The sequence below is a fragment of the Ambystoma mexicanum genome, chromosome 10 (assembly GCF_040938575.1).
Source record: "Ambystoma mexicanum isolate Mex_15411 chromosome 10, UKY_AmexF1_1, whole genome shotgun sequence".
NCBI lineage: Eukaryota > Metazoa > Chordata > Amphibia > Caudata > Ambystomatidae > Ambystoma > Ambystoma mexicanum.
This window is the reverse complement of record NC_090932.1, coordinates 721,586,745-721,658,833: the sequence shown is the minus strand read 5'-3', so window position 1 is coordinate 721,658,833 and position 72,089 is coordinate 721,586,745.

Below are 72,089 nucleotides of genomic sequence, written 5' to 3'. Positions count from 1 at the left end.
TACACACAAAAAGCATCCTTGAGTTGAATGACATGGGACACATGTATCAAATGGGCAGACAGATCACACCCAATCCCAATCATTGTAAAGTCAGAGAGGCATCTCAAAAGTACCACATGTACCAGAATGCATGCCACTATTTGTAAAAATCCCTGCAATAAGACTGGGCACATCCCCACTGCTTACATCACAGACAAGTCAATTGAATGCAATCCTGCTCACCACCAGCAGTGAACCCCACAGCATGTAGCCAGTATACATGCCTGTCACAGGAGCACATACCCATATGAACGTGACATGAATGCAAACCAGTGTGTGGCATTCAGGATTGAATGGTAGCAATGACCAATGTACGCCATGTAAATAGACACAGTATGTGCTCACGTAATGGGCATAGGAGGGTCAGAAGGCATATGCCAACATGGCAAGGTGTGTAAGAATCAGTGATGGAAAAGTGACCCAAAACCACCCAGTCAACAACCCTGGATAGGGACCAAGGCAATTGTTGCCATGCCAAACAACATCCCACCAACCCCTACACAACTGTACAGCAAGGCCCTATTGCACATTACAGTGCATATACCCACCTGAAACAGTACACAATATTGACAATTGACAATCACACCCATGCTACATCATGAGTGATCAACGTGAAATGTATCACAGCATGCATGTACCCATATCCCAAAAAGATTCACATCACAATGGGCCTCATTACGAACCTTGGCGCTTACCCTGCTGGTGCACGCTGTGGGTTGTCGCCAATGTTTTTTCTGGCACCTTGCAGCACTGTGCCACTGGGTCATTACATGCCTGGCAGGCCGGAAAGCAAGGTACCGGAAAAAGGTAAGTCCCCCTTACCATGGAGTCCCATAGTACGCATTGGAAAGGTGGACCCAGAAGGATCAGCACCGTTGGTAACGTTGATAGTGCTCCTGTGAGCACACAGCCTACTGGGGCCACAGCGCCCAGCAGGGAAAAAGCTCTTGGGGGCTGCAGCTACGGTAGCCTAATTTGTAGCATCATACCAGATACAAGTCTGATTGTAGGCAGCTGCGCGCCCTTGCATCCACTTCTATCCATACCAACATAGGCACACGTAGCAGCATTCAAGACCATTTCCATGTATGTCTAAAGACAGTGAGCACAAAGATCAGTCTCAGATGAAATGACTGACCAACCTTTTGAATTCGGATAGCCATTACTTAGGACATTGCACCAGTCACTAGGATCATCTGTGACATTAGCTATGTCGTGTGTCTTGGTATTTATGAAATTAGTCAATGCACACTTCACTGACATGACAATGGCACCACAATGATTACATCCCCCTTGTGTCCCTCCAATGGTTGATGACACATGTCAGACGGCCACAGAACATGCACGAAGAGGCCTACAACCGTGCACATATATACGGACATGGGGCACTATGGAGCGGTTGTGTACAGCTCTATTAAGGTGGGCAAGATCATCCTGGGCTGTGCAATGTTGCTCAACATGTGTATAAGATGCAACATTCCACTGCCCCGGACATGGTCCCTGCTGAGGAGGATGATGGCAATGATAACGATGATGAGATGCCATTGCGACCTCGCCGGGAGGGCATGGATGGGCATGATGGACGTGATGCACTCATCCATCATAATTTTTGAACACTTCTCAGAGCACGTGGTGTAGGACTGGTGACACAAACTGCACAGCACATGAAAATAAAACACATTTTACTCACAATAAGAAGGGATCTCCAGTCATGATTGGTATGCAACACCAAGTGTATTTAAACTCAAGTAATGTAACTGCAACAGGCCAAAAACACCCTCCCCAACTATCCAGCTCCCTCCCCCTCCCCAACTATCACTCCCACATTCCCCTTCCCAACTATTCCTGCCCCCTCCCTCTCCCCAACTATCCCTCCCCATCATCCTCCCCAACTGTCCTTCCCCCTCCCTAACTATCCCTCACGCAGCCCTTTCTCCAACTATTACTCCCCCCATCTCCCTTCCCCAACTATTCACACGTAGTCCAAGAGTTCCCTGGCCATGTGACATACATCTCATCTGGATAAGGTAGCCCTACTTGTGCCGACGGCTGATAACATGGCCCAAACTGGGTGTCATGCCTGACAGGTGCATGGATTATCTCCTTGTGGAGCCCTGTTGGGAGCTTGCGGGCGTGGTGCTGGTGGAGGCTGACAGTGTCTGCCCGCTGCCCCATCTGTCCATGCATGTCTGGAGGGCCAGTGCCATTGTCTCCGGAATTGTGGACATCACGCTGTCCCCATCACAGACTCTCACGGCCAACAAAACTATGGCAACAGTTGACTTCCCAAGTGCACGAGCAGTGCAACGTCCTGTGGCCTGTGTACTCTCCCTCATGAGGTGGGCCTCCTCTAGGAGCTACTGCACCAGGGCAGTGAGTGTGTTCTGCCATTCCTTATGCGTCTTAGATGCCCGTCCATTTCCCTGATGCAGGGGTAGGGTGAACGATGTGGGCTGGACATGCCAATGGGGCTGAATGCATCTGGCACATCCGGGGTGTGGTCTGTGTTGTCCCCCATGTTGACACTGGCATCCCCTGCTGCACCCCCATCACTGGAATCAGTGACATGGTATGTGGGCTGCTGGGATGGGGATTGTAATCTTCCCCCTGCAATTGGCCTTGTGGGTAATCCTTGTACAGTGCTCACTGCCTGCTGGACTGTGGCAGCTGGTGTGTCCCCCATGAGAGCTGCCTGTTGGACTGTGGCAGCTGTGGCGGCCATGGTGGCAGTGGACATGTCCCGGGATGTGGATGTATGTTGTCTCATCTGCCTTGCATGTCTGATGCCCCTTAACGTGCCCGGTTGTCCACTGTCAGTGTCAGATGATGTGCCTGTGGGTTAATGAAAGGCATGATGTCAGTGACCAGCACGGCTAGCAATTGGATAGTTTCATGCAACATGGTGATCATGCAGCTTGCCACGGTGTGGACATGCAGTGCAGCATGGTATGCCACACTCATGCGTGAGTTGTGTGGCCACAGCTGGAGGGACTGTGAAGATGTCACATGCAACACAGCTGTACTAAGACTGGTGGTGTGTACAACCGCATTTGACTGGCAGCAGTGGCAGGCTGGTCTGACCATGTGTAGGTTGTTGCATTGTGATGAGGGGGGAGTTGAGGGGGTGTTCATCATGGGCATGCCTGGAGTTTATGGGTGACCCAGTTGCAGGCCCAGTATGTGAGTGTTGGGTTTGTGGTAGGGACGGCAGGGTCATGTAAGGGACATGCCCTCCACATTGGATGGGTGGGTGGCCACGTGTGCATGTAGGTGAGGGCTACTAATGTTGTGCTGTGGTGGCAGTGGCGTCACAGCAGGCACACATGCAGTACTCAGTGCAAGGGTTCCCAGTGTCTGCATCAGGGATTATGATTTGTTAACTTGCCAGTACCGGGTACCTATGAGGTGTTGAGCAGGGTCATCAGGTGCAGGATATTTTCGGGGGGCCTGGCTGTATGGACATGACAGTGCCCATGGTGACGATGCAAGTGTGGGTATACAGTGTACATGTCGTACATTTTATCACGACACATGTATATGGCAACACTTATACAACAACGACTTTTAAAAAAATGCAGTATCCAGTACCTTGCCACACATATTCTAGGACTGGAGTTAGACTATATTATTACACCAGTCGTAGATTCTAGGAGGCGGGGGGGGGTGTTTGGTGCTTTTTCATACAGTGTTTCCACATGTGTGTTTTGGCATATTGATGTGTCGCAATGAGTTATTCGTTGTGAATACATGGACCAGCGGCTGTGTATATTGGTGCCTTCAGGGCATGTGTGTGATGCAGTGTGCAGGCGACACTGCGCCTCATTGAGTTGTTGCCCGTATTCCGCTGATGCTTCGGGCAGGGTGTGGCTTTACTGTGGATCTGCAGCCTGACTTCCCGATGCAATAGGGTCATTGGTAGTCACGGCAACGCAGGTGTTCAGGTGGCAGACTTATGGAATGGTGATTTTGAGACGCCAGCAGCTTTGCTAGCGGTGCTGGTGTTTCCATGCCAGATCCGGGACATGCCTGTTGGGCAGTGCACAGTGTGATGAGTCCTCATGATGTGTGTGCCGGTCCAGTGACATATGTGGCTGTGACCATACAGGCACGCTTGCTTCGGGACTGCCACACTCAGGATGTGGGCCAACATGTGGTGCCTTGTCATGTGGTTGTGGGGCATGCATGGAAGGCAGGACCAGTGACTTGCTTTGCACCATTTCTAATTGGTGGGGGGAGCAATGCTAGTGATGGCTCGGATCTGGGTGATGTGGCCAGTGCTATGGCCATTTCAGTGCAGTGGTAGTACAGGAGGGACGGGGGGGCAGGTGTGTGGTCTAGATTGGGGCACTTTGTGTACTCACCAGCCTCAACAGGTGTCCCGGCTCTGGCCTGTGCTGCACTGACTCCCACTATCCCCTCCATAGGCAGCAAACTGCTGCACTTCTCCTCCCAGTGCAGCAGCTTCTGAGGGGAGTATTGTCAGCTGCCTGTTGACGTGCAGTGTCTGCGATGTGCTGCCATGATGTTCGTATCCGCAAGCAGAGGTTGTCCCACCGCTTGTGACAGTCCTTCACACTAAGTGGGGTCATTTCCACGGCAGTCACCTTCTGTGCCACTTCCTCCCATATGGCCTTTCTCCTCAGCTGTGTGCTGCGGCACTGGTCTGGTGAGAAGAGCTCCCCGGCATGCGCGACTATGCAGTTGGCAAGCATGTTCAGCTCCACCTCTCCAAAGCGTGGCTTGCGCTTGTGGGTTTGTGGGATGCGTGAAGTCATCTTTCTCACTGGATTCCAGCACTCAGTAGGGGTGAATGGCTTTCAGAACAGGCAGATTAGAGTGGATTGTGATTTTTGAAATGGCTGCCAGCATCTTTCTGGTCACAGCGATTATGGAATTTCTGGTTCTAGTGTTTCCGTGGTGTCGGTACATCTGGCATGCACGCGGCAGAAGCAGATGCACCGCCCACCCTGGTGGTGGTGCAACCATCTCCACCTGTGCTACTGTGATAGCGGTCCCACAGGTCCTGCAAATCCAGGAGGCACGCAATCTTCAAGGCGTAATGCAACCTTGTTTCCAGCGGAGCTCGTTGCCTGAACCGGTGGGACCGCCATCACAGTAACACTGGAACTTTTCAAAATTACTCGTAATGAGGCCCTATGTCTTTAATAAGTGAACAGTGGGGTCTTAAATATCAACCAGATACAGCTTTATGTATATGTGTTACCAATGAATCTGCCACCAGGCCATTGGGATGCACACTTATATATAATTTGGTTGTGCCATAGGATCTCACAATTAAAGGCTGCCCATGACTGGATTTAATGTTTATTGCAGCAGGCCATTTGTCAGGAATGTACACTTTTCACTGTCGCTGCCATATTTCCTAACCACATGGCAGTTGATGGTGTGTGATTAGACAGGGACCAACCAAGAGAACACTTGTTCACTATACTTTTCTGCTTAGAGCATTGAGAAAGTCGGGCCTAATTAGCAGCCCTCATTTTCTGAGAACGAGTTACCAGCATTGTGTTACAAAATAAAAAAAAAGCTTGGGAATGCCTTCCCAAGTAGATGACATTCTGTCACAACCATAAACAAAAGGATATCAGTATATGGTTTCCAACTTTTAAGAAATGAGACATAGATATGTTGGCCACTTTACCTTCACCTTACTTTATCAGATACCAACTCTTCCCATAAAGGAAAGGGCAAAACGGCCATGTTCGCACATCGCTCCTTCAAAAACGTCCTGATGGAAGCATTGAAAATCAACATTACCAACCACCTTTCCGCCATCAATGTAAATTCCCCAATTTAAATCTTCCAAAAATAACTCAAAGAAAACATTTGACATACATGCCCTTTTAAAAATACGGTGCAACAGAGCAAAGCGCTCTGTCCCATGGTACAACCAGTTGTTGGTAGAAAAGAAGCGCGCCATGAGAGTACATTCCAAATCATCATGAAAAATGCCCAAACATGATGCCCTCCTCACTCTTAAATCCTTAGATTCAGCATGCCGTGTCCTGATTATTAAAACGAAACCATCGTCCAACTCCTCAATAATTGTGGCAACCTCTAATAGGACCATTTTATATGCAATAGTCAAACCCACCGAGAACACCTTACCAGACCCAGAAGATCCAGAGTCCTTAGAGAAATGAAATGCCATCAATTCAAAATAGACACAAGTAACATCATATTGATGACTCCAAATCATCTCTGCCACCACTGTCTATCCCACCCAGGCTCATTTACCCTGAAATGACTTTGCCCTCTTCACCACCAAGGATTTTACCAACATACTTGTCTCACTAAAACCAACCTACTATAATGATGACAACCCACCTCCTGCCATTCTAAAAGTGATCTTGTGTCATTCTCACATCATGCTCCTTCAGATTGCTAATACTTCCATCAGCCAGGGCATTTTTCCAAGCTGATTATATACAGGTCTAATTCACCCTCTTCTTAAGAAACTCACACTGTAGAAGACTGTGCCAATTGATGACCAATGAACAGCCTTCAATTCATTGGTAAATTAATTCAGAAGCTAGTGGCGAGCCAACTTCTGAGAAAATCAACTGGTCAGCATTGCTCGACGACTACCAATTTAGGTTACACGCTAAATCCAGCAGGGAGACAGCAACCATCCAGGTCATCAGTGAAGACCTCCAGATCACGGACAAAACGGGATTCCTGAACCCATCCATTTCCCTTTTGTACTATGACACACCAGCCTCTGATCACCATGCTCAGACAAAGAATGGGTTTCATTGTTACCATGCTTAACTGGTTCTCCTTCTCCCTCTGTGACAGTTATGAGGATTCCGAGACACGCACCTTCAGATCTGACCCAGTACAGTTATGTGGAGTGCCAGAGGCTTAAATCTTCTACTGGTGATCATCAATCTGTACGTCAAACTTCTGGGATCACTCCTTGATGACTAAGACATCTCCCTGCACCAGTACGCTGACATCTAGCTGGAACTTAAAGTACACTGATCCCACAACATCCCTTGCCTCGGGAAATGAATTGCCACCATTCAAACGTGGATAACAAGTGGCTATTTAAAACTCAATCCACCTCATATCTAAGCTGTGCTCCTTGGTCACCCCTCCAAACAGAAAACTATCCAAGGATGTCTGAACTAAATGTACTTGGATGGATTCACCGACCAACTTGCTCCGTCCACCAAATTATGTGGGTCCATTATGGACAGCAGCATCTCCTTTCAACGGCGGATCAATAAGAACGCCTAGACGACGTGCTACAAGATCATGCTGCTCCACAAGTTTAAAACCTTCCTACCTCCCCTCCAGCCTCTCATGACTGCACACACTGAAAGGAGTCACATCCTTCTTGCCGGGCTCCCCCTCGTAGACCAGGCTCCCCTCGAAGCAGTCCATCACTCTGCGGCCCTCCTTACCACTAGCTCTAGAAAAATCATCTGTATCAACCACATCCTGCATGAACTCACTGCTCTCCCTCCTGGCCAGGATCCTGTTCAAAATTGCCCATGGCATCCACAATGCAACCACTGACCGGACGGCCGTCTACCTTGCAGACAGACGTAACGCCTCTGGCAATACGCGCTCTGACACGAGCCAGACCATTTTTATACTGAAACTAAACTGGGCCACGGGGACAAGACCAGGATGCAGTCCGCCTGCTCCTATGCCATGGCATACCAGTGGCAATCAGGATGGGCCTACCTCTCCTGCAGCTCAGGAAAGAGCTGAACACCCTGCTCTTCGGTCTCTCAGCATTTTACTAGTATGACTGTTTTTCAAGCCATTTGAGAGCTGAAAGGAGATCGTATTTTCAGTGGAACATTACCTCCATTTCATGACATCATGTTGTTTCCATTATGGTATCACTTGTGGTAATGCTTTTAAATTTGGCAGCCATTTTACTCCTGAGTTGTAAACCATCAAAGAAGATTTGACAGGCAAGTGTGACTTTACTGATCTGTACTTACCAGTACTTTACAACTGTTGGCATGTAACACTTACCACAGGTGATAGCCCAACCACATGTTCTGCAATTAGGCTCCCAAAGTCATGATAACAAGGAACAGTGTTAGCTCCAAAAGCGTTTTATGCATGCTTTTTTTGCCACGTGTTTTTGTAGTCTTATACAGTGATTGTTCTTTCAGCTGGTATATCTGTTTTAATACTTGATCTCAGCAGGATTCTGGACTCTGCCCATACAGGTTAACACACTATGTTCTGCCTTTTCCCTGTTCTTCAGAGCCACGTTGCTTTCTCATTAGTTCTCTGTTTTATGCTTCATACATTGTCATGTATCGTGTCCCATATAATGCTTTGATTATTAAGCCCCCACACTGCGTTTGGGGCATTGCATTTCTGTTGTATTTTTTTTCAGAATTCATTTTAAAAGAGTTACAAGAAGAAAATTCGGTTCTACTTAATGATAACATGTTCCTTACATAGCACTTTCACCAATGTCCCTTAAATAGAATATGTTTATGTACAATTAATATTACCCACCCGAGGTTGGCACGTAGCTTACTAACCTCAGATGGATAAAAGGCATGTGCCCGTGATTCAAACCTGTGACCTGCAAATTACACACATCGCGACAGCAGGCACTTAATGCATTGAGCTATCTCACCAGACATCAAGCTATAGATTTGTGCTCCTCTTTCTTAGATCATTTTTTTTTAAAACTGCCATATAAAGGCCCTGATACACAAAAATAGCTGGCCTCACTTCAATGTGTATTGTCCATGTACATTGCTCTTTCTATTCCGAGCAATGCAATTCAAGCAGGGGTCTTCTATGCAGGGCAGAACAGGAATAGAGAAAATGTGTGCAGGGGGGTGTGTATTGTGGAATGTTGAAGAGGGTTCAGGCACGGGGACGTGGGAGGCAGGAAGACAGTGGGTGATGGGGCTGAGGGTAAGACGTGGGTCACAGGGGGTGCCTTACAATAAACACTAGTGCCTCACCTTAATGCAGGGTTTTCAAAATCCAGGCCTTGTGGTCTGGATCCATGCTGGGTTTTTAGGATACCCCTCATTAATATTCATGAGATCAATTTGCATACAATGATTCTAAATGTATGCACATTTTTCCTCATGAATACTAATGGCTAGCCTTGGAAGGTGGGCATATATATATATGCCCACCTTCCAAGGCTAGCCATTAGTATTCATGAGGAAAAATGAATACTATATATATATATATATGGGACAATAGGATGTAGAAGTGTGCAGAAAATAGAGATATTGTAGATGCTAGGTTTTCTAAGTGGCAAAGGCACACTGAACCGCTGCCATTTTGGAAGAGAGGCCCCACAAGGCCAGGACCTAGTACTAGAGAATAACTGTAGGTCTCAGCAAGAAAACCCACCCCCTTACCTGCTCCCATCCCAGGTGATAGCCTAGAAGTTTATTCTATCAATTAGTAACAGAGTCCATTCTTGTCTCACACTGTAGGCCCATGTAATCTGAAAGGAATGTGCACAGCAAAGCGTGGGTAGGGCCTGGTTCTGAAGTACGATCTCATGAGATGCAGGGCAGAGGCCTGAAGCTGCCAAAACATGGATCCCAGATTTAGAGCACCCATATCCCCAAACCCCCAGCCATTCTATTTGAACTACGGGAGGTCCACTATCCAAACTCCTAAATCCCTCAATAGTCGCTTGATTAGTGTGTCCGCAATAGGCACCCTAGGGAGGGGACAGATGCCAAGGGGGGAGCACAAACTGAATGCCCTGTGATTTGTACTGAGAGGTGTGCAGGGAGAGGATAGCAAATTTAGGCCAATGACGGAGAGGCATGGTGGGGGCGCCAGAGTGTCTGGGATCAAATGAAGCTCCTCACATTTTTGAGAGCTATCTTGACTTTGAGAGTATCCACTGGGCTCATGCCTATTTTCCAGGTAGACATAACGTGGTTGAAACGCGAATAGAACCAATTGTGTTGCTAGGGTGTAAACTCATCAAGGCCAAGGACCACATGGACGAAGATCAACACAAGCAATTGCAGCTAATCATCTTGTGGTCAATAAGCGGTCGACTGCATGTACATAGGTGCCCCACCAATGATAATAATGAGGTTATACCATATGCTAATTGCGTCATGAGTGATGTTGTTGTTCTTTAAAATGCTTTGTTTGCCTTGAACTAACCAGTGCGCTCCGTGGTAGTAGGGTTTGAATGCCCCTGCTGACATGTATTTTTCTTTTGTGAAGTAAAAACGTTCTTATCCTTGCAAAATGTGTTCCGAGCTATTTTCCCTTGAGGGTTGCATTTATTTTGTGTTGTCAGGAGGTCTGCCACACTGTCTCAACCAAACCCCCTGACAGGCCCTTTAGGAAATTCCCTTTCTTGCTGCCTGCAACCTTACCAGCCCCCTCAACTGTCTTCTAATATCCCACTCAAACCTCTGCCTGTTGCCCGACTCCAACCTTCTCTTAACGTTGCTTAGTTCTCTCTTTAACACCAACTTCCCCCTGATGTTCCTTAACCTACTTCTTCTGACATTCAACTACAGCCTCTGCACTCTGACACCATTTCTCTTCAACCAAAGTGCAGTATTTCTAACATTGTCGGCTTGCTTCGTGTGCCAGTAAAGAGACAAAAATATAAATGAGTAATTATGCATTTATGGAAATACAGGCAAATACCATTAAGAGAATAGTGACAAGATGGATACGAATTAAACGTTGTCATTTGCCAAGCAATGGAAACGACTAAGGATTGCCAGGTAATTCCGCCACATTCCATATAGTAGCAGTCAGGTATTCCATATGAAATGCTCAGGCAATCCCACATAATTCTATCATAGCCATTGTGCCAAGGTACTTAAACCATGTGCTAAGTAATGCTGACATATGTCAATGTACTTCTAGTAAATTCTAGGTTTTGACGTCATTTGCTGAAGTGCTCACACCATAGGCAATGTTCCATCATCAAATGACCGAGCAACATTGTTATTTTCTAGGCATCGCCATCATATGCCAGTTATTGCATGTATAAGCGGTGGCACTTCACTATTTTCCCAGGTAAGACTTGACATGTGTCGAAGTACTAACATAACATGGCAGGTTTTGCGAGCACATACCATCTAATGACATCATGAATGCAGCGCCTACATCACATTCCAGATATTTCAACCACATGACCAAAATCCCGTTTTGTTTTCCAGATACGTCCATCCCTTTCCCAGCTACAGGAATCATTTGCTGAATATCACCCTCTTTTGCAAGTAAGGGCATTATATGTCCAGGTACCCAAACCGTGTCAGAGATATAACTAGAATGGACACAGACAGTCGATGTGCCAGCTAATGCCATTGTATGCCCAGGCACTAACACCATGTAACAGCTACTGTAGTATTCGCCTTGACCAATTACTTCCACCATCTCCCAGATTGCTGGCATCAAAAAGCAAGCTTCTCCTATAATTTGACAGATTTTGATATCATGTGGAATTCATACCAGATGCTTGGCCTTGCCACTAAATGGCTGGGAATTTATAGATATATGCTGAGTTTAACCGTAACATGCCTAGTCACACAGTCGTTGTGGCATATTGTGTCATCAAACTCCAAGGTACCCACACCATGTTTAGGTAACTGCCTTATTTTTCCCCAGTACTCACCTGATGTGTCAATTTTGAAATCCATATACAGGCTCTATTTGCCAGGCCTCCATCACAGGCTCATCTATGCAGACAATCAGAACACGTGCAGTAGAGGGGGACGCAGGAATGCCTACCTCAGCAGCAGTGGAGTGGGGTGTCTCACCCGATCTGCTACAAAGGTACACTGATGCAAGACGCATGTAGAGAGTAGGAATACGATTTAGCTCGCTTGCTTCTCACTGCCTGCAATGAGAGAGGGGTCAAGCATCCCTTCTCGTCCAATGCCTAACCCATCCCCCATTCTCCACTGCCAAAGACAGCAGGGCTGGGGAGCCTGGCATGGCAAGGGGAGAGGAGAATACTGAACTGTGTGCGGATTCTCACAGCTGTGAGACGCTCAGGAGGATCACCAAACATATTGTGACAGTCAGAACATTGCATGCTGCATCCTGCGCCGCACTTACCCCAATACAATTGGTATGAGCCCTTTTGCAGGTGAGCCAAATTCCTTAGCCTAGAGCACAAGGGCAAGAAGGATAGCTCAGCGCGTTGCTTTGGAAGCAAGAAAACGCAGAAAAGCCCAGGTTCGAATCCCGGTCCTGCGCTTATCTCGTTACAAAAGATTAATTATTTAAGTTAACAAGCATTTGAAGAGGCAATTTATCTGCCTTTGTAATGTTGATATTATGTCTCTTTTTCTTGTGGGTAGGAGGACACTTTACAACAAAAATCGTATTCTCTAGTAAAATAAATTACTCATAGGGACATTAAAAAAATGTAATCAACTGGAGCCACAGTAAAAGAAAAAATCCTATTTCAATTTTTCTGGACAATTTTTTAAAATATTGATTAAAACTTTAAACATGATCAATTGGGCCCTGGAGATGATGCTTGAACCTTCAGGGCTGTGAGGCAAGGGGCTTCATCTACAGTATGGAGAAGATAACAGAAAATCTGCTGTTCTCCATGCATTGCAACGGGGACTGCCAGATGTCCCCCTAGCTTTTCACCTGCAGAAAACCGATGTAAGCTGGTGAAGTACTAACTTTAGGTAGGCTTCCTCCCGTCTTTGGGAAACCGGTGGATTTTGTCCTCTGACAAACTCTAAATGATGCCCAGTAAATGATGCCCAGTATATTCTTGTTTTAAGGACCTGTCTGGTTCCTGTAAGAATTGAATGGGGTGACTTCCTCCATTTTAATGTTGGTATGTTGGCGGAAGAGCCAACAGGATGATGTCAAAGATGGGGATGGACAAAGCCACAAGCAAGCTGCAGTGTGCCAATAGAGGGCGCACTTTGAATTATATAGGTGGTGATTCCCACCTTGGTGCCTACAAGATGTGCCTCCAGAGATCTGCCCAGCCAAAACAAAGATAATACCCGGTGGGTCAAAACCTGAAGCAATGAAGGCGAACACACAATCTTTCTTTCTGCTTGCCTTCTTTCCTTCCTTCCTTCCTTTCTCCGTTTCTTTCACACATAGTCATCTTTCTTGATCATTTTGCCTCTCTTATACTCTTCATCTCTTCATTACTTCCGTCCTCTCCTTTTTTCATTCTGCTTGCCTTCCTTTTGGTTTTTGGTAAGCTGTGATCTAGAAGTAGTCTCACGAACCTGAGGCTAAGATGTTCCCTTGCTCATCGACATCAATATTGTCTCAGTACATGTAACACTAATGGTGAAATAAATAAAATACATGCTCAACCAGGGAAACGTTCTGCGATTATGTCTGTTTTCTTTTTGTTAGTAATCCAATCAACTCTACTACAAATGTGGTACATTAGATCAGGTTACACAGTTGGATGGTTTAGATACAATTACAGTCTTTGTCTGCATATGAAGATAAAGTAGTTGTCAATGTGTTTGGCTGTTACCGGTAAAGCGGGCGCTTGACATGAAAAAGAAAATCTCGATTTGTATTTGCGACAAAGCATAAACAGTGTCATTTCGTGACATAATTTTTTTTTTCAATTACTAGTTCTGTGAGAAGGGCAGTAATTGGCACTTGACTTGAAACAGGATTTATTTTCAGATTATCAATTGCAGATGTTGAAGAGGCGTTACTAGGGGGGGCTTAAGGAGCTATAGCCTCGGGTTTTATGGTTGTAGCCCCGGATAGACCCAAACCCAGAGTCCGGCCAGTCTCGACATTAGCATAGCCCCTGAACTTTTCCAGACCTAGCAACACCCCAAACTATTTCAGATAGTGTCCAACATTAAATCACGTAAGCCATTTGCATTGTCTAACAGAAGCAATTTCAATGTAAGGGGGCTCATTTTCATCTGAGCCGTGACGTCAATGGAAGACTCAAAAGCCTTGCATAAAATGCCTTCCGTTGACACCACGGCTCATTTTTGTCCGTTTGTATCGCATAGAGAAGGGTCAGAACACAACTTGCGTTTCCGCGTCCTCTCCGCCATGCAAATGCTCCAGCATTTGCGTTGGGATGCATTTTCATTGCAGTGCCAATGCTGGGGATCCCTATGGAGCCCGCAGGCTTTATGTGCCAGCACAAAGCAGGCTGACTCGATAGAGATCCATTGTAAATGCTGCCTACCAGGCGCATATGGCAGGTAATGTTTATTTCATTTGCACGTCAGAGTGCAAATGTGCACAACAAAAGACGGCATGAATGCTTGTGCGCTGCCTTTTACCCTTGCACTCTGCCATGCAAATGACCACATTTGGCGGTGGGGAACCCTTTACGTTGAAGTGGTCACATAATGGCTTCCCACTGAGAAATCACGAGGATTTGCAAAATGATCCCCAATGAAATGAAACCAATTGATTGGCCCAGGATGTATACATATAAGCAGATGTTGTGCCTGGTTTAGGAAAAGCAAACTTAGAGCAGACTGTGACTACGATGAAACAAAGTTGTGTTTACCAACACTCTAAAAAACATGAAAAGTTTACTACATCAATTGAGGAAAGAATTCCACATAGGGCACAACACAAACAACCTGCAAATACAAGACTTAGCTCCAAACAACACTGTCAAATTGACCAGACGTGGTCCGCTTGAGTATACCCACACGGCCCACTCTTCGTAGCACGCACACCAAGAGGAGGTGGACAACAGAGGGGAAATCCAAATTCAAACACTTCTTTTTTCCTTCAACTCCGAATTCAGACTAACCTCCCTTCCCGACCCCTCCCTTCCCTTGAGCCCTGTGTCCTCTTCCATCTGACATGATTGGTGACTACAACAACGTCCCACCCCCTCGGTACTTAACACATTGTCATACCTCAGTTCATTTCTTCTATGAGTCTCTCAGGTCGATTTCTGGCCCTCTGTGGCCTCTCGGTCATGTGCAAAATTGGATGGGCCTCTCTCTCTCTCTTTGAGGTGAGAGCATCTGCTCTTCACTGGAATCTTTGCCATCACACTCATAGGAGGGGTCCCACCCTTGAGTTTCGGCTTCTTCAGTCGACGGCCAGGACGTGATCATTCCTAGCATCCTTTTGAAATGTGAAGAGTTGCAAGTTATGCTTCTTCTTTCCCCTTCAGCTGTGACAAGAGATCCCTTCACGTGTGTCACAGTCATTGGTTCTTTGTCAAATGCAGGCACATGTTTCCAGGTTTGTGGCTGGCACACTATTACAATGTCTCCTACTTCAAGATCATTTTCCCATGCCTTCTTGTTCTGAACTGTCTCCTTTTCATGTTCTCCTTGCTCTTTGTGTCATGTTCTCTCATCGCAGCATCTCCCTTGTATCTCTCATCCATGCTCGTGACATGTGGTGTTCTTGTGCCTATGTTCCTTAAAAACAGCACCTCAGATGGTGTTTTGCCAGTTGTGCTGTGAGGTGTGTTGCGGTAGTCCTGCAGCAAATGGTATATGACCTTCTCTGCATGTTCTCCTGTTAGTCGTGTGATCTGCACATTTCTGCACTGTGAAACCTAGGCCTCTCTCCCACTATACATGACTCTCAAATCTAGTTATAGCCACTTTACCTAAATTTTAACGTGAAAACCTAAATACAGGGTCCCTTAAGCTAATCTTATCCACCAATAACTGCCTTTATACTGTAAAACAAAATGTATTCAAAACCTAGGCCTCCCCCTATGATATAGGACTCTCAAATCTAGGCCTGTTTCCTCTGCTGCACTGGATAAAGATCGCCCCAGCCAAACCATTTCGAAGTTTACGGTACGTATGCCTCACAATACCAGTGTGGACACAGGCCGCAAGCACGGCCAAGCATCCATACACGGTAGAATTCTGCAATGGCTATGCACTTCCGGTCTAGCATCACATATACCCGTCCAGACTGAAACACCTGACGTACCTCAACACCTCTGGCACTAGCATACAGTGACTATTATCGGAAAGGAACTCAGTATAGCTGGCAACACATCGACTCTCTCAACAATAGTAATCTATCGCAAACCTTCAACAGAGCCCACCCACGTGCTTGGACTCTCCTTGGGCTGCTTAGTTGAGCCTTGCCAGCCACTCAAGTCCTAGACGGGCAACATGCACACATCCATCTCCTTAGCTAAACTCCTTAGAATTTTTCACCACGTTGACTACGGTCACCGAGGGCGTTCAAACCGGAAAGACGCATTGAGGCCACACAAGTGGGGAAAGAGCACTATATAAATAACAAAATACAATGAAATACAATGCAATTTCTTTTGATGTTACTCATAAAGCGTTCTACTGTGCCATTGGCTTGTGGCCAGAGCGGTGTGTTTCTTCTGTGCACCAAACCCATGTATTCCGCAAATACTTTGAAATCTTGTCCTTTAAAGGGGGTACCATTGTCTGATTTCACTACTTTAGGTATACTGTCGGTGGTAAACATCTGGTCCAGCGCAGGTATGGTGTGAAAGGCTGACATGGATGGTACCAGCTGTAGATCAGGAAACCGAGAATATTCATCTATGGTTCTTTATTATGTATCCCCCACCTTCTAGGGGTCCAAAGAAGTCTATGGCAATCTCATCCCAGGCCTTTTCGGGGAGGTCCATCATGTGCAGTGGCTCGGGGCGTGTGCTGGGATTGATGACTGTGCACGTGGGGCATTGTTTGAGCAGTTCGCCTACCTGGGAAATAAGCTGAGGGAAACATATGTTCTGTTTTAGCATCCGTTTGGTGGACATGATGCTGCAGTGTCCGTCATGTGCTAGTTCGAACACTTCAGTTGTAGAGTCCTTCCCCAGTATGGCCCAACTCTTCCTTTACAGCCACAAGGCTGCTGATATCTTGCTGAGTATCGGTGCTAGTGACTCCTCCTGTCTGTTTGGCTTGTTTCCCTCATCCTGTTTCTTGGCATCTGAAGATGACTTGTAGACCCTGGTCATTTTCAGTCTCTTGTGCAAATTGATGGGGGCTTAACCGTCTCTGTGTGTTTTCATGTACTATATACTGTATGTATTGGTCCGATATGGAGTGGGTGAGCTGTTACTCCTTGCAAGGGTATTGTGATAGAAAATCTGCTGGGTTGCTGTCTCTCCCTGGGCGATGGATAATGCAAAAGCTGTAATCTTGGTGTCATAGTGCCCACCTGGCGATCCTAGGGGGCATTTTTGATTGGGGCTTTCCGTATATGAAGAGTAAGGCCTGGTGGTCGGTGACCACAGTAAATGGTTTTCCAAATAGGAAAAGGTGAAAGTGCTTGCAAGCCCATACCACCTTCTTTTTCAGCTTGTGGGTATGCCTGCTCTGTCTTTGATAGGCTCCGTCTGGCATATGGGACAATGTGGCACGTGCTGTTGTCTTTTGGGTCGATCTGTGTTAAGATAACACCCAAACCCACAGGGCTTGCATCAAGTATTAGTTCTGTTTCCCTTTAGATGTTGAAGTATGCTATGTTTTTGGCATCTGATATTCTTTCGTAAATTTTTTGAAATGCTTGCTGGCACTCCCCTGTCCACTCAAAGCTCACCTGCTGCTTCGTGAGTGCTCGAAAGGGGTTCGCTTACGGACGCAAAGTCTTGAATATATCGGGTGCAGTAGCTTGCAAGACCGAGGATGGATTGTAGGTCTGAAATGTTTGATGGTGATTCCACCTCTGTGAGGGCCGTTACTTTCTCCATATTTGAGGCCATGCCCTGAGCTAAGAACAAATGTCGAAAGATGTGAAGGGTGCGTTTTCTGAACTCTCATTTTTCTTTGTTTAGAGTGAGGTGGGCTTCTTCCAGGGCCATGCATACACGAGTAAGAGTGCTGTCATGCTGTTCCTGATCCTGTCCGAAAATGAGGATGTCATCACTATAGTTCAGGAAGTTGGGGATATGTTTTATGACATTATGTATTTCTGCCTGAAAAATGTCAGCAGTTGATGGCACGCCAAAGCGGAGGCGTTTGTACCTGTAAAGTCTTAGGTGGGTGACAAACGTGGTTATGTAGCATGATGCTTTGCTTAGTTCAAGTTGGTGGTATCCCTTGTTAAGGTCCAACTTCGAGAATACTGTAGCACCGTTCAGTAAGTGTACCATGTCGGTGATGCGGGGGGCCTGGTAATGTTCCCTTAGCATTGCTTCATTTGGTCGTCGCATGACTGCGCATATTCGGATGTTAGAGGAGTGCTCCTTGGGTACTGGGACAATGGGTGACACCCATAGGGAAGGGCCATCCGCTGGTTTTATGATGACTGCTTCTAGTAGTTTGTATAGCTCTTCCTCCACCTGTTTTTGTATGTTTACTGGGATTCTGCGGTAATGTTGAGCTACTGTCATGGCCACAGGGCAAGAACCACAAGCTCCACTGCATAAAGGATCCAGTTGGACCCAGTCTTTTGGCGCCAGGCTCATGAGAAAGTGTGCTCTGCACACTTTTATTCTGGTGCACGTGCTATTTTCTCCCCTGCAGGGCCTCCACGTGCCTCCAGGTCGGGCGTGGCCATAGGAGTGCTTTGGGCTGCACGTGCAGCATCTTCTGCGAGTGGCAGGGTGGGGCCACAAGTCAGAACAAATGGACGTGGCTGGGACCAGGCTATTTAAGCCTGCCCCGCCCGCATGCAAGCGCTTCGCGTTAGTCTGCTTATACCAGCGTAAAGCTCACCGCTGCCTGAATTACCTGATTCCAGCAATAACCATCGCCTTAAGCGCATTCTTACCTGATTCCAGCAGCAACCGCAGTCGGAGCGCATCCTTACCTGATTCCAGCAGCAACCGCAGGCGGAGCACATCCTTACTTGATTCCAGCTGCAACCGCAGTCGGATCGCATTCTTACCTGAATCCTGCAGCAACCGCAGTCGGAACGCATCCTTACCTGATTCAAGCAGCAACTACAGTCGGAGCGCATCCTTACCTGATCCCGACTCCCAGCCTCAACACTTACTCTGGAGTCCATCTCCGGCCAACATCCTCGCGGATCCAGGCATCCTTCACCCGCCGGCAGATCTTCGGATAACAGCATTCCAGTCTGACTTCGCCAGGCCATCCCTGCAAGAGAAAAGGACAAACAAGGTTAGAAAAACTATAAAGACATTACGCTAAGGTCGCTCACAAACCAATCCTTGCGCTTGACCTAAGATCCAAACTTACCACCTATTGGGACATCGTGAACTCTCCTGTTTTCCATTGGGGCTCGCTTCTTGCACCGCAATTCCGCTGGGCTTCACAACACCTATTGGGAAGAAGGAAGAATATTACAAGAGATACGGACAATAATCAAGGAAAAAGACATTACAAATGAATATGGATAATAATCATTATCGAAGGATACTTACCTGTTTGGGCTGCCACACACATGGACCAGTGAAGAAACTAGGTCTAAATAAAAGTGCCCCTGCAGTGAGAAGCAGGACGGAGGGCTCGCCAACATAATTAAACAGGTGAGACTATATGGGTAGGCACATGCTCACCACATTTTGTGAAGAAGGGTTCGAGGGAGACCACAGCCATATCACAGCATTCTTACGGCCTCTCGTATTCTCGCAGGGGCAGTACCAACAACCAGCGCAGTCCACAACACAGGAGCAGGGGAAGAAGCCAGACCCAGGAGAGCCAGTTCCAGGGAGGGCTGCAACCGTGCCCCAAAGTCCCTGCAGAGACCAGATGAGCATAACAGAACGCGAAGCCTCTCCGAATCTCTGCCTGGGCGTTATGGAAACCTCGGAAACAGACCAGTTGGCCCAAATTCTGGGGGAACTACGGGCAGAAGTTCATGCTTCCAGACAAGAAACCAATGCCTTAAGAAGGGACCTTATTGTAGCTCGAGAACGAACTGCCGACTTGGCAAGCCAGATGCTTCAGACCCACGCAGGTCAGCTTCCATTACCTGGGCTTGCACAGCCTCCTATGCCGCAGCCATTGCCAACAGTTCAAGTGGTGCTTCCAGGTGCAGTGCCACTGGCCCCGCCCAAACGCTTTACCGGCAATCCCAATAAGTATGCTATATTCATGAACCAATGTCGCCTTCACTTTTTGTGCCGGCCTGGGGCTTTTGCTAATGATAGCGCAAGAGTCGCCTTTGTTCTTTCATATTTAGGAGGCAGCGCAGCTGGCTGGTCGATACCATTAGTAAACCAGGATGATTCTCTACTCCGAAACTTTGGGGGATTCCAACGGGATATGGAAACATTGTTTGCTAGACACACCCAAGGACAAACCCTGGATAACAAACTATTGTCACTCAGGCAGGGAAACCAAGATCGTCTGACCTATATCGCTACCTTTAATCGTCTCATAGCACAGACAAATTGGCCAGAAGAGAAGAGGAACACACTCTTTTATCAGGGATTGCGCGGGGAACTAAAGGATGTTTAGCCCAAGTGGTCAATCCTCCTGAAGGTTGTGTGGAATACATCAATCTGATGGTGCAGCTTGACCACAGGTTGCAAAATCAAAAAATGGATCGCCAAGGACTGAAGGGAGGTTGGTATATATACCACCCTGGGACAACCAAACTAAAACCCACGAACAAACCAAGCCTAAGCATATCGGGGGATTACGGGCTCCTATATCCAAGGCGGAGAGGGAAAAGAGAAGAAAACAACAACTCTGTTTATACTGCGGAAGAGCAGGACATTTCCTCCGGTAATGCTCGGTAAAACCCCCTAAGAAGATAGTTGGTGCAACGGACAATGGGAACAATGAAAAGGAACAAAACCCGGAAAACTCCAACGCCCGACAAGCATAGGGGTCCACTAGTCGAACGAAAAGAAGGAATCTCTACAGACCTCACATCTGATAATCCCGGTACTTTTGGTCAACCACCAAAACCGTCAAAGGTACATGCCTTGGAGGCATATATTGATAGCTGAGTGGTGGGAAATGATATTGATCAAGATCTGGCTGCACGAATAGGGCTTCCTCTCCATCTAAAGCTAAAATTGGAAAACGTCACAGCAGTGGATGGTTCTCAGTTGTCATCTGGCCCAGTGACGCAACATACCGAAAAAGTCATGCTGATGTGTCAGGATGGTCATCGGGAAGACATCTCTTTTGATCTTATTGGAGCTCCTCAGTTCCAGATCATCTTAGGAATGCCTTGGCTGGAATCCCACAACCCTAGGATCGACTGGCGAAAACGAGTGCTGACCTTCCCTCAAGAATGCGCTAACATCTGCTACCACAAAAATGTAAAGAGCCGGGAACTCAAGACGAAATCTATCCTGGGACTCTCTGGTTCCCTACCCCCTGAATATCTGGATTACCAGGATGTGTTCCAGAAGAGGCAAGCAAACACCCTGCCTCCACACAGACTTTACGACTGCCAGATCAATCTGGTGTCCGGAGCACAAATTCCCTGCAGTCAAATGTATGCTCTAACAGAGCAGGAAAACCAGCATCTGAAATCTTACCTGGGCCAGTACCTAGCTAACTGCTTCATCCACCCGTCTAAGTCTCCTGCCTCCTCAGCTCTCTTTTTCGTACCAAAGAAAGAGGTCGACTTAAAAAATGGTATAGATTATAGAGCACTGAACCAAATCACGGTAAAGAACAGATGCCCCCTGTCACTCATCCCGGAGCTTCTAGATCAGGTGAAGAATGCTCAAATGTACACAACTGGACCTACGAGTAGCCTATTACCTTGTGAGAGTTAAAAAGGGAGACGACTGGAAGACATAATTCCGAACCAAATATGGACTTTTCGAGTATCAGGTCATGCATTTTGGATTATGTAATGCTCCAGCGGTGTTCCAATTCTTTATGAACGATGTGCTTCATGAATTATTGGACGTTTGGGCACTCGTCTACATAGACGACATTCTTATTTACTCAACATCCAATGACGATAATGTTGGCCATGTAAGAGCAGTTCTGGAAAAGCTTCGACAGCATCAGCTGTTTGCCAAATTAGAAAAGTGTTTCTTCCATGTTAAGGAAGTTTAATTCATGGGCTTCATGCTCACACCACGAGGAGTACACATGGACACACGCAAGGTGGATGCTATCCTTCAATAGCCATCACCACATCCACAAAAGGAGTACAGAGTGTGCTTGGATTTGCCAATTTTTATCATCGGTTTATTCCAAGGTTTTCACAAATAGTTCATCCAATTACCTCCCTACTGAGAAAAATTAAGAAATTCTTCTGATCCCTCGAAGCAGAAAACGCCTTCCAGGAACTGAAACTTGCTTTCACCTCAGCACCAGTTCTTCTAAACCCTCGACCGGTCCTGCCATATGTGGTCGAAACAGACGCCTCCAACGTAGGCATGGGAGCAGTAATATCGCAAAAGGACCCGGACACTGGGCAATTACATCCCATAGCATTTTGGTCCCGTAAGTTTTCTGAACCAGAATTGAAATATGCAATCACTGACAAGATACTGCTAGCAGTCAAAGGACCCTTCAAAACATTGAGACACTATCTTCTGGGAGCAAGACACACGGTCACAATTATCACAGATCACCGTAATCTGCAATACTTGAAGACTGCCAGGGCCCAATCCTCAAGCCAGCTTCGCTGGGCTCTCTTCTTTGCAGAATACGATTTTGTCATTACTTACAGACCAAGAGTACGCAATGGGAAAGCAGATACTCTGCGACGCATGGGTGAGGACAAAGAAGCTTTCACCACATCTGAGCCTGTGGCCATCATTCCCGAAGAGCGGATCCAAAACCAAATCACTGCAACCACCTGTTTGGATGACTTGAAAACCGATATCCGATCTCAGATGAACCAAACAGCACAACAGGAGTGGCTAGCTAGAGGAGACCAATACTCCATCGAAAATGATCTACCCTATCTTCAAGGGTGACTATATATTCAGGACAAGAAATTACAAGACCAGATAATAGCAAACTACCATGAATCACTGGTGGAAGGACACCCAGGGATTGCCAAGAGTCGGGCTAAATACAAAAGGGCTATTGGTGGCCAACCTGTAGAAAAGACATTGCCCAATTCATTGCAACCTGTGGTGTCTGCGCGCAACTGAAATCTCAGAAGTTAAGTCCTGCAGGGTTACTTCATCCCTTGACTGTACCACCAGCACCATGGCATACGCTGTCTATGGATTTTATCACCGATCTTCCTCCCTGCAATGGGTTTAACACGATCCTGGTTATTTTAGACTTATTCTCCAAGATGGCCCATTTTATTCCATTGAAGGGACTTTCCACTGCTTCCGCCCTTGCCACCGTGTTTTTGGAGCAAATTGTCAAGTTCACGGTTTCCCATCGGTATTGATCTCAGATTGTGGAACACAATTCGTCTCAACACTCTGGAGGAGGTGCTGCAAAATAGCCAAAATTGACCTCTGGTTATCCATGAGTCATCATCCCCAAACCGATGGCCAAACCGAATGGACCAACCAGACCTTGGAGCAATACCTGAGGTGTATGTTACAACAAACTGAGGAGTCCTGGAAAAACATTCTCTGGTTGACCCAATTCGCCTACAATAATTTCATCCACACTAGCACGGGGCAGACCCCATTCTACACAGTGCATGGTCAGCATCCTCGAATGTCCCCTTTTGATTCCCTTGACGAATTGGAAATGCCAGCAGTTACAACCTTGCACAAGACTATCACCCAAACCCTTAAAGAAGCAGCTGAAAACCTGACCAGAGCCAAAGAACAACAGAAAACATTTGCAGACCGACACCGATGATAGGCTCTGCATTATCAAGTCGGGGATAAGGTTTGGTTGGCGTCCAAGAACATTCCCTTGAAAGGACCACAAGCCTTCTGTCCCAGGTACCTGGGACCTTACCGCATCAAAGCCATAATTAATCCTGCTGCCATGAAATTGGATTTAACATCTAACATGCGGATCCATCCGGTGTTCCATGTTTCTCTCTTGAAACCAATGAAACCAGACACTCGGATTGAGGCACCACCCGAGCCCGACATCATAGAAGGAGAACTGGAATACAAAGTCAAAACCATTCTGGATTCCAAGATAGTGCGATCTAAACTGTACTACCTTATAGACTGGAAAGATTATGGACCTCAAGACCATACATGGGGACCTAGTGAATTCGTCCATGCCCCACGACTAATCAGACAATTCCAACGTAACAACCCCACCAAGCCATGACCAGGAGGAAGAGCACCCGTGAGAGGGCCTTGACGGGGGTGCTGTCATGGCCACAGGGCAAGAACCACAAGCTCCACTACATAAAGGGTCCAGTTGGAAGCAGTCCTGGCACCTTTGGCGCCTGGACCTCTGCACACTTTTATTCTGGTGCACATGCTATTTTCTCCCCTGCAGGACCTTCACATGCCTCCAGGTCGGGCGTGGCCATAGGGGTGCATTGGGCTGCATCTTCTGGGAGTGGCAGGATGGGGCCACAAGTCAGAACAAATGGGCGTGGCTGGGACCAGGCTATTTAGGCCTGCCCCGCCTGCAGGCAAGCACTTTGCGTTAGTCTGCTTATAGCAGCGTAACGCTCAACGCCACCTGAAGCGCATCTTACCTGATTCCAGCAATTACCATCACCTGAAGCACATCCTTACCTGACTCCAGTAGCAACCCCAGTCGGAGCGCATCCTTACCTGATCCCGGCTTCCAGCCTCGACACTTAGTTGTAAGTCCATCTCCGGCTAGCATCCTCGCGGATCCAGGCATCCTTCACCCACCGGCAGATCTTCGGATAACAGCATTCCAGTCTGACTTTGCCAGGCCATCCCTGCAAGAGAAAAGGACAAACAAGGTTAGAGAAACTATAAAGACATTAGGCTAAGGTTGCGCGCAAACCAATCCTCGCGCTTGACCTAAGAACCAAACTTACCACCTGTTGGGACATCGTTAACTCTCCTGTTCTCCATTGGGCTCGCTTGTTGCAGTGCCATTCCGCTAGGCCTCACAACACCTGTTGGGGAGAAGGAAGGACATTACAAGAGCTACGGACAATAATCAAGGAAAAAGACATTACAAATGAATACGAACAATAATCATTATCGAAGGATACTTACCTTTGAAGTGGTTCAGCCACAGCCAGTCTGGGCTGCCACGCACATGGACCAGTGAAGAAACTAGGTCAAACTAAAAGCGCCCCTGCAGTGAGAAGCAGGACGGAGAGCTTGCCATCATAATTAAACAGGTGAGACTCTATGGGTAGGCGCATGCTCACCACAATTTGGGAAGCAGGGTTCGAGGGAGACCACAGCCATATCACAGCATTCTCACAGCCTCTCGTATTCTCGCAGGTGCAGTACCAACAACCAGCGCAGTCCACATTACAGGAGCAGGGGAAGAAGTGAGACCCAGAGGAGCCAGTTCCAGGGAGGGCTGCAACCGTGCCCCAATGTCTCAGCAGAAACCAGGTGAGTGTAACAGCTACTGGTGGCACAAGGGGGTCAATATGTAGGTCAATCTGTCAGCCTTTGAGTTTGCCTAAGCCTTTGAACAATGATGGGAACAGGTGCTCTATTTTTGCAGAAGGGTCCAGATATGTCTGTGCCATGATTCTGTACAGCACATGTATGAGGCCCATGGCAATTGCGGCTTTTAGGCTTTGTATGCAGCCACTCTCTGTTGCTGCTTCAAGAACATGCATGGGTAGTTTCTTTGTTTGCCCGTTTTAGCAGCATGATGCCATAATGTATCCTTTGCATGGCAGTGGTGTTTTTGACCCATAAGGGTAGATGCGTACTTCTGCTCGTTGGAGTCATGGAATATGGGGTTGGCTGTCGTAGACCTCTTCACTTATGACATTTACGTTGGAACCATTGTCCACTAGGAATTCAGTCGCCATTTGGTTTATCTGGATGAGTAACACTGGACTCTGTTATTTTGCTGTTGGGTTACCCAGTGCATATAGATATCCTCTTTTCTTTGGCTCTTCCCTGGATCTCTCCTTTCACCTAGAGTCCTATTCTGATGATGCACTGGACCGACTGTCTGTTTGTGATTGTTTGACGAGGTACTGCACATATCTTTTGGGTCTTCTCCTGGATCTTGATGTTGTTCATTTGCTTGATCTCCATTCTCCTGATGTCTCTCTTGTGGCTTCCTTTTGTCTCTTTCTTCTTTGTGCCTTCGATGAGGCGGCTCATAAGGTTGAATTGTTGTTGTTGGGGGACTTTGTGTTTGTTTCTCTCTGCCTTATGAGAGTCGTCCTCCATTGTCTTCACCTCTTGCTTGGCTGCGGTACATGCTGCATACCACTTGAAAATGGTTGTCGCCTCCACATGCCGAGCACTGTTGACCACCGGGGAAATTCGTATCCGCACCTGTAGCAGAAAGGTTCACCCTTTCCTTTGCTTGCATAATTTGTCTAATTTGTGTAGATTCTCGAATTTTCCATGAGAAATCTTGATGTCACTTCGCCCCTCCACTTGAGACACCAACGCTGCATCTGACAGTGAAAGGCACAATATTTCTTCCAGGGAACAAGGCTTCTGTAGTATTCTGTTTCTGAAGTAGCCGCATTCGCAGCCGGCTATGATCTGTGACCATAGTGCCTCCTCGTTTGAGTAGTTATTGAATTCACGGTTTTTTAAATTTGACCTCAGGCGCATGACAAAAGTGTCCATTGATTCTCCTTTAATTTGTTTGGTGGTTGGGAAGATATGTCTTTCGTAATCTACATTAGTGTGCGACGTGAAATAGTCTGTGAGAGTTGCCTTGAGATTGTCGTATATGTCTGTTGTTCATGTCGGGAATTTGTCCACAATGTCTCTTATATTGGGGCCTATGGATAGTGTGAGGAGGCTGTGCTTTTGTCTTCTTCCAGAGGCCCAATGGCCTTTATAAACACCTCGAAATCTCTGACCCACCTTTTCCATTCGGGGGCCCAAACTGCTGGTTTCTGATACGTCAAAGTGTGTGTGCAATTGCGTGATTAGGCTGTCTTGTATTCTTGATGTTAGGGTCGCTGCTGGGGTGAGGGGCACTGTGAGATTATCCCCTTCTGACCTTTGCGCAGTGTCTGCTGTTCTATGGGGCTGTAGCACTGGTCATGGGGAGGGCCAAGTGGCACCTCTCGGTCCTTCTTTATTTGCTTTTCAGCATGGTCCTGCTGGGCTGGTATTGTGATTAGTGTGCGGGGGCCTCCAGTAGCTTGGCTGACCTCTTGTTATCGTGTGCTCCTTCTGCTTCGTGCTGCTCGGCCTTGAAGTGGCCTTGAAGTGGCTTTGAAGTGGCTTTACTGGCCATGTGTGCAGTCTTCTGCTTCTGGCTTGTCTCTTCTTGTGCCTTCTCCACTGCGGCTGATGCACACCTTGTGAGGAATGGTGTGATGGCCAGCGGGACATCCGCACCCGCGATATCTCCCTGTGAGGGGCAGAGGTAGGGCCAGCGGGGCTTCCACAACCATGAATCCTCAAGTGCCTGTGAGGAACATGCGGGACCGACATGCCCATAATTCCTATCTTCCCACCTTGCTTCGACTGGCCGCACTTCTGCCAGATGGGACCATGACCCACGTGAGTCGATCCCATCCTCGTCCCCAGGGCCGAGTAGACCAGACATGGTCTGTTCGAGTATACCCACACAGCCCTACCATTTGTAGGACGCACACAAAGAGGAGGCGGACAACAGAGGAGGAATTAAAATACTTCTTTAGTCCTTCAACTCCGAATTCAGACTAACTTCCACTCCCCGCCCCTCCCCTTCCCTTGAGCCCTGTGTTCTCTTCCACATGACATGGATGGTGACTTCAACAACGTCACAAACACAGCACCTCTTTCAGCACACCTTCCAGCACAGCTAGACAAATACATCTGATTTCAAAGCACCTCTTTAAAAAATGCAATCTATTGGCAATGATGCTTCCACATGACCAATTACACCAGGAGAAGGACCGCAATATGCACATAACTATAGCACCAACAACGCACCACTATGCGCATGCCAAACTAATTTTCAAGGTTCAGGCACAGATGGATGTTCGTTTTCTGCTTTTTCCAAAACCAAAGGGAATGCCATATGACCACAAACAACAGCCTACAACCCACTGATAATGTTTAAGCGAAGGCTATCATTACATTCTTGGAAATATAAAGGAAAATCCACATGAAAGAGAGTGATGCCTTTAAAAATAATACAGAAACAATATGGTACCCACTGATAATATCAGTGAAATAAATGCAGTTTTTTAAAAACAATATTGAATCCTAATTGATTCCTCATCTAGTGCTTTCCCCAAATATCCTAAAACTGAAGGTATATTGATAAATGTATCCAGTAGTACAAGATGTGGGAAGTGTTCTTCAGTGTAATGAAATAAATAAGGTTTCCAAAACGGTTTATATTTCACCAATATCATACAGAACCAGGCCAGTCCATGCAGTCACATTCCAGTATGAATCAGACCTGTGGAAGGCTTTTAGGATGCACCTTTTCCTCACTGAAAATCAAAGCCTCGTCCACACATGGAAAAACATCACAATCATTGTGAGGAATTCGACCATCCGCACGTGGAGTGTGCCCTCACCTGTGCTTTTTTGAAATTTTGTAAGAAATGGAGTGATGGCAGATCAACCTCAGAAAATGTGTGGGGCAAATCCGCACACATTTTCCTATGCTCGCTGCACAACAAACACATAGTCAAGTGTACTCTGGGGTCACAATTTAACGGTGCAGTCCTCTGGTCATGTTCAGGTGGAATGTGACAGCCACGGGTACATCAACTTATCTCAAGAAGGGGAAGGCAACACCTTCCTCCAGCCATGGCCATCCTAACTAAAATATCAAAGGCTCCATGGATATGCCCTGTTCTATTGTCTAAGTTCTGTGTGGTGGCAGCACACACGGATGAGACTTAAATGAAAGCAGGCCTGCAAAGAGGCTTGGTCATAGAACTAACACAAGGGACAGGAAACTAACACCTCTTTGATATGCAATGTGTCAACACCAAGCTAGCTCCCACCCCTCTGTAAGAAGGGCAGTGAATGTCAGGTCTGGGACGAAGTATGTAATTTGATAGAGACAGAAAGTCTGTTCTTGCCACAAACTTAAAAGGGGACCTGCGCTTTGATCAGGAGTCACAGAGAGCTCAATTAACTAGTGAGACACTTTGATCCACAACAGGCAGAAAGATAGGTGGGACTTAGTAGTACACCCCTTACTTTTCCTGTTGCAAAGCACTCTGGTTATGACCTCACACATAACAGAAGATTGATGGTGGGGACCCAGGATTGGTTCATTAAGGTAGGCTTAGCCTGCACCAATCACTGGGGCCCATTTAGCTTTAAAAGAGGGTTGAATCCCACTTTTGGCAGATCAGCCGACGACTTTGAAAGGAGTAAGAAGAAGGAGGGAGGAAGTATGTGATTTGATAGAGACAGAAAGTCTGTTCTTGCCACAAACTTTAAGGGGGACCTGCGCTTTGATCAGGAGTCAGAGAGCTCAATTAACTGGAAAGGCACTTTGATCCACAACAGACAGGATGATGGGTGGGACTTAGTAGTACACCCCTTACTTTTCCTGTTGCGAAGCACTCTGGTTAAGACCTCACGCATAACAGAAGATTTTTGCTGGGGACCCAGGATTGGTTCATTAAGGTAGTCTTAGCCTGCACCAATCACTGGGGCCCATTTAGCTTTAAAAGCGGGTTGAACCCCACTTTTGGCAGATCAGCCGATGACTTTGAAAGGAGTAAGAAGAAGGACTCATTTGGACCTTGGCTGAAGGTACAGTCTGCCTTACAGCTTCTGCCAGGTACTTTTCCCTATATTCTCAGGTACTTTTCACCCCATAGCGAAAATCAAAAGCAGGCACCCATGAATATACGCACAATAAGTGGCTACATATTTTAAAGTAAACTATACAAATGTAGTTCAATTGTGTGCAAGACAAAATAGCATTGGACGTTTAAAGAAAGTAATGAACACCAGATAAATAACCTGAGAGAGGAAATCTTTTAATAAATATGCTGTCAAAGTATAAAAAGTGCTCATCTTTTCTTTTAAACCAAGCAATCTATAGTGAAATATTCCATGGGAAACAAAATCCCAATATGAAACAAGTGCTTGTGGTCTTGTGGGTAAGCGTCTGTACTGGGAACATGACAATCTGAGTAACATCCTTGTATCCAAATACTCGAGCAAGCTTACCAACCTCAAAAAAAAACAAGGAGTTGCATCCGCCCTCTGAAAAAAAGCTACGCTGTCCACCCACATGTGTCCTTTACTGGTGCCCTGAAAAGCAACCACAATCAGGGGAAAATAACTGCACCAGTGTCCAGGATTGCAAAATATCTTGCCACATTGTAGGCAAATATAAATGACTTACTTGCCCTCTCATCATTTCCCCTCCTCAACCCCATGTCTGTCTTTTAACAATACTCTGCTTTATAAAGCTAACTTCAAAAGAAAAATACCATAGTGTCACTCATATATATAAATCCTTATAGAACAATGTTGGGATAAAGTGTACAGTTGTGGCATTATTCCCCCCATCTTGCCTGTGAGACTACAAATACCAGAATGCAATTCAGCAAAAGGCAAAAAAAAATGTCTCTGACTGCAGAACGTTCAAGGACTGACAGTAGCAGGATTTAAGAAATATAATGCGGATGCTTTGTGTTATGAGATATTCAAAATTTTGAGAACTCACAATGTTTTTAGGCAATGCACAGTGTGATTACATTATTTACCGTGGAGCACACACTTTGGTTAAGCACCGATCTCCAAGCAGTACACCCATTTTTGCGACATAATTTTGGTGCGGGCCTATTTGGCACAGGCATTCCACCACAGTGCCCATTTCAGCGTGCACTTTTTGGCAAGAAAGCCATTCCAGTGCTGTTTTTATGGCGCAAGGGATGTTTGGACAATGCTGACATTGCAGCCACGTCTAAATGTCCTCATGCTAAATAAGAAAAAACAGGACTGCACTGCAACAAAACTTGCTACCTCCCAATCGCATTGCTTTTATTTTAATTAAATTAAATTAAAAAAAAACATAGAGCCTTGAACCTTGGTCTGCCACAATTTGAGGCCCAGCATTTAACCACTAGGCCACAATGGCTTGGTGCTCCATTGGGGCATACATTTCATACATAGCCTATAATTTAATATGTTCAATGATACTATGACACATTCAGTATAGCTGTTCTCATACCAACACCAGCCACATACTCCCCATCATCCTAACTAAACACAGCTGGCTTCACACCAGCCAGCCTAGGCGTTCTCCTCAGGCCTAACACAGCTAGAATCAGTCTGGTATCACCCTGCCAGAACGAACACATACTCCTGATCTCCCAACCACCACACCTACCGCTTAAAGCAGCTATTCATACGAGTGCCACACCAGCTGCACACATATCTGGTGCACACACGCACCTTATGACTCTCTCTCTCTCTCTCTCTCTCTCTCTCTCTCTCTCTCTCTCTCTCTCTCTCTCTCTCTCTCTCTCTCTCTCTCTCTCTCTACTGACTTGAACTACGGTTCCCGAGTGCGTTCAACCTACCAGTACCTTGAGATCATACCAATGGTACATAAGGCGCATATAAATGCAAAGTAACATAACATAACATAAAAGGCTAGGTATGAAACTTGTGAAAATCTTAACAATGGCATTATTGTAGTATAATGGTTAAGTGCTGAATCTCAAACTCCTTAAGACCAGGGTTCTCTGATAGCAGTGTTCAGCATAAATGTCCTTTTTTTAAATAACATTTTTGCGTTTTTATAAAAATGTGGATGCTGTGTGTTATGAGATATTTAAAACTAAGAAAACACACGGCAGGACGTGGACTGTTTGCCATCCATGCAGTAACCGGAACGACCCTGCTTAGTTTCAAAGCGAGGAAGGATCCAGCCCCCTTAAGCTATGTTTCTATACATTTTCTTCGGGGCTCATATATTAGGCAACATGGCCTAAGCGGGCTGACCCCTCCCTCACTTTCACTTTAAGCAGGGTTTGTCCCAGTTACTGCAGTGATGGAAACCCCATTGTTGATTTAGATTTACTGCTATTGGTAACTGTGATAATTTCACCACATTTTCACATTAACGTATTCCCCATTCAGAAGTTCATAGGACGTCATTAGGGATTGGAGGAATTGCTGCCAGTGGTAATTGCTCAATTTGTATGGATTTCCAATTTATACTTTAGACGTACTGAAAGAAAACAGAATGTATTTCCATTACTGCATGTTTTTCCAGTTAACACTCATATTTGACAGCACCCTCTTGTGCCAAATGCTAATTATTCCACTAAGTAGCTAGTGCTCGTTCCGGTATGACAGACTTAGGTACTTTAGCACCAGACACACTCCTTGGGCTCAGCTTTTCTTTGTAATGCTATTTTTACACTGATGGCAGCAGATATTACAATGGACATTACCTTCTAAGAAATCCCCATTTAAGAAAGGTGAACATTCTAAAAGCTGCAAGTATAATAATAGTTCTCATAAATAATTGTCAATGTCAAATCTGGGATGCATATTTGTAACCACTATATTCAGTGCTTAATTTGTAAAAAAAAAAAAATAAGTGCCAGGACCCAAATATTTAATAGCGCACCTGTGACACTGCTGATGGTCAGTTCTCCATCACTGCAGCCACCACCCATAGCTGCTCACCACAGTGTTGACATATTTGAGGCTACAATAGGGCCATGAGTCAAGAGACAATAAGTGCCAGGGCTCAAAAATAAGTGCCAGTTCTGAGCCCTGGCAAACACTCCCATAAATTAAGCACTGACTGTATTGATTAAAAATAAGTAAAACCACATGCGACGCCGAACAAAACATAGACCAGGAGCACACGCAGGACAACAGTGACAGACAATTTAGCCATGACATTCGTACAAACTAGTGTAAAAATGGTATAGAACTGAGGGCCCAATTTTTCAACCGCATGTAAAAAAATAAAAGTGTAATTACGCAATGAAACAACACTTTTCTTACCTGCTCAATACTACGTGCCCATATTTATATTAAAAGAGAAACCTTTTGTTGCAGGAACGTTAAGGTGAGAACTTAACACAACAAAGCCCCTGGAATTCAGCAAAAGTCTCCTTAACTTCATGCCCCCTGTTGCACAGCCTATTTATTTATTTATTTATTTGGTATTTATAATGCGCAAATACAACAAAAAGGTGTGTCAAGGCGCAACAAGACAAGAGGGTCGGGGGAGGGAACAAAAAACAGTTCAACTAGGCCTTGCCTGTGAGGGCCAAGGGTAGGCCAGGTGGACAAGTGCCAGGAGAATGCAGAGAGTGCAGGGGAAAGAAGGTTAATGTGCTAAGCGTGAGTGACAGGGATGGAAGGGCTCATTGGGGTACAGGCCCAGCCAGGCTAGTGCAGGGTGAGGGTACCCTGGAAGGGCAAGTGCAGTGTGGAAGGGGTTTATTGGGGGATACCAAGTGCAGGGGTAGATTGGTCGAGGAGGGCCTGGTGCCCTATAAGAATTTGTAGGAACCAGGCAGCCAGTCAAAAAAGGCAGAAGGGGACGTTAGCTGTGGAGAGGGAAGGAGGAAGAGAAAAGGAGGGTTTTGAAAAGATTCCAGAACTGAAAGGAGATCCGGCTCAAGTCTGAGAGGGGCAGAGAGGCAATTGTAGAGGGAGGCACCTGCGGAGGAAAGAGATCTACCCCCTGCTCTCTGCTTAGTAAAGCACCTGGTCTGCAGAGATTTGGAGCAAGAAGACTGAAGGGCTCTAGCAGGGAGGTAATTAGGGATAGTATTTATGGATAGAGAGTGGGATGTAGTGGGGTCTCAAGCCCCGGAAAGACTTGTGGATGATGCAGAGGGTCTTGTACAGCAGCAACCGGGAAGCCAGCAGAAAGATCCTAGGGCTGGAGAGATGCGGTCCCTGGGCTTGAAGCCAAGGATAAGTCTTGCAGTCCTATTCTGGATTAGTTGAAGGGGGCGAAGGAGGCGACAAGAGGCATCAGACATAAGATCAATCTACATACTATGACCATAATGATGACATCCCAGATGACATCACAGTGACATACATACAAGCCAATGTATTTAAAAATTAGATACCATTTAAAAAATACTTTTACTTTGTACATTATGTGCTGTATTTCAATGTTACCATGTTAATTGTTTACAAAAGACACACATCAAGATATATACATTTAAGTACATGTTTTCAAGCAAATGTTGAATTTTAAAACCTCATATCTTTTCTATACGCATATAACTTTAGAGTAATAATCCCTTTTTTTCTATAACCATGTATGAACATTCTTGAAATATATCCTAATACTTAGTTGTTCCCTGTTTTAAAGCACTTCTCATGTCATTTAGAAAACGATACGTGTACATACATATTTTTATTTTAAAATGTCGTAAATGATTAGGGTTCAACATGGGTTGCTTTCTATTTGTTTCTACAAATTGTTTTTGTAAATGTAGATACAGAATATATTATAGTGAACATGTCTGATATATTTAGCACAAACAGGAACATTCTAAGCAGTGTACTATTTATGAATTCAGATATCCTCTTTTACCAACAAACTACAAAGGAAAGCTTCACAGGTAGTGATATGATGCATGTGTAGCTGTTTACTGTTTTAAAGAATGCACTCATTGTTATGAACTATTCTAGAATGCTAATATCACATTTGTAGAAATATAAGGGTGGCCTAAACATGTGTAAATATGAAGAGTGATCTTATGTCTGATGCTATTGGTAAAATAATCATTGATGTCATATGTGATGCTATTAGCGTTGTCACCAGTGATGCTTTTAGTGATGCATCCATGATGCCATCAGTGATGTCATAGATGATGTCATTAGTGATGTCACCAGTGATGTGATCAGTGATGTCATCTTTGTTGCCAGAGGCTGCGCAACAGGGGGCACAGTGTTAAGTTGGCTTTAGATGAATTTCAGGTTTTTTTGGCATTAAGTTCTCACCTTAACGTCCCTACAACTGACGTTTTTTCCTTGCATTTCAAAGGTTTTGTTGCAATGTATTGCTCACTTAATGTTTCCTGTAACTATAGTGTTTTCCTTAAATGTCAAGGGTTTTGTTATTTCATAGATTTTTAGAACACTACCAGACGACTAGCCATGGCCTTTGGCCATGGCCAATGGGAACGGCCACTCTATATTTTAAAACACTTGATACCCATCGCCGAGAGACGTTCATCAATCACAACCTGATTTGGAACTGATTTGACAGTGATATTGTTATTTATAAATATTTGCAGGCTTTGAATACTCACAATGTTTTTATGCAATGCGCAGTGAGATTCAATTATTTTCCATGGTCCGAAGACCACACACTTTGGTTAAGCAGCGTGTTCCAATCCTCTTGTTGTATGGATGGTATCTTGGTAACTGTGAGATATATCGCAAAAACCTCAAATAACTGCATTTAAGCAGCATGGAAAAGGGAACAAAGGACTGGTTGCAAAAATAACATATGCCAAGGTACTTTTGTGGCCATAGCTAAAATCAAAAGCTGGGACCAATGAATATACGCACAGTAAGTGAACATATATGTTAAAGTGAAATGTACAAATGTATTTCATTTGACCTTCCCCCTAAAAGAAAGTGTGCAAGACAAAATAGCATTGGACTTTAAAAAAAGTAATTAACACCAGAAAAATAGCCTGTGAAAGGAAATGTACCAGTAGATATGCTGGCAAAGTATAACATGTGCTCACCAGCATTCTGTCGTGAAATAGATCCTGGTAAACAAAATCCCAATACGAAACAAGTGCTTGTGGTCTTGTGGGTATGCGTAAGCCCTTGGAACATGACACCCTGAGTAAAATCCTGGTAGCCAAATACTTGAGAAAGCTGGCCAACCTCAAAAAGCCCAAAAGGTTGGGTCCACCCTCTGTAAAAAAAGTTACACTCTTCACCCACATGTGTCCTTTTCTTGTGCCCTGAAAAGCAGTCACAATCAGGGGAGAATAACTGCACCAGTGTCCAAGATTACACACTCTCTTGCCACATTGTGGGCAAATACTCATGACTTACTCGCCCTCTCATTATTTCCCCTTCTAACCCCCATGTTTGGCTTTCAACAATACTGTGCTTTATAAATATAACTGGAAAGGGGCACATTCCACAGTGTCCTCCAATATATAAATCCTTACGGAACTATCTTAGGCAAAAAGTGTGCAATTGTGGCATGATTCCCCCATCTTGACTGTGAAACTGCAAATACCGGAATGCAATTCAGCAAAATCTAAAAAAGGCTCTCTGAGTGCCATACTTTTAATGAGTGACTGTTGCATAATGTTAATGTGTATGCCGTATGAGAAAACACACAACTCCTGACTGTGGACTGTCTCCCATTCATGCAGTAACTGGGACTGCACTGGAAACATGTTCACCTGAGTGAACTCCTGGGAGCCAAATACTTGAACAACAGGTTGAGTTCGCCCACTGAAAAAAGTTACGCTGTCCACCCACATGTCTGACTTCACACAATACTCTGCTTTATAAAGATAACTTTAAAAGTACACATACCATATTGTCACTCAAATATGTAAATCATTATCGAACTATGTTAGGCAGAAAGTTAACAATTGTGGCATTGTTCCCCCCATCTTGACTTGGAAACTACAAATAATGGAATTCAATTTAGAAAAAACACAAAAGAATAGTCTCTAAGTGCAATATTTCCAACAACTGATATTAGCACATTTTTAAAAGAAATGATGCAGATGCTATGTGTTTTCTTAGTGTGTTATGAGATATTTAAAACTAAGAAAATACATGGCGTCCGGAAATGTGGACTGTCTCCCACGCATGCAGTAACTGGGACCAACTCAGCTTAGCTTCAAAGCAAGAAAGGTGCCGGCCTCCGCAGGCCACGTTGCTCTAAGTGACCTTTTAACTTGTGCTCATTTATTAGGCACATGCCCTGAGGGTGCCAGCCACTACCCTGCTTTGAAGCTAAGCAGGGTCAGTCCCAGTTACTGCCTGAATGGCCTGTGATTTTTCACACGTGATGTCACTGTACCTGTCAACATACCTTTTTTTATATTTTTGAACTTTTTTTTCTAAAGCCGCGGGTACAGAAATACAGATAAACTTGGCGATCTGTAGTAATTTTATGTATGAACTACAGATAGCTGTGCTTATCTGTAGTTTTCTATAGCCATGAATATCGGCAAAACGACCGGAAAAAGAAATGCTTTCTTGACCCCACACGCCCTCACCAAGTGCCCTCATCCTCTGTGCCAGATTCCCCCACTCCCCAGATGGCCTCCTCACCTCCCCTGCCTTCTCCCCCTCCCCAGAACACATGCTGCTTCTGTGACGCAGTTTGCTTTGAGATGTCGGCTATTCACAGATATAGCCAAGGTAACAGAACAGCTTTGTGTTGCAAACTCAGTTCCTAGACCCCACCAACTTCCAAATTTCATGTGGTGCCCTCTAGCCACCCCCCACCTCTAGACTGATGGAATTTGCATGTTTTTTGTCCTGCAAATGGCTCTTTTCCAGCATTTATTTTCCGACAACCTCGGCTATAACCTCGGCTATCTCGCGCATTGAGCAAAAACAAAGATGGCGTTTTTTTCTTTTCTAAAAAGCCCTGGTTTTGGCAATTTATCCAAAATTAAGCTATCTATTTTTGAGAAGGGAGCAACCCCTTCACTGGCAAATATTTAAAAAATCGAATGCACGGAATAAACCCAAATCACAAAATGGCCTCTTTTACATGCTTTGTGCCCAAGTTGTTTCAGGCCTGGTCCAACTCCATGCAGCGGTTTGGGCTGTGCGGTCTGGCAAATATGGACCTTGTTTGTCTATGGGAAAATTAATGCAAAGTACACAACCCACAACTTTGCAATTTCTTTTTTTTAATGTCTACTTAATAACTTTTTTATGTTTTATCAAATCTTTACGAAACTCTGCATTCTTGGGGGAGAAGACTGCGCATCCATTACCAACTTCAAGATTTCGGCCAAACCCTTTTCTCAAATCAAAAGTTATTAGCAATAGAATATTTTGAGTTTGCTATAGGAGTCAGACTCATTTTAACTATAGGGTGGCAACTGCCGCCCTCCTGTACATACAGGAGATGGAGCACATATGAACAGTATGACCTTTTTTCTTGTTGAACATGGAGCTCAGAATCAGCCCGGGGGGACTGATGCCGCTATAACTGCCATGCGCTGATTAAAGGAAGCAAGAAGCACATTTTGTATGTTTTGTTCTGTGCACAGATGGGATCCAAATGACTGATCAATGATGCTAAATTCCCCATCATCCATTCAATTTGTGTTATCTAGCCCTTCATTTCTTTGCTGTCACGTACCCCATTGTCTTACTTTTCACTTCCTGTTAATTAATACTGTTTGACGACTGAAATGCCCTTAAACATGTGGAACACAATGAAATGTTTCTTGGTAGCTTTTTTGTTAGTCGGGACACGTGAAATATGGGATTACCCCAACACATAACTGCTCTAGTGTGCAATTTTATTTGGATTTCCCTTTGGATGGCTCTGCACTACATCCTCCTATTGTTGCTATTGTACTCAGAGAAAAATACACTACTTCCATCTCAATACTGTAAATGAAAATTGTCAGAGGCATCAGGGGAAATAATGGAAAAATTGCCTTCAGGCTCACAATGCTGCTCCAAAGCAGCACTAGTTTAAATCCAATAACCTCAATTTGCGAGCCAGAAACATTAAACGCTGTTGTTATGGTTGCTGTCAAGGTCTAGCCCTACAGATGAAAGGAAGACGTGATGGAAAAACACTTCGTTACACATACATCAGTGGGCACCAATGTATTAATCAAGGAGCATCTGGAAAGTTGCATTAACCCCTTTGTTTACGCTTTACTATGCATATATGCAGGGATTGCAAATCTCATCAGCTATTTTTATTCTTGTTATCTCTTTCTTTAAAAAACAATTAGGTTTAATTTTTAACATAATGTTATAGCCTCGTTATATTCTCCCTACATGAACACATTAACTTATACATTGACTTGAAATGTTTATTCAGTAAATACAAAGTTTTTGGAACACATGGGCCTCATTACGAGTTTGGAGGTAGTCAATAGCTCCATGGCTGCTGCCAAACCGAGCTCCTTTACCAGGTTCCTGCAATGGGTACTTACTGGGTCATTCTGACATAGGAGGACCCGGTAAGTCCTCCTTGCAGGAACCATTCCCCATTCCCATTGAGTCCCCATAGGGCTAAATGGGAATGGGGATGGAGGTAACAACATGCACATTATAAGTGTCCCGTTGTTACCTCCCTCTTCCCCTCGCGGGACCCGGAAAAGAAGTCTGGTTTTACCAGACGTCTGATCCGGGTCCCGCGAAGGGAACCTCATAACACGCGCTCCTGGAATGAAGCGGGCCGGTCCGGTGCCGGCCCCCTTTATTCCAGGAGCACAAGGGTCGTAATGAGGCTCATAACCTTTTGTTTACACATCACAATATTTTACATTATAGAACAGTTTAAAGACTATCTTTGGCATTTTACCATATTACAAAATAGCAATTTAACGTGGAAATGAGTAGTCTGGCTGAACCTATTATGGTGCATTATGGATCTCCCAATGTTCCACTGATTCAGGCAGGTCGAACCTTCTGGAACTTTGTGTGAAGTTCAAGCCGGTTTGTTTTGGTGAGTCCTGCTTTAGACGTTATAAAAGGCATGCACAGCTGCAGTGCATGATCAGTCTTGCAGGCTAATGATGCAGGTTGCAGTCAGCTTTGTAGTGTCGGCAGCTAGAGCAGAACATTTATTCTGAGGTACACTGGCGCTGTTGAGGGAGATGTTGAAACTGGATAGCTTGTTTATTGTGTAATCACAGAGTTGGTTTTAGGAGTTAACATGCGGTGGCTACTATACTGTCTGCCATCTTTCTGTAAGTGCAAGTAAGGAGGGAATACCAGAGAGGAGAACATCTCAGAGTTGTATTACGTTCTATGTACATCATTATGTGGCAACAGCTTAGTGTGCATCCTTTTCTGACTGTAGGCAGGGGACGATCCCAGTGACCACCTGGCAGGAAATATACTCATAAGATGTTTGTTGTCAGTGACTACTAAGGAGGTGAAAGTTCTAGAGTTCGCAAAGGCAGCTGATTATACTGAGTGGATGTAACTGAGTGTGCCATATGTCTACTAGTGGCGAGGAAAGAATCCAAGTGACCAGCTTCCTACCTTGCCACATCCACAGGAAGGGAGTCATCAGCAGCAGCATTGTCAGCATCACTGCCTCCATCAAATCAAATCAATTCAAATCCACTTCCTGGTTCTCTTCCTCCAGCCCCACATATGCCTTATCCTGTAATGCCTTATCCTGTATCACCTCCTGCATCCCTTGCCCACTTCCTTGTGTTTCAACAGCTTCCTCATCCCCTCTTGGCTCATATCATGTGCCAAACTCTGCTTCTCCCCCTGCTCATGCCACACATCTGCCTTTGTGTGTTCTACTTTGCTCTTCCCTATCCACTTCAGCAGCTCCGTCTCCACCTTCACTACCTCTACATCTCCAACCTTTTATTTCTCTTCCTGATGCCCACCGCCATCATTCTGAAACATCTCCATAATTGTTGCCTCCTCCTGCTTGACAGCCACCATCTCTTGAACGATACACTTGGTCACTGCCACTACATCCTCCCAAATCAGTTAAATTAGCTCTCCTTGCGACTTCACACTGCAATGAACCTCCACCATTCCCACCTCCTTCTACTGTTTTACTGTCCATGCTCGGTGGCTTACAACCATGTCACAGAATAACACAACTCATAAAATGATGCACAGCAACTTCATGTTCCATGCTGGTGGCAGCTATATCTTCCACCTCAGATCTTGTGCCAGCCTATTTCCTGTTCTGCTGAGCACAATATCAAACTACATAGCTCCCCATATCCACTCCTCCTTATTTTCCAAAGATAGCATCATCCTAAAAAGATCCAGTGTGACTTTATTTCAATTAATCTGTACAGACACTCTCCCAAAGTTGCAGCAGGAAACAGGTGAACAGCAAAAGTAAATTGGGGATTTTTTCTTTTACTTTTATGAGTTTGAGGATGTAAAGAAAAGGGTTTCCCAAATGGTTTCACAAAGGGCTTTACAAGCGTATATGCTTTTTATTTTTGGAGTGGAGAAGGACAAATATGAGTAAAGGGAAATGTTAAAAAAATCGTTCCCAAAGGGTGTGACAAAGCTTTTCACAAAGGGTTTCTATAAGGGTTTCACGTAGGGGGAGTGAACAGTTAAGGGAGATTTCAAATTAGCACAGTACATAATAATATGTTACACACAGTGAATCACATGTCCGCAAGAGACAAAACAATGGTCTTAAATGGGTAAAGCACAAGCTCCTCTGTTCTCTCCTCGTGTGGATCAGCCCTGCTCCTCAGTCTAAGAACCAAGCCTAACTTGGAGAGGAACAGGAAGTGAGCAGGCCTTTTATATGACTGCTAAACCTTCTTTAAGATTCCAGGGCTCTGGTTGACCTACATAATCTCTTTGAGATCTATGGTGGTTCATAGTGGCCTATCAAGCTGAATCGCACCTGCTGTACTCCACACAGGTTCAGCATGATTTGGGAGTAGTGGTGAATTTTACAAGAAATCGTTGGTTGCCCAAGCCTCAAAATACACATTACAGTCCAACTCATATCTTTAGTGACAGTAAGAACTTATCCTTACTATGGCAATAAAAGCCGATACGGTGGGGTGGATCGGGTGGTAATGGCCCGGGCCCAAGAAATAGGCATGAGTGCAGTGAGGGCCTTAACGATATTGACATTAGCACCCCAGGTTTCCAATCTGGAAAACCGGGGTGATTATAGCAATGCATTTTGTATGAATGAATGGGACAAGCTCATAGCATCCCGTTCGTTCATAAAAAATACTTACCTATGATGGCCACAGTGGAGCTGGAAGATGAGGCTCCCTGATCAGCCCCTCATCTCTATCCATGGTGGCCTGCGAGACTGAAGTGGTGAGTGGGGTAGGGAGGTGGGGAGGGAAGAAAACAGTAACTGGAGGTGAGAGTGGGGGGAAGATGGCGCGGCAGGGAAGCAGCCTTCAGGCTTCTCAGAACGTAGACTTGGATTGTGGGATAGCTACCCTGCCACTGGTGCTAATATATGTTCAATCAGGTTAATCCAAAATGTAATCACGCTCAGTCATGTGGACTGTATTTTACTCACTAGGTGCTGTTATGTTGATTTGTTCCATCAGTTTTGTGTGATGTGGCCAGGCCGTATTAATAATGTTTTAAATCTTACTCAATACATTGTACCATACATTATGTAAATCTGAATAAAATGGGAGCCGATTTTATAATTAGGAGAAACACATGGATGTAGACATGCACAGTAAATCAATTTAGTTTTTAATGTGTAGGGATTCATGATGCATTACATTCATTGCAAGTAATCATGATTCAAATTGCTTAAAGAGGAATATGTAGTGGTGGTGGGAATCAATAAACATTGTCTAATAGGTGAAGGGTGTGGAGGCAATTTTCATTCAGAAGTCAAATGCCACATTCCATTGCCTCAACCTTGCAGAGTCAATGCTTCTTCTGAGGAAGTCATGACCAGTTATTTTTCCTCCGATCAGAGAAATAGTTTCTTTAAAGATCATGGGCATCATTAAATGTAGGGCGGTAAGTTATACAAGTGGTGGTAATTCTGTTACTGCCACTTATACCACTTCACCAAAATATGCATTCCAGGAAATGGGTGCTAACTCCTCTGATGGAATTAGCACCAGCGGAATTAGCACCGGCGGTATTACTGCTGAAATCCGGTGTAATTAGCCCCAGCTCTAATTCCACCAACGAATAAAAATGGTATTTCCACCCTATCACAAGTGAAAATACTGCCAAAATACCAGTAAAAATGGGTTTTGATTTTGCCATAAATTGGGCTCAGTTACCGCCATCAAGCAGGTGTAGGTAAATGTATCCAGGTGGAGAAAATGAAGTCACAGGTGCACCTAACTGACTCAAATGGAATGAAAGGACACACCTTCCCCAAACTCATTTGCAAGCACCATGCATCCCAAGGCAGTTGCCAGCTATGAAATCCATGGACGCCTACTATATATATTGACCTAGAGATGATAGGACACCAGCAGCAACAACGGAACCTACCCGGGCCAATGCGAAGGAGAAGGAGGGCACCCATATGCAGAGTCATACTATCGCCCTGGAGACTCACAGATGCACAGTTGATAACATTGTATCACTTCAACCGCCTAACATTTGCATACCTCCAGAGACTTATCCAAATGGACATTGAGAGTACTTTGAGAGTACCATAAACATACAAACAGCCCTACCACTGCTGCTGAAGCTGGTATCAGTAATGCCCAGTTCCCACTTCCCCAATGGAATAGCAGCTCTGGACCGCATGCATGTGGCATTGGTGGCAGTCCAAGTATCAGAGCATGTGTTTCAAAACAGTACCATCCACTGAATGTGCAATGTGCATGGGATGCAGACCTCAGTGTGACCCACTTTTGTGCCCGATTCCCAGGTTCAAGTCATGACGCCATGGTTCTACGAAGCAGCACACTTCCTGCATACATGGAGACCCACAGAGGACAGCACACTTGGATCCTAGGTATGTATCCACAAAGGTGCATGTGGACGTGAAGGGGCGGGTAAAGATTGTAAGGACATGTATAGCATTTTTGCCAGCATATAATAGCATTTTGCCAGCATATAATACAATTTTGCCAGTATATAATATATAGCGTTATTGCTAGCATACAAGGTACACAGCCAGGCCCAGTTTGAAACTGCAGATATTCAGAGCACACATAGAAAAATGTAGTGTGCTGCCAGGTTCAAATAATGAGGTGCACAATATATGCTTCATGTGTGAAAACTACATTAGAATACATAACTAACATTACTAACCTAACTAAAGTACTAAGTGCTCTAATTTCTAACATGATAATATGGTCTTCTATGCAAAATGAGGTAGAGTACATGTGTTGGGTGCACTGTTTTAAATTCACTTTTACATGAGAAAATGAGCACTAGCGTTTTCTTCAGCTTGTGGAGAACAGAAAATATGCAAGATGCAGGAAGCAAATCGAAACAGTAACTCTGGAAATCAAGATGTCATTGTTCTGAAAACAAAGGCTGGCACAGAGCACATTCTTTTTATCACGGTTGCTAGAAATTGTAGGCAGAACAGCCACGTCAATAAAGGGCTGAGTAAAAGTTTTCCTAAGAAAGAGAAAGGAGGAGGGTTGGCAGTTCATGCTGGGTTCAGGAGATAGACGGACAGGGCTGTCTCAAGGGGGTCGAGCACTGACTGAATCTAATCAGTTGGTGCTCCCCCACACAAATTTACAAAGGAGTTTTGCGCTGACACTGGGACTGCAAAAGACAGCGAGGTCGTGCGGGAATCTCAGATTACTGGCCTTGGTAAGAGACTTGTGCCAAGTGAGGAACAGATTGTATGGCGTATGTTTGTGTGGCTAAGATTTATTACAGTGTAGAGAGGTTAGGGATATTATATGTGTATCATTCTCTATATTCAAAGTGTGGGAACATTAATTCATGTTTGCAAAATATCTGCTTGTTCTATTTGTTCTTTCATATTGCAGATGATGCTGTAAATAACACATGGCAAGCATCTGGTGATTTATAAATGATATGCAATACAAAATCTATATAAAAACAATTGAGACTTTTGTGTCATTCATGCATCTGTGAATCATTTATATCAGTGAAGTACAGAGGGGAGGTTTATATCAGTGCAGTAGTGCATTTAACAATTTACCACTATAATTGAAATAGCAAATAACAGAAAGTCTGTATTAATTATCTACAAGATAATGGATGTGTGTGCAATGTATGAGCGTGACCTTCCTTGCATGCTGATGGGAAGTGGTGTCTAATCTGACACATAGATTACTGTATGCATATAAACCAGTAATGCCTAATCTGGCACATAGATTACTGGAAGTACATAAACCAGTAATGCCAGCCACAAACTATAGGTGGAGCCTCGAATAAATTCATTGGGTTCTCAGGAGTGTTTTAAGTCTGGGGCTCTCTACAGGCGACTAGAAGGCATTCTAATAGAAAGGAAAGATGTGTTTTATGATGGGGTTATAGTATAAAAAGAAACCATGCTCACCACTATAACACAGGAATAAGATAATTCTGAAAATATCGCAAAGCAAGATACCACTAAAATGACCACCAATACAAGCTAACAATGTATGGTCACTAAAATAGTGTGATATCAGATCCACTCTAAATGTAAGACTAGTTTACTGTGAAATTACCACCAATATTTTTACGGTAAGAAAATACTGCCAAATCCTGAATTTACCCCAATAAGACAAAATCTCCTACAAAATGCATATGTAGCACAAAGTATTCTGTGGCATGATCGATATGGTTTTGCAAACCCCACATTCATTGCCGCCTCCCCTCTAAAGCACTTGGGCTGATGGGATCACAAGTACCTGAATGCATAGAACACCATAACTGAAAATACATGTTTGTAGTAGTGTGCCCCCTCGGCTTCTCCTCAGTACTGAGGCCATGACGAGGTGGCTACCCATGGCAGCTCAAAGGATGGCACCCCTCCATACCCTGTAGCACACAACAGTCGGTAGACGTATACTATGCCAACCAAACACACTTTCACAGGCACACATAAATACACCAAAAGGCAGCAACGGCCACAAAATGCAAAGCAACCATTGGGATGTGCAGGGACGATTAGGGAATTAAGACTGTAGGGGCACATTCATAAACTGCAGTGCAGGATGGGCATAAGTAACTGTGAATTGTCAAATGCAAGGCAGATACACCCCAATGGCACTAGAGTGTACTCAAATAGCTGCTTGGAAGTGAAAAGCATTCAGAAATTAGGACAGGGAAGTACAAACATTAACTATTTGAAGGTAAAACCGGTTTATTTAATGCAGGTGACTGACTCTAGCTACCCACTACTACCAAGGCCCATGACCCCAATAAGGAACCCTGGGACATCACATGACATTACCTGCAGCTAGGCACACACAAGGACCAGGCTATGCATAGAACACACATTTGGACTCTTGAAAGGTATATTCCGGTGCCTAAACTGACTCAAGGGGCACTTATGTTCAGTCCAGAGAAGGTAGAAAGATAGTCCTTGTGTGTGTAGTGCTGCATAATATGTGCATCAGGAGGAATATACCATTGGCTGCTGATGTCATAGCACAAGCAGACTCATAGGAGGAGGGTGACAAGACATGGCTGGCCTATCAGCACAGGATGGCCGTGCAGATGGAAGCAATCAAGTATGCATGCAGTATCAAGAAGTAATAGACCATCGTTTTTAAAAACAATATTCACAATACACACTATAGTCAATCACTGCATTCAAATCTATGACACGACGCAAAAGACTACCGATCTTCAATTGTGATGCAAACTCCATTTACAAGTCTGTAAAACTCATGCCCTCCCACCTCCCTAAATCCCCAACACACATGTAATTTCACCTCGCTCCATCCCCAAAAGGTATGCCATCCCACCCTCCTCAATCCCCAATGTCAGCTTGGTGTCAGGAATTTATTGTTTACGGGACTTCTCTAGGCCAGACGCTGCCTTTGATGTCTGAAGGGCAGTGTGCAACATTCCCCTACAGGGACTCGCTGATTGTGACCATTCTGTGGGGGTAACAGAGGGAGAACTGACAGACTCCAGGTCCCACATGTTGCTTTGTGAGGAGAGGTGTCCCTTGCAAAATTTGCAGGCCACATGACATTGCCTCTGTAAGTTTCTGCACCCTCTGGCACACCACAGTATTCACCACTGTAAACTCCAATAGTTTTCAGCACTGAGGTGACATTTCCCTCGCTATTCATCCTTGTCGCCCCATGCATGGCATCCTGCATTGCCTTTGCGTACGGCAGGAGGAGCTCTATGAGCACTTCCATCCTACCCTGATGCTGGCTATTCTTTTGAGCCTCTTCCAGGTGGCATAACTCGCGCCACCACCGTGCACTGCTAAGACTAACACCCAGGACATCAAAGATGACATCACAAATGTCATTGATGACATCACTGATGACATCAAATGTGCATTTAGTTTTCATGCAGAGTCTCCACAAGGGATTGTCATTATAATATTGGCAGAAAAGTATCAGAGATCATTGAGGAACTATCATATGCCAAATAGTTCATTAAGCAATGCATTGCTAAAAAATTCCATTGAATTACTGAGTTTTTTCAGTACATGAACAACCTCATGAAGAAACGTAGGCATTGTCTGCAGCATGCGCTATAGAGGTGCAACATTTGAAATCTTCCCATGTAGGATACTAAATTGATAAATGCTTCCATTACAGAATTTTGCATACTGTGAAACATACGCATCTACGAATGCTTCCCTTACTGCATAATTGTACTATCACAGACAAAATATAAAGAGACCACAATGCATACAAATAGAAGCATATACAGGGAACGTAAAGTAAGCGACAACAAAAAACTGCAGTATTACCAGAAAGTGTTCATAACCGAACTAATTAACTTCATGCACAGAAAAGATTCTTGTGTTTCAGGATTCCTTCTTCTCCTATGTATATGTATCATATGATGTAACTGTACCCTAAGGAAAGTATTGTAAGAACATATGAGAAGGGTAAGGACAACAACTATAGCACTTTTTACTTTTTTAATTCCTGACAGTGAAGAAAGCCACCTGGCTTAGATATGTCAGTGAACAAAAAAAGAGGGAGCTAGACATGAGATGTTATCAGTGATGTCATCAATGACATTTGTGATGTCATTTTTGATGTCCTGGGTGTTAGTCTAAGCAGTGCAAGGTGGTGGCGCGAGTTATGGTTGCTTAGCTTACCATAACTGGAGAATTTCAGGGGTTTTTGGGTTTTACTTGGAACTATACCATCCCTTTAACCACGTTTTTTACTGAATTTCAAAGGTTTTTAGTAGCACAACTTAAGCATAACGTCCCTTGAACTAAGTTTTTTTTACTGAATATATATATATATATATATATATGTGTGTGTATATATATATATATATTTAATTGCTTATGTACGATACATAAATTGAATCGATTGACATCACAAGGATTCAAATCCTATTGTTCTTTCAGATGTTTCAGTTCTTTAAAAAAACAATGACTGTGCACAAACCTTGCTTGGAAATAATGACCTTAACTAAAGTAAAATGTCCTCTTTTTTCATAAACTGTGAAATGTAACAAAGAGAAAAATGATTAAAATGTCCACCAGATTCATACATTTTGTTAATGGTAGGAGTACTAACCGTTAATCTTCATTACTTCGAGTTCAGATCTTCCTCGTGACAGTCCTAAATTCCCTCCCACCCTGCCCGGATTTTTCAGATGACTTGGGATGACGAGGTCGAGGGTTGGGGTGGGAGGGAACTTGTAGTAGGGTGAAAGGAAAGTACCAAACATGCATAAACATGAAGGAAGGACTAGAGCATTCCTTGGGATCCAGCATGTTGATGTGGGAAAGGGTGGTTTGGAAGGTCTGTCAAGGGAGGAAACGACTCATAGATGTAGGGACTGTGACGAGGAAGCCGGGTGAAGGGGTAATGACTCATACATGTAAATTGAAGGACAACATGAATACTAACATATTATGTGACTTGTATTCTCATTGCAAGGATTGTACCATGTATGAGTCACAATGTGCTGACCCTTTCCTTAACTGGGACATGCAGGCTGCCGTATTCCAAGGGGTGAAGCAGCATCATGTCAATTATTGTCACGCAACCACTCAGTTGGGGTCTTCCCGTCGATTCTGATCACATGACAGAGAGAGAAGAATCAATCACTGTGTGGGCAGGTGGCGACCAATGAAAACTAAGATCTTTCTTGGTTTCTGTGCCCTTCAAGACAAACATGGCACTAATCTGGGAGATCTTCACTGTGTGCGCGTTTGGATGCACCTTCAAAAATAAGAATGCCGTCAACCATGGCGTCAGCGCTGGCACAAGGTGTGCTCGGTGGTGCGGCCGCACAAGGGCGCCCCACCCAGCAAATGAAAGGCTCCCTCCCTCCAGATCAGTCACTTTAATTGGTGCTGGGCCAGACTGATACTTAACTTTACATGACATGTAAAGTTAAGTATCAGTCTTGCCCAAAGCCTATTAAGGAATCAAGCCGCGTGGGGCCCTTAAACACACTTTTCAAGAACAGCAGGGGGCTCAGCTCTGAGTATCAGGCGAACAACAGAACTGTTCTGCATTTGGGGGATGTTGGGGAGCACCGAAAAAAGCTTGCATAGAGTGCTGGCAGACCTGGGGCAGGCACTGCATGGGGTCAATGGCTTTGGTGTGGTGCGCAGTCAGTGAATCTTTGTGGTCATTTATTGCCACAGAGCATGCGCAGATGCGCTGGAAACACAGCAAAATATGTCTTCATCATTTTTTCTCAACATCGGCTGTGCCCAGAATTAGGGACATTGTGTTGTGTTACTCCGTGCAACATGACCTCACTGTGGCATAGACTTGCAATAACTTACCATACCGTTGAGCCATTTCTTGGGTGAGGTGAATCAAAATTTGGCGCCACACCTTCTGGGGCACGCAAGTACATAAAAATGCCAGCGTGCATGTGCCTGGGGACGAGCCACAGCTGAGAGGTAGAGTCCAGTCTTAAAAGAGAAAGGACTGATTCAACTGCCATACTTTTTATTTCATGGCAGTAGTCGTTGTATCATAGAAAAACAATAACAAAACATCATATTATGTACGAAGTATTTTCATAAATATATCTGTAATACATAAACGACATTTGAAAAGTAAATTCAAAGTACATAACATTATATAAAACACAGGGAGAACACGATACAAACTTAATTTCTTTTTTGCATAAATTACATTTTGTACAAACACAAATATCAATCCTGCTCATGTGCTATTGATTGCTCGCAGAGCCGAACTCCACATGCCCTAGAAACATGGAAGTATTTGTTTAGTTTATTTACTTGTATAGCGCACCCCACCCAAGGGTATCTGGGCGCTTTTACTTAGGTACATGGTTACAGACATAGTACACAGACCCTGAAAAGCAGGGGAGGAGGTGTGTTACAGTTCACCTTCCTTACAGGCAAGGGCAGTGGAGGTGTGGTACAGATCTACTTCCTTACAGGCAAGGGCAGTGGAGGTGTGGTACAGATCCCCTTCCTTACAGGAAAGGGCAGTGGAGGTGTGGTACAGATCGCCTTCCTTACAGGCAAGGGCAGTGGAGGTGTGTTACAGATCGCCTTCCTTACAGGCAAGGGCAGTGGAGGTGTGGTACAGATCGCCTTCCTTACAGGCAAGGGCAGTGGAGGTGTGGTACAGATCGCCTTCCTTACAGGCAAGGGCAGTGGAGGTGTACAAATCGCCTTACTTACAGGCAAGGGCAGTGGAGGTGTGGTACAGATCGCCTTCCTTACAGGCAAGGGCAGTGGAGGTGTGTTACAGATCGCCTTCCTTACAGGCAGGGGCAGTGGAGGTGTGGTACAGATCGCCTTCCTTACAGGCAAGGGCAGTGGAGGTGTGGTACAGATCGCCTTCCTTACAGGAAAGGGCAGTGGAGGTGTGGTACAGATCGCCTTCCTTACAGGCAAGGGCAGTGGAGGTGTACAAATCGCCTTACTTACAGGCAAGGGCAGTGGAGGTGTGGTACAGATCGCCTTCCTTACAGGAAAGGGCAGTGGAGGTGTGTTACAGATCGCCTTCCTTACAGGCAAGGGCAGTGGAGGTGTGGTACAGATCGCCTTCCTTAAAGGCAAGGGCAGTGGAGGTGTGGTACAGATCGCCTTCCTTACAGGCAGGGGCAGTGGAGGTGTGGTACAGATCACCTTCCTTACAGGCAAGGGCAGTGGAGGTGTGGTACAGATCGCCTTCCTTACAGGCATGGGCAGTGGAGGTGTGGTACAGATCGCCTTCCTTACAGGCAAGGGCAGTGGAGGTGTGGTACAGATCGCCTTCCTTACAGGCAAGGGCAGTAAAGGGCAGTGGAGGTGTGGTACAGATCACCTTGTAGGCATAAGCAGTGAGCAATAGATAGCAAAGGGCATATATGAAGCAGCTGTGTCATTGCAATGCTGTGTCCTGTGCAATTGATGCTGCCCATAAAAACCTGACCTGTACTGCAAACACTTTAAAGGTCCTGATTCATGGAATTCTTTGCATAGTGCAAAGCAATTCCAGGAATCAGGACCCTTGGCTCTCATTGATGGAATTTCGATTTGATGAGGGATCCTGCTGCCAAACTTGATTTCCAGGACCACTGCCTATAATTGCGGTAATTCCAAAGATTTCAAATCATGGTTATTCCCCATTACCCAATTGGGATCATCGAAATAAATGCATGCAGGCATTACCCGTACACCTTTACTGCCTGTTTGACATGGGGCTTTTACCTTCATGTCAATGCTGCAGGTTTTGACACTAGATTCGGAAACCTACAGTCATGCAAGTGGCAAAACGGGCAGGATTCGGAAATACCACCAGCTCTATCGTTGCTGTGCCATTCGTGATGATGGCCTTGTTGTAGATGGTGAACATCAATAAATCACATCCTTCCATGTAGTCAGCTTGAAATTTCGACTCATGACCTCTGGAGCCCCTTCCCAGCTTGCTCTATTTATAGGACACACCAATAACACATGTTTCAGAGTTCACAGGATACTTGGTAACCAAAATAATAGATTGTTTAATGTTCCCATGGAACAGTACAGCATGTTAGAGGAAATATGTTGCCCTCTTGGACCCAAAGCCAGGTTCCGATAGATTATTTTCCTATCAGGGAAATAGTATTTTAAAAAATATATAGTTAAAGACTTATCGGCAGCTGCCCACTCTAACAATTCTATATCCTTTCAAACCGAATATGCAGTTTGCATTTTCTTAAAACTAGAGGTGGAGAGCCAATTGACCTTCCATGGAGAGGCCTGCGAGTCGAATTGAGCAGAGTCGGTAAATGTCTAATTCGGCTCAAATCGTTTCGACTCACTCTGAACCATCAGTCATTATGGCAATAAAAAATCCAGGGTATGGTGCAGATGCGCAAATGTTTCTTGATGCCAGTACTTAGATCTACAGCATGATATGGTACATTGCAAGGCAGGAGAAGGATGGAAAGAACATGGATGTGGGACAGTGAGAGAAGGGAGAGTAGGAGGCTGATAAAACTGACCCTGGTGTATCCCATTCATTGGAGCGGTCAAGATGGACCAGAGGGCTGGGCAAATTAAACGGTACTTCCTGAACACTTTCAACCACATGCTCCAACTTCGTCCCGCAGTACCCTCCCGCTCCCCCACCCACACCTCGGGGTAAGACACATACATAGAAGTATAGTGTTGTGTGCAGGCCCTGCTAGAAGAGTGTGCGGTAGGTTAAGAGGAGTGAGAAATATGCGTTGGACACATCTGTGATCTATAACCACATTCAAAAGTGTCATAAACAGAGGTTTAAGAGGCATGTGGCATCCACTCTCCCTGTTACCACAATGCGCTTCTCCAGAGGTGCAGAGGAGAATTCCCGCTGCAGGTAAGAAGGTGCAGGTCATTCCTTGCAATGATGAAGAATGGGTGATCATGGGAAAAAGGCCCAACTACATCCAGTGCATAGTAGGGAGACTTTGACAAAAAAGGTGTGTCTATGTCTCTCACGTGTAGTGGGGGAAGACCCCAAAACATCTTATGTTGAAGGTTCTCATGCAGCTGTGGAGCCCACATAATTATCATGTTGGTGGCTCTCTTGTAGTAAAAGAATACACCTAATTAACATTATACAGTGGGCAGCAAAGGAGAACTCAAGGTTACTCTCAGTTCTGTTGAAGAGAGCTCCTCACCTCCACGTTCATAGTTTAAAAATAGCAGTAGTGGGGTTTAAGAACAGTACAGTAGCAGCACAAAGGCTAATCGGAGTATTATGATACAGCAATCACCCTCCTGCAGACAATCACCCGTGCTAACCCATGCACACCCATATAGCATAGTAAACACCCTCTGCCTACTTCTCAGCATGTGACTGGAAGCAGAGAATAAGCCTTCATCGGTGGTGGTGTGCTGGCTATGGCTGGGGGTCTTTTCATAGTTGCCCTCAAAATAATTATGCTTCATTTCAAGTAATCAGATACAATAGCCTGAGCAACACCGGACCCCTTTTGGCAGGTCTGGCACGGGACACTCACAGCCATGCATTCAGTGCTCTATTCTCTGGTCTGCATGTTCTTGGTTACATAGACTTTGCTACCTTTGAACTTAGGTAGTGCCAGCGGTCATCTGCTTTGGGTGATGACATTATTTCTGCTCTTTAGAGGTATAAGGATGAGTAGTGGCAACACTGCCTACTCATCGCCCACACTTCTGCAAACCAACAGTGATCCCAATCATAAGGGTAAATCAGGTACAGTTAGGAGATATACCTCATGCCTCTTTTGGCGTTACATGGGCTGAGTGAAGGCTATACTTGCAGAAGAGATGTGAATGTGTTCCAGTAGTAACACAGACAACAAATTACAACAGTCCCAAATAAAAGGGATGTCCAATCAGGGTTCTATAAATTATGTATACTTTATTTAAACACCACCATGTACAAATACAAATAAAAACCCACCCCTGTAAAGGAATGACAGAGAAATACAGAATGCAATAGAGCAGCACTCTTTCAGAAAGTATGAAAAACAGGCAGGAAATGCAATAAGGAATTCAAATAGGATATGTTTTTAGTTGAAAACGGTGCAAAAAGGGACTGCGCTAGTCTCCAGGGTGCCTAAAGGTGTACCAGGGTGACAGGGTATGTTCAAAGTACCTTAACCAGATGTGCAGCATTGTGACAGCATTGAGCAAGGCTTTGAACTGTGCCGGTGGCACAAGTCTTGCAGGGCCAAGTGGAGAGTTAGCATCTAGTCAGCTCAAATCAGGAATTTGGTACAGTCAAGAGTGGCGTTGGGGTCCTACGGTTTGCATGGCTCAGCAAGGACAGGTCAAGTCAGTTTAAGACAGTAACCGCTAGTTCATGATAGTGAGTGATGCGATGCTCCAGTGGTTCGAGTTGAGTTACATCAATTTGATGCAGTAACCGTGGATATCCGATGCAGAGTACGAAGTGGCAGTGCTCAAGTTTATCCACTGTGGTGAGCAGGTTATTTCAGCCTAGCAGGTGACATCACTTGGCATGATGCAGAGGGGAGCCAGTTGAACGGGTGCAAAGAAGTGGCCATTCTAAAAGCAGCACTGGTTAGTCCCTCTGGTTTGGGTGTGGTGAACGTGGTTCAAATGCAGTTTGACTAATTTAATGTGGTAGAACAGGGTTAATGGCTGATTTGACTCTGCATGATGTAAAACCCACTGTAGGGGCTCTAGGATACTTTAAGCTCTTTCTGCTCTCCGAGCCTTTGATGATTTGCTGTAGAGTGACCGGTCTTCGTCCTCGAGAAGAGGTCCACCCTTGGAGTGGTTAGGGAGCAGAGCCTGTCTCTACCCTGGAACACTTCTTATTCACTGTGTTTCTACTCTTCTTTTTCCTCTCCTATACACTCTACCTTAACTTCATATCTCTTGGCCATCGAATCTTGGATGTCCGATCATCATCTTGTTTTTAATTCTTTCAAGACAGAAGTTAATTTCCTTCCCAGTGTCACTATTCCCCTACCCTATCTCCTCTATCTATATCCTTCCCCCTTCTCTTCACCCCATCTCTTCTTCTGCTCACATTATTGGTCTTCACTTAGATTCTTCATTTGTCTTTTTCTTCATAAGCCCCTACTTTCTTGCTCTTGTTGAGCCTATGTTTTTAAAATGCGTAAGGCTTGGCCCTTGCTTATTTTCCATGCTGAAAAGATTTTAATTTCTTCTCTCATCTTTTCTGTTGTTGCTGCATTCTGTTTGGCCTACCAGACTCTAGACTTACCCCTCCTAAGGAAGGATAAATAGATATAGAGATGAATATAACGGTAGAAACTTTCCCCAAATGTGCTGCACTCCCTCTGACAATACGAATTCCAACAACTTCTCAGAGACAGCAAATACCCTTGATATTCTAAACCGTGGTTTCAGGTGTGTCCTTTTGAGTGTGGTGTGCTCTTTGATTAATATTACCAGTGCAGCCAGCGCTGAGGGGCTGTCTTGCTGGAGGATGGTGTTACTCGACCTCACAAAGGATCAAAAGAGGCAACTCCCACTGTTACCTGCTTTGTTGGTTAGAACAGAGTCAGCCAGTCTAGGGAGAATGCACATAGCCTGTCCATTGCTGACCTGGGCTCACAGGGCTGACATGGATATGATACCTATATGGTTTCATTATTATAAGAAATACCAGCAAACATACGCTAACTCAGATATGGCTTATATGTAAGGTTTACAACTGCCACCAGGATAGTACCTCTCATATCTACATGGTTTTGGAGCAGAGGTGCAGGTTTAAATGTTACCTTTGTGCTGAATTGACTTTGCTGTCAACCTAGCTGTCAAGAAGGCACCTGTGAACTCTGAACCTGCTCTGTGCCACAATACAGATCAGGATACTGATGCAGCAGGCGCGAGGTGTACATTATGCTTTTGGAATGGAGTTTGATGAAAGGATGTCTGGATATCAGAGCAAACTTTCTAAAACAGAATGACTCACTCCAATTTGGTATTAATAGAGATACAATGGCAATCTTTTACACCTTAGAGGTCAGAATGGCATATTTCACAACTGCGCTCATTCATTCCAATCATAAAGGTTCTGATTGTTGTTTGCATTATTGAAAATACAGTAGATGACACAGAACACATATAACGGTTTGCAATTAATAATGGTTTTATTTTGATACGTTTTACTTCAGGCAGATCATTCTTTGGTTTTAATTAGTGCAACAATTACCACATCTGTAAAACCTTGCTGTGTCTGATAATAACCATGTATGACATGGTGTTTTGCTCACATTCATGAAGGTCGGACTTAACGTATTGAACATTGTTTTGGATGTACTGTCTATAACTTTTGGTATACAATCAGTATTTAATTTTCAAGTACAAACCATTGCCAAAAGTGAATTCATATTTTGGTTGTGATTTGTTTGGCCCAAAAAATTGCATAACTGGCCTTACACTATGCACTTATATATTTTTTTGTTTATTTTGGTTTTTGGGCACTAAGAATTGTTGCCTGGCTGTTTTCTACTATCATTTACAGACTTATAACGACACCTCTTGACTGAGTGATTGATTGATTGATTGATTGATTGATTGATTGACTGAGTTATTCTGACAATGTAATATCTCACGTGTAACTTAAGCAGACTAAAGTGCATGCAGGTGCATATATTATACCAGTGAAGTGTACTTAGAAAACACAAAAAACCATCAAGCAACAGTGAAAAAGCTGAGTGTTTAATACTATTTGAAATTAACTAAGAGAAGTGATGTCCTGGATCTTACTGGGCAGGGAATTCCAAAAACAGAGTTTGCTGCAGCAAATCAATGACCCCCCTGGATCTTGCATCTAGCTTTGGGAACACATAGCATAGCCTTATCAGCAAATCAATACATGCTTGGGCTTGTGTATGAAGATTGCCTTAGCTATGCGCAAATGTTCCAGACCGTGTGTGTATTTATACACAACACAAAGGAATTTAAAATGTACCTTTGATGCCCCACAAGCCAGTGATGGGTTTTCCCAAAAAATAAAAAATATATTAGCCCTCATTACAAGACTGGCGGTAACCCATGTCGCTATTAGCAACATGGTTGCTGCCGGTGTTGTAACGAGTCCGCCAATGTTCAATGGGGAATTACCACCCCATTCCAAGGTTGGCGGGGCGGTAATTCCCCATTGAACATTGGCCCTTCCCCAATCCCATTTTTGCCCCATAGGGCTCAATGGGACTGGGGAAGGCGGTAATTACGGTACCGCAAATTGCGGTACCGTAATTACCTCGAAGGTCCCTTTGCGGGTCCCTACTTTAACGGCTGGTCCATACCAGCCGTTCAGGTCAGGTCCCGCAAAGGGACCTCGTAATTAGGAACTAAGGGGTTAACGGCGCCGCAGCCTTTTATGGCGCTGTTAACCCCTTAGCGCCAGGGTCATAATGACCCCCATTGTGTTTTAGTAAAGCCATAACAGCAATCTGAACTGCTTGTATGCGGTCCTGGTGAGGCTCATGAATGCTCAGTGTCATAGAGTAGTTTACCATTCATGAGGGCACCTACCACCATAATAGGTTCTGGCCTAGGAAAATAGGGAAAACTTTCCCAGAGAAGATGGTCTTTATAGAAAGCATTCTTCACTATCTCACTAACCAGATGATTTGCACCAAGATCAGCTTTCCAGTAGACTTACATTTTTGCTGACTTTGCAAATTTCAGATCAACCACTAAAAGAGTCAAAGAAGGAGGATGTCTGACTGAATCGATGAGGGCATGTTTGGGTCCCAAATGCATAATCTGCTATTTAGACTGATTTTGTTGGATATCATTTTGTAATATCCAATGCCTGTCTTCACACAGACCTAATTTCAATTGAGAAATATCATCAGAGGTGTGTTCAGTTTTAGGTTGATCTATGTGTCATCTGCACAACAATGGCAAATAAGGCCACAATTGCCTAGATGGGAGAGAAACGGATAGATGTAAATGTTAAACAGCAGCAGTGGCAGCTAGAACGGCTGTGGAACCAGACAAGGGACCAATGTGGGATTTGACAAGAATGGCCAAGTTTCACTGACTGGTATCTGCAAAAATAAAAGATTGACTCTAGTCTATGATTTGTTCAGATACCTCCACAACTTGCAAAACATGGCAGGTTAGAATCTTAAGGTTGACTGTATCGAATGTTGTTGAGAGATTCAACATTACAGAAGTGACTCGAACCCTTTGTCAGCAATTGATGGAATGTCATGTCGAACAGTGACCAAGGTTGTTTCCATTCTGATAAGTAGGCTTCAAGGCAAATAATAATATTGTAACCTCAACACTGGTGGAAACTTTTAACTCAAATACAGCTGTAGTTGGAATAGGCCTAAAATTAGGACCAGTCAGAGAATGATTTTAGTTGCCCTTAATTTAATCCTGAATATCGTTCTCACCCAAATGGACGACAATCAGGCCGATTGTCTATGAGAGCAAGGCACTTTCGGAGACAGAACAGCGCTACTCGCAGATCACGAGGGAGGCCCTGGCAGTCACGGGGGGGGGGGTGTCAGCAATTTTGCCTGTATGTGCTGGGATGGCCGGTGATGGTGGGGTAACTGCCCATAAGCCCCTGCTGCTGATCATGGCTGGCTCATCTTCCAAACCTCCAGCCCGGATTGAAAGATGGATGCTGGCGCTCCTGGAATATGGGGTCTCATTGGTGTATCTGCTGGGCAGTAACAATGCTGCAGATTATCCGTCTAGGCATCCCAAAGGCGAGGCGGAAGGACATGGAAGGATCAGTGGGCAGGAGGCTGACGAACATGTGAGGCTAATTGTAGAGGCGGCAACCCCAAACTCAGTGCCTCTCCAAGAGCTAGAAAAGGCAGTGGCTGAGGTCGAGTGCTTCCTAATACTAAAGGCGGCCCTTCAGCAAGGGTCATGGAGGTCGTTCATGAACACGCTGGCGCAAAGGACCCAGGAGGCACAGTTGGCGCTGGAACAACTGTGGAGAGTAAAGGAAGAGCTGACATTTATTGAGTCAGGGCTATTGCTCAGGGGTGACCACATAGTGATACCAGTTTGAAAAAGGAGAAGTGTTGTGCCTGCCGCTTTGAGGGCACACACGTGGCGGAGTGAGGCAACTCTGCTGCATGTGTTGTTAATAAACGGGGCATTGCCACGGCCACGCCGGAGCGACTGTAGAACCTGGAGAACAAGCACCATGTGCAGTGTGCTCTGTGGCCGGGGGGCTCACAAGGGCCGGATGGGCATACCAGTGACACGCAACATGCAACAGCATGAGGGCCTAATAAAGTTATAGGGGGTGGGAAGGTTCGTCTTGTTGTGGCTTTCAAAACCCAGGACTGAAAGAGCTCTGATGAGTGATCATGCTGCAGGTTTTGCAACGGTGTACCGCTCATTGCTCCAGATTGTGCTCACAAAAGTGTGGGTACCCACGGCTCTCATTCCGGCAAAGCTCATAAGGGACTCCTTTATAAGTTGTAAGTGAACCTCACTGCAAGACAGCGTGCCGCTTCGGGTGCCATGGAAATAATGGTTGTGTCACCTTGTGCTTTCCCTTTCGAATATCATGCAGTGCAAGCAACCATTTCACACAGCAGCCAGAGACTTTATGGCTTCCTCAGTCGGGCTCGTTCAATTGCATGTGTAGTATGCCCACAGGCCAGGTTTACTAGTTTTATGTATACACATATCATTGGGACCATATGATATGCAACATAACATATAACGTGTGTTGTCTATAAACTATGACAGTAATCTGACGAAACAAACAACTTTTTCCATTTTGTACGTGGTCACTTGACAGTGTTCTCATTCTCTGTAGGGCATCATACTGGAAAAATATTATCAACAATATTTGAAATTTACAATTAGAAAGTAGTAGCATGTCTGTGTTTTCCCTTTTGTCCTATTTATGAGATTAGAGTTATTTCATGATGTAAAATAAGCCTAATCTGAAATGCGCTGTTCGTGTGGTTCACAGTTCTCGAAATGCCTTCCTGACAGTGTTCAAAGTGGGCGGGAGTGGTCGGGAGGGGTGCTTCTCTACTTTTGTAAATATGTTTTACTGTTCCTATGCTTTCATTTTAAAAAGAAACTGTTTCAGAATGGTATAATTTTTTTAAAAAAAGGGTGTTTGGGTGTTTGTATTGTCCCTGGGAGAGGGTGTGGCGATGAAGCTTGTGATGAGCGAGCGCAGGCCAACAAGGAACATAGTTCCAGTACTTCTTTTCCTACACTTTGACCACTGCTTCTTGATACCTGGCAGTCTTGTATTTGTGAACCCTGGGTTGGTAAGCAGATATGTTGCTATTTACAAACAAGTGAGAGTGGGCATGTGCCTGACCTCTGAAGTCACATTAAATATCTACTGGATAGGGCTTAACGTGAATTGGATCCTACTACCTCTGGTGGAACAGCATGAAATCCTTCAAAGGGGGTCGGTGCGAGAAGCCTTTTCTCTGGGTGACACTCTGCACGGCATGCCGAGTTAGTACACACCTTTCGCCACAAGGTAGGTTTGGGTATATGAATTTCCTTTGCCCGCTTATATTTCTTGTCAAAAATAGGTTCAGAGATCTCATATATTCTCACGACTACGTCATTTGCTTGTTTTCACTTGATATATTTCCTCTCTGAACATATTTCCGTTGGCCGTTATTTGCTTGGTGGTGAAAATGGAGTGGAGATCATGGAGCACTTGGGCCTTTCTTTCTGGTTCAAGCAGTTTTGAGGCCTAAAGTCGTCATTTCTCTATGCCACGGTATTATATGCATATATGATCACATAAGTAACTATCTTTTTTATTTTATTTAAAAGTGTTTTTGTTTAAATAAACATTTTCACTTCAGAATAAACAAACGCTCAAGTTACAAAATATACAATATATACAGTTTTCAATTTTGTAAAACGTGGGGTTTCACCCTAAGTAACCCAGGTTTATCCAAACGTTGACCCCTTGCTCGCTGTGCCTTAGAGAGGCTCAGCTTCACTTTAGTGAGGAGGCCCAACAAGGCTGAAACACGTGTCTGTGACTGCTCATGGTACTCTTGTTCAGAGGAGAATTGTCTAGCATTTCGGTGCTGGACTGCCCTTGTGGGTGGGTCAAAAACTGATATGTGAATTTATATTGCTACTCTGTGAAGGGTGGAGTGAGCTAAAACGTGGTTGTAGATCCTCATGAGTGGAAGACATTCCATAGAACAGGGAATTATACACTATACAAAAATATCTTAAAAAAACAACAAATGACACTATTAAAATACGAATAACGTAGAGAACAATACTATGATAGTAGATCAAATATTATCAAATCACTACCTCAACCAGGTCAACAAATCAAAATAAATATATATATATATATTAAGATTCACTGCCTTTCCTTACCAAGCATTCTTTCAAGATGTCTACACTTCGGAAAAAAAACAGTATTTAAAATAACTCTTGAAGTAGCACCACCGACATAACATCAACATTTATTTCCAGGCATTGTTTCCCCATATTGCAGAAAATACAGATAGCACATTTTATGCACCTCTACCAATTCTGTACCTCCTATTTCCCCCTAGAGCACCACAATATGTAACACTAGCAGGTTCGCGTATCACAGGTGGCCATAGCCTAGGATGTATGACGTAGCAACACCACGAACCTAACCAAACCCATTAACAACCTTATTCCTCTGCTCACACCTCTCACATTCTAAACATAACACAACTATAACTATACTGCCCAATAAACTGCACACACTTCACTACACAGCAACAGCGAAACAAAGCACACATATCCTCTCACAACAGCTCATGACAGTTACCAACTCAAAAATCACACCTACGGTCAGCGAACAGTGCAAACTGAACTGAAGCTGCCAACAGCACATCACAGTTACCTGGAGCCTTTTCCAGCTAAGTCCTACTAACTTACCCTACACCCTTGCTTTTCAGATACACCAGAGAACTAGGAGACCACTCCGGTGGTGGTAGTGCACAGTATAAATATCCTTTAACATAACATGACATAACAAAACATTGAGTTAGCATGTGCTTAGTAGTTTCCAGTTCCCTCCCACAGGTTCTGCACACTCTTTCCTCAGTAGGGGTATACTCTCTGGCTCAAACGACCATTAATGAAGATAATAGCTTTAGCCTTCGTTTCATCATATATTGCCTCAAATTTCTATCACTGATCAATATTAAATTATCAAAAGGTAGGAGAAATGGAAAATATTGTTTTGCATTTTGATGAAGAGATTTTTTCCATCAATAAATAATCAATGTTACTTCTTCTATCCCATGTATAGGCATTTTCTATTAAAGATTTCCTTGCCACTGCAACCTTGTCAGTTAAACCAATTTTCCAACCAATGGCATTATGAAACTCATTGCACGACGCAACCATCACCTTCATTTCCAGGTTGGAGTCAGCATGTGTTATTGTTGAATCCGCATACCAACTTAATAGGGATCCCCCCTTGTCTGTCAACATTCTAAATAGGAGAATACTACTTTTGATTTTAATTATTGTTCATAGGGAGACTAGCCCTAACTCCATCCGGATTGTCTCAACTGATAACGATTTAGGGAGGCCTAAGGTATATCTCCAGAGTTTTTCTTCCAGGCTTTTTAACCACACTAATTACCATTCAGGATATGTCTCAAGTCCATACAAGATGCCGGGGGCAATACTTGTTGTGAATACTTTCAACATACCCTCCATTGATTAACCAGATTTGGTACATATACAGTTCTTCGCTATCCTGAATGTGTTCATGACCTTGGGTGTAATATACTGCTTTAACAAGGCCGAAGGTACTGATGTGGCCAATAGTGTACCTAGTTACATGTAGCTGGTTGCTACCTCAATCACTTTTCCATCTAATTTCCACCTGAAGTTTCTATACGGTTGCTTTCTACCAATGAACATCATATTGGTTGTTGTACGATTCATCTCTGAGTTATTCTCTTTTTAATAGGATGAAAAAGCTGATAATGATCTCGGCAGTCCTGTAGGTGTTCTCTCAATGATTAATGTATCATCGGCATAGAATAGCCACGAGATGTGCCGTGCACCTAGTTTTGGTGGATAATTATGTACACATACATATGGCAATGTGCAAATCTGCTACTTAGAGGTTGAATATTGGGCGGTTAAGTACACAGCCCTGCTTTAGCCCATTACTAGTCAGAAAATAATCTGATAGCTGACTGGTTTGGTTCAACCTAATAGATACCAAGATGTCACAGTAGAACTGAATACTACATTTAAGGAGTCCAGAATCTATTCCCCAGTTATAAATCTTTCCCCAGTGCCAGTTGCGAGACACGTAATCAAGGGCACTCGCATATCAATGAATCCAATATACAGGGACTCAGACTTATCATTGAGTTTGTTGCGTATAAGATGTTGCATACCCCAAATGTTGAGAAATGTGCCCATGCCCCTGAAGAAACTGGTTTGCTTCTAAAAGAATGTTACAAAAGAGTTTCCCTGGAACATCCAGCATAGCCAAGAGTCTATAATTGGCAGTATCCTCTCTGACCACCCCCTTCTTATACACTGGAATTAGTAGCAACTTTCTTTAAGAGCTGACAATGCAACCCCCTATCAGCACCTCTTAAAACAAATCATACAATAACTTGCCCCAAAGCCACCTGTCATTTTTTAATACTAAATTAGATGGACCGTCCGGGCCTGGCGCCCTGGAGAGCTTTAACCTTATAATTAACTCATACATGTCCTCTACTTTTAAAATAAGATCAGGCTTCTAATGCCTCTCGTCCTGTAGTGATGTGCCCCCACTTAGGCCAAAAGGTTTACAATATAATTTGTTTAATTTAAATCAGCCAGTCTACTTCGACAATAGGGTGGATGTATTTCTTGTGGGAATAATTCAGAAATGACCTAACAAAATGCCAGAATATTTCACTGTCATTTGTTCTCAAGATGTTAAATATTAACTGCCAATTCGCCATCAGGATAGAATACTTGCATGTATATAGCCAGTTGTTATACTTGGCGTCCAGATTTTTAATAATAGCCCATCTCTGGGATTTAGTATGGTCTCGTATCTTGACCAGTGTCGTCATGGAGCGGATGTTACGTTGCAATGCTTTTTTTTGTGTGAAATAATTGTAAGAAATACGTTGTCATTGTTACAAGGATGACATTTATGAGAAGGATTACCATAAAGATACGCATAATGAGAAAAAAGTCCCACTGCCCTATCAGCGTCATTATTAGGAGCTATTATAGTGGCCACTTGATCTAGAGGCAGTGGATTGTTTAAGAGACCAACGTTATTTTAATTCCAGACAGCACTATTGCCCTGTATGTTGATTTCATTATACCCTTCTAATTGGTCATGATGGTTAGTGTTTAGTCTATCAATGTTTAACTTTAATATTTTATGATCACTAATGGAAGTGGGCGATATGTTAAAGTCCCAAACACCATAGAAATAGAGTATAAGCAACTACCTGTAATTCCATTAGACTAAGTGAAATTGACATTAGTCTTCTTACTTTCTTCCTTATTGAGGTAATGAAGGCTGTGTGCTTTCATTAAAACGTAACCACTTTGTTCCTTGCTTATTCTGGAAGGAATTCTGTGCCTTTAAGTGAACAGCTTTATCACCTCATGCACTACCTGCAGAACACTCACTAGCCGTCTTGCAATAGGTGTTCAGTTCCCACAAATTATGACTCCTCCCTTCAGATTATTTCAGTTCCATTCTGCTAGGATCCCTGTGAGAAAAGCCATGATTTCCCTAGTTCATATTCCCCCCAGAGGATCATTGATGTTTAACAACAAAACATTGTTGACAGCTTCATTTCCACTACTATGCAAGAGAGCACACAAAGCATACACATTAGGTCTTTAACATGCTTATCATTCTTTACATCAATGAGCAGACCACTACAGGGTCTGCCTATGAAACCTTTAGTTGCAACCTTATTCCTACACTCATATCCATCTAAGGCTAGCAATGTGGTTAGCCAAGTTTCCTGAAGGAGGAAAATATCACATTCTACCAATTTGGCTAACGCAGTATCTCTACGTGTCTAATGAGCATGACCTCTAGTATGCCAAATGATTAGTCATAAGAAACCATCCTTGTAGTTCACAGGGGTTAAACATTCACTTATTCCTGTTAGCACAAACGGTCTCCAACCCCATTCCCCCTGTGCAGTACCACCATGCAGAGGGAATACAGCATTGCCTTTGTGTATTGCATGGTTCCTATATGCTTTCAAGAGGGTCTTATCATTTATTTGTAATCTTTCCTCTCGACAGACAGCACAAGGAGAGCTAAATTGAAAAGAATAATGCATCCTTAAAAAGTGAAGGGCCAGATCCATTAATAATTTCGCAGTTATTTTGTTATAGAATTGCAGACACGCCCAGTTAGCATCCAGCCTGAGTCATGTAAATCTACCAAAGCCGCATCATTGGTGGTAATTATCCTCAGTTGCTGTAAGATGTGTAAAAGTCTCAGGGCGTCTTGTCAATTTAAGTAAGAACTTTCCATTGATGTAAATAGGTCTGTAATCATAACCTTCAGTTCATTCATAGGATCTGGACACCTGGAGGGCGACCTAGATGAGGGCTTGCTACTAATGTTTGACCGCTAACTTCTTCCATCGCTTAGTCACAGGCAGGTCCTTAAAAGGGGTTGTTCCTTCCACCATCCTCTCCTCATTGTTATGAGGCATATCCACAATCACCACTGAATTACCAGAACCAGAACACGATAATTCACTGATGGATTTACATTCTATGGGTTCTACGAGGTCATTTGTAAGCGAACAGACATAACGGTCCAAAGTCCCCTTGTTGTTAGCCTTTCTTTGTTTAGTTCTGCTCTTTTTTCTTTCTTTTGTACCATTTTTTTTTCGACCAACTCATAGTTATTTTCTGTAGAAAAACAAGTGTGCATGGAATTAGTTTTTCTATGGGTGACTTGCCTTGCCCAATATTTTTTAGTAGGGCGACCAGTTTTTGATATTTTCTTCCTGCATCGCCTGTTCTTTCTGAACTGTAATAAATCAGCATCAGATTCTGATCTTTGTTCTGGAAGCTGTCCAGCATCACCGCGACAGGTTGATCAACGTCATTCGGTGCTGTGTGGTCCTCCTCCCTAGTAGGATGGCGTTGTAGCTGCACAAGGTCTACCTCATTTCCGATGCATGTGCTATTGTTTTCAATGTCTTAAAAATTGACCTCAACCATGCTATCAACCGTTGTAGAGGAGTGAACCATCAGAAATCATAGTTGCCTCATCAATAGATTTGAGTATAACTACGTTGTTCTTTTGACCTTTAAATATCTTTGTATAGAGCGATAAAAGTGCTTTTAGTAATGAGCACAGTTCATCCATATCTGTTGTATACTTCTCAGTTGGGGAATCGCCAGAACTTGCACACTCACTTAAGAGACCACTATGGCTACGGGGCTTTACTAGTTTTTCCAAATCAGGAGTGGCAGATAGACAGCAACCAATTATATTGGGGTGCAGATTCAATCTATCAGCCTGCACTTCCGACTGACCGACCTCTGCAGCTTCTCAATGGAGACTATAACATACGTTTACGAGGGATTTATTGTCAATCGTGGTAGCGACTTCAAAGAGTCTCCTTGTGAGTTTTCGCCTCTGGATTGCATAGGAGTCGCTTTAGGCGTAGCCTTTGATTTGGCGTTTGATGTACTGGTCAAGGGAGTAGGTACATTTCCCCCCAGAACTGATGCTACAGCAAAACAAATTATAATTTTCCCAACGTTGTTCATCACCTCAATGGACTCCAGAACCATGGTCGAAGTGGCAATATTATGCATGCACAGATAATTGGTCGGTAAATGATCCACTGGCTTTGTAACCTTTAAAGTGTCCAGGCAGACCTTGCTTCTAGTATGGTATTGTCCTCCCCATTTGGGCATGATAATACAGCAGGAATATGAAAATTGTAACATGTGAAAGATCTTACTAGCCACCAAGCGTCTTCTTCTCGGGTTGACCACTCACTACGCCTGCATTCTCCTCTCACAATGCGTGCGCTCTATGCGCGCCACTCCAGTATTTGAAACCTGTGAGGTAGTAATTAAAGCCACATTAGAGCCAATTCATATTTTTCCCACACAGGTAGTTTGGCAGCCAAATGCCAGTGCCGAATACTCTCTCCTCGCATTTACAACCTTACATGCGTCACTCCAGTATTTGAATCCTGCGAGGCAGGGAAGGAACTAAAACCACAGTAGAGCCAAATAATAAGGTTCACACGCAGGGAGTTTCACAGCCAGATACCAGTGTCGACTGAGTTTATGTGTATAAATATCAATAGAATTGTTGTAAAAGTATGTTAATCGAACTAAAAACAATAAAATAAATTTTAAAAAGTGCCGACTGCACTCTACTCACACTCACAACATAGGCCAATTAGGACACACTACGCCACCACACTCTGTGTGCCTATGGTAAGAAGATCTAGAGCCGGGGGTTCTAGCTTCCCCTACTTAGCACCTTCACATTGGAATGCCCAACCTCCCACCCTCCAAGGCGAGGCATTCCTCATGACTTTTCACAAAGCCATGAAAACTCTGCTCTTCCCTGAAGTACGCCATAATTTACAGCAAAACCTGTTTTTCACATAAATGCACCATGCTTATATGTATATATATATGTATCCTAATGTATATTTGCTCTATTTCTGTTCAATGTATAACTGCTGCCTCCATGTGTTCGCTCCCTGTAACCAAGTTCCCTTCAAGTAAAAGCGCCTCGATGCCCAAGGGCTGCTGTGCACTATACAAATGTAATAAATAAATAAATAGGCACTACACGTACTGCTCCAGTATTTTAAACCTGTGCGGCGGGGAAGTAGTTACAGCCTTATTAGAGCCAAATCATAAGGTTCCCACACAGACTGTTTCCCAACCAGATACCAGTGCCGACTGCACTCTCCTCCCACTCAGAATGCACGTTATCCATGTGCTGGTACAGGCACTTAGAGCAACATTTTTTATTTTTTACAGATTAAACAGGATTTTTGTAAATAACAGAATGTGCAGTTTGTTTAGTAATTTAATCTCTCACTGTACTTTTCTCCTGGCAAAAACAGAAAGACTAGCAAGTGAAAAACTGTAATTTTAGTGCAGTTATCGGGTTGTTGCAGTTGTCGTTCCTCTGGTTTGCAGGTAGCTGCTCTTTGGGATCTTTTCAACATGTGTTTGTTCTGGGCACCTCTTTCAGACCGATTCATGGAATTAATGTGAGCTGAAATTTTCAGCGCAAGCGTGCGAAAGCGTGCGATTCGCAGTGCCAATGCGAAAATCGCAGCGAAACCCGCGCACAGCGATTCATGGAAGTCTGTGCACGTGGAAATCCCAGGATGTGCACCAAAATTCTGCGTGGCGCACACTGGCGCACACGTCTCCAAACAACGTGCGCTATGCTCACAGTGAAATCGCACATAGCGCGGCGCACACAACAAAAGTAGGAGGAACAGAGGGCGTGACACGTGGAATGGGGAACAATGCGTGAAAATGTGGGCGTCACGGGGGAAGTACAGGAGGCAAATGCACGGAATGCCCACACGCACATTCAAAACACGTATTCATGGATTCAAACGGGGCTAACGCGTGCGCCAAAAAAGTTGCGCTAATCCGGAAACACATACGCCAGCAGGAAGCAGGCGTACGTGAACCCGCGCAGCATAAAAGTGCGTGCAAACAACAAACAAGCTTAGACGCCAGGATGAATATACCGTTCCTAGCAGCAGTGGTCGTGGGATACTGCAGGAGGAGGAGGAGGATAGTCAGGCCCAGAATTTTCACACCCAGAACCAGCCTTTTTGGGATGCCTGATGACTAGGTGTATGGGAGGTACACGTTTCCACCTCACATAATACTCGACCTGGTCAGTGAGTGGGAGGATGACCTCACATCACCCACCCTGTGTTCCCAAGCACTCAGCCCCCTGGAGAAGGTCCTCAATGTACTGCACTTCTTGGCCACTGGATCATTTCAGCGGACAAGTGCTATAGTGGGGGTGTGTCACAGGCCACGCAGTCACGCTGCCTACACCAGGTCTTGGCCATCATGACTGCACGCCCATCAGTCCGCAGGCACATATACCTGCCCAGAACACCTGCAGAAAGGCAGGCTGCCGTTCAGGATTTCTACGGGGTGGCACAATTCCCCAAAGTCCTGGGTGCCATTGATTGCACCCATGTGGCTCTACGTCCCCCCAGGGCATCAGAGCACATCTATAGAAACCGCAAGCACTGGCATTCAATCAACGTCCAGGTAGTATGTGATGCCAAGGGAATCATCACCTCAGTATATGCCAACTATCCAGGGTCCACCCACGACAATTTTATTTACAGAATGTCAACCCTAAACCAGGACCTAGAAGCTGGGCAGTATGGCGATACATGGCTGCTCGGTGAGTATAAATGCCACAGCACATGCATGCAGGTCAGATACTGAGTAATGTCACAACCCCACTAATGATACCCATCACCACCTCCCGAGGGGACAGTGCCTACCCTCTGAGCACCCACACAATGACGCCAATTCAGAACTCCACCACGCCACCCGCGGTAAGATACAACACAGCCCACATTGCAACCCGGGGCATAGTGGAGCGCACATTCGGAGTGCTCAAGTCACGCTTTCGCTCCCTTGACCGTTCTGGCGGGCAGCTGTTACACGCTCCCCCAGTAGTGTGAAGGATCATAGTGGCAGCATGTGTCCTGCACAACGTTGCAACACCCGGGGCCTGCCCGTGGACATGGTGGTGCCCCCACATCCCCAACCATATGCACGCCCGCTGCGCCTGGGAGGGGAAAGGGCAAGGGGTGAGGCAGCCCGTACGCAGCTGGTGGCTAATTACTTCACCTAAAATCACACCCCTGTGGAGTGCACACAGCCCTGGCACATACCATCTGACAATCAATGATGATGACATAAGGGAAAGTCAACTGTCACAACCATACAAACCTTGAGATTGGTCACCTGGAAGTGTTACATTGTGTGCATCCCTACCTATACAAACACCACCAATGCTGTGTCATCAAAAGACACACTTCTATGCTGCTAAATTCATTACCCCCTTGCAAAATACAACATGACAACAGTGCCATGTCAACCACCCCCTCCCCAGCACTGCCACCCAACACACCATGGCATGTCATGCTATGTGAGAGCAAACAAAGCAATCCCCAAAACATGACACAAGTGTCACAAAGTACAGTGTCCCTAATGGAAACTGGCCACACACAATATGCTCCCAGTAATGTAGAACTAACAACACACATGACCAAATACATACAAACAATACAATGCAGCTACACAACCTCAAACATAGCATAAACATGACAGTACTAAGTTAAAGTAGTGGTAGTCTTACAACCTGATTATGCCAGCATATCAACCACTTCCAACTGTACAGTGCTGCTGCCTCACAAATGTGTAAGTGCATTGCTTACAACATGAACTCCATCTCCAAAGTAGGCGGCCTTGTGAAGACATGAGGAATGAGCCTGCAAATTAGGAGGAAGACATGGATGCACAAGCACATATCAATAGACCATGCAGTGTACAATACAACAACAATATCCACTAGGAATATATACACAGTATTGACTACAGACTGTGCACACAGCTCATGGGAGTACAACGTCACTGTTTAAGTCACTGTCATTTGGGCACACCCTTTGCAAGCCCATGGAAACGGGAAGCAGGAGGGGTGTGTGTCTCACGAACACAAGCATCTAACCCAAACTCAGGACAAGCCTGCATGTGCCCAGCTGGAATACAGTGGATGCCCACGGGAGCCACACAAGGCAACACACTGTAAAAAAAAAAATCAAAAATCAAAAATGGCCATTGGGGGTCAGGGGGGGGAGGCCACCGAGGAGGTCCGAGGACAGGGTGCGCACCAACAGCCACCTGTGTGGATGTTGCGAAAAAAAAAAAAACACCTCCATGGGCTCATGGCCTGAACAGCTATGCCAATGTGGGGGAACTGCTGCTGTCGCTCTCATCACCCTCTGCTGCTGCCACAGGAGGTGGTGGCGCTATGGGAGGCAGCCCACGCAAAGCCCTGGTATGGTCCTCCATGGCAGCAAGCATGCGGGTGTGGAAGGTCTCGTTCTGGAGGATTTAAGTGCGGAGATCCCCATGCACCACCTGACGTGATGCCCGGATCTACTCCCGAGTTGCCTGCATCTCAGCTGAGAGCGAACGTGTGAGCCGCTCCAGCTGCTGTTCTGTCCTCAAGTTAGAGGAAGCCTCAAGGTCAACAAGAGTGTCCATGATGTGATGGAGTTCTACCCTCAGGGCTTCCCTGTGGCCCTGGGACTATATTGATATCGATTGGCGTAGAGTCTCCAGTGCTGCCCGTCTGTCCCTGTTGGATGCCAGCATGTCCTCCCTGTGTGATTGGCAAATGGAGTCTGTTGCCTGCTGTAGTTGCTCCATCTGCCTTTCAGGGGGGACAATGGAAGTGGCCACCCTCCCCATTGCTTGAGCCATCATCTCAACTGATGCTGCCTGTTGGGTTGCCATACCGTACATGGATTGTTCCCATGCGGTATTGCCGGGTGGAGTACAGCCACCGCGTCGGCGGGCACCACACCTGTTTGGGGCAAGGCGATGTGCGCCATGCTATGCCGGCACTGCCTGAGGCTGCAGGACTGCATTCCCCCTCTGATCTGCTGGCCCAGGAACAGGATCAGATGTTGTGGAGTGTGACCCTGCATCCGTAACCGCCAAAGGCGGACTTACCAACACTGACATCCCCATAGAGGGTTCTACCCCTGGTGCAGGTGGGTTGGACAGAACAGAATCCCTGCCAGAAACACTTACCTGCGACGCCACATAGGTCTCATCATCCGAATCAGCACCTGAATAGAGGTCTGGGGAGGTGCACCCAGAGACACCCCTGGACAGAATGGTCTGCAGCAAGATTGGGTTCTCACACACCACCACACCACGTCCCCCACTGGTGCCCGGTCGTGCCTGAGATCCCTCCTGGGTCTGCACCATCTCCTCAACCTCAACAGCATCAAGTGCGTTATCCCCTGCAAAAACATGAAAGACAAATAATGGAAACAGGCATTAGCACCATAGCACCAAAATAGGCCTGACAAGCTACAGAACCAGTACATGATTTACACATGTCCCACATGACTATAACCCTCCCATGCATGCACTGTCACTGAGTTGGAAGGGGAGGCAAAAGGCAGACACTGATGACACCAAGATGGAAGAGCAACACATTTGCTGCATGCTGGGTAGCACTGCTATCACACATTGGCCTGTGAGTGGCATGTCCAATACACATACATGACACATGCCATCACACAGATGGCATGTACCATAGCCATGGTACATTCCACAAGTACATCCATATGTCAGTGAATGAATACTGTCAGCCATCCATGTGAGATGGACATGATGAGATGAAAAATGCTACATAGTGTGACAAAATAGGCATGTGCCACACACTGCAACACATCCAGTGTACACAAATACAGTGATTGCAGGCCGATGTACACA